We start from the raw sequence: 72,089 nt of genomic DNA on the forward strand, positions 1-72,089 counted from the left end.
ACTTATACATCGCACTTATGACTAGCACTTCATAGTTTGGCTTACTTGAAGCTCTTACTTACTTCTCGCTCTTATTTGTACCCAAATGTTTAAGCCATCTCCACTGCTCTCCATCTGAGCCTGGAGCACCTGGAGGACAAGAACACTCACGTGCGGATGCTGTTTCTGGACTTCAGCTCAGCATTCAACACGATCATCCCCCAGGACCTGGTACACAAACTGAGCCCCCTGGGCCTCAACACCCCCCTGTGCAACTGGCTACTGAACTTCCTCACTGACAGAACCCAGTCTGTCCGTGTGGGTAACAACACCTCAAGTGTCATCTCCCTGAGCACCGGTTCCCCACAGGGCTGCGTCCTGAGTCCCCTGCTGTTCACCCTGATGACCCACGACTGTCGTCCCAGGTACAACACCAACAACATCCTAAAATATGCGGATGACACAACAGTTGTGGGCCTCATTCAGGACAACAACGAACTGGCCTACAGAGAGGAAGTGCGACATCTGGTGGACTGGTGCAAGGTGAACAACCTGCTCCTGAATGTCGACAAGACAGAAGAGATCATCGTCGACTTCAGAAGATCCCGACCCAGCCATACACCACTCCTCATCAATGGCACAACGGTGGAGGTCGTCAGCAGTACCAAGTTCCTGGGGGTTCACATCACAGACAACCTCAGCTGGACACTTCACACTACCTCCCTGGTGAAGAAAGCCCAGCAGCGTCTACACTTCCTGCGACGGATGAGAAGGGTGTCTCTCCCCCTCCCATCCTCTCCACCTTCTACAGAGGGACCCTCGAGAGCCTGCTGACCAGTGGCATCTCTGTCTGGTCTGGGAGCTGCAAGGCCTCCGACTGGAAGTCTCTGCAGAGGGCGGTGAGAACAGCGGAGAAGATCATTGGGACTCCACTCCCACCCATCAAGGACATTGCACAGAGGCGCTGCCTAACCAGGGCTCACCAGATCCTCACTGACCACACCCACCCCCACCATGCACTGTTCTCCCTGCTGACGTCTAGCAGGAGGTTCCTGCAGCATCCGCTGCAGAACAAACAGACTCAAGAACAGTTACTTTCCACTGGCCATCAGACTGCTAAATTCGAAATAACAATTTAGCAGTGTCCACATGCTTAGGAATGTATAGTTGCATAAATTACACCACTCACCACAATTCAACATTAAAAGTTATAATCTGTGCTGTGTCAAACTCTGCAGACCCCTCACACCCCTGACACAAACTGTTTAAACTGCTGCCGTCTGTCTAAACACATTGTGACTGAACACTTTATTAAGTGTAAACATGTATTTACATTTATGTGATTTCAGGAAACTCAGAAGATGCACATTCTAGAGGAAGGGCCGATATTCAAAACAGTCTGAAGAAAGGGCTGCTACTTCAAGAAAGGCACTTGGGGACATAAAAAATTGTGTGTCATTCTGTTGACTCTAAAAGTACTGTATCCATGGAAAACCTTGACATTTGTTTAGAATTAATGATGGACATTAATTTTTTTTTTAATTTACTTTCTTATATATAGGGAAATTCAGAAATCCCTGATACCAACCCGAGAGACTCATCATTGAACACCATTTCAAGGACCTCCTTCAAAAAATGAATGTCCCTCGAAAATTGGAGTGTCAATGATAAGAGACAATAGCTATCAAGAGAAATTTGTGTCAAATGTATTAGCTTGCACTATATCATCAACATTTTGTGACTGAATTCTGGGAGCATTGTGGATTATCAGTATTATGTGCATAAATACTGGGAACATGCAGTACAGAGCATCAGTGTTAAGTGTCACGACACTTATAGTTCATGTGAACAGAGCATCAACGTAAGGGTCATAACATTGGTTGTTCACATAAACGGAGCATCAGTGAATGAGATTTTCCATGTGATATGTCTTTATAGTATATCATGTAGAAAGCCATTTCCGTCATTTGGAGTGCAGCAAGAGGAAGTGAGAAACTCAGGTTAGGAGTGTCTATATAGGTTTAAATGTAATTAAATAAACTGTGGCTTTGAACATTATGCATTTCTTGCTGTCTTTTCTATTTGTGGTTAAAGGAGCCTGTGGTATAAACATTTTTAGACCTTAATAATTTTTATGGTTCTTGTGAAAGTCAGATGTTACATTAAAAATTTAAATAAATCATCTTACCATTGCCCATTTTAATTTTATTGTTCATGGTTTTACTGTAACTTTTTTCTTATAAGTTTTAAAAATTCTCTGCTGCCTCATGGGTTGCCCATTTAAAACAATCTCAGACTTGAAACTGGCTAGGAAGTCTTTGTGTTTTGTTACAAAAAAACATAATAAATCATGTCTCAGGAGACTACAAAGCTGCAAAAAAACAAGAAACGAAGGGTTACTCAACGTTCTTTGATAACCGAGTGAGGTGTTTCACTATGGGATATCGCCTTGGCAACCAGGGTTACGTTGACTAACCCTTAGTTCATTTCCTAACTTCGTTCGGTGTTTCACTATGGGAGATATATGTGATTGCATATGACTCCCGAAGCCTAATTACCACAAAAGGTTGAGTGACAACGTCACTCCAACGCCGGTGATAGGAGCCTGGTGCTGCTCCACAGTATCATCTCCCGAGCCAACTTGTGTAACCGTAGTGAGCGAGTGCCTCCCTGACGGTTGATATAGGCTACCACAGTGGAGTTGTCTGTTTTCACCAGAACATGACGGCCTCTGAGAAATTGCAGGAAATGTTTCAGAGCTAGAAACACTGCCCAGGGACCACCGTGGTGAATGCCCCTTTCTCCACTGACGGAGAGACTCCACACATGTCTGAGTCACTTTCACTCTGCGGTTGAGGTGACGGCGCAGTGTCTTCTCGCTGTGGGCCTGCAAAATGGGAGACTGCACAAGGAGCCCTGGAGAACAATTAACAGCCAGGGTTCCTGAACCACACATGACAGGGGCCTGGTAATCCCCCTCCATGACTCTTAACTTGACCGGAGGGGGAGAGGGAGAAGCTGGGGCTGTTAGGACGCCCGCTTCATCTTTCCGTCAGTGGGGTGAGACGGGCGGTTCTTTGCTGCCACTGCTGCAAAGGAATGTTTGCCCCACGGTCTCTGGGCAGGCACTGCCCTGACGTCTCCTCACTGCAGCAGCCGAGGCTGCAAAGGTGGGCTTGGTGGCCTGAGGGGGGCGAGAGGCTTGTCTCCTGGGCAGACAGAGATCAAACGCTTCTCCCTCCTGCTTTCTGAGGGTGCTGGTTTCCCTCATCCTCTCCAGAGCTGGGCCAAACAGACCTTTGGTGGGGTTGTTCGCGGCATCCATCACATCCGCCTTCTGTGCATTACTTGAGTGGTTCAGCCACAGGGCACTCTCTCCTGAGACAGCGAGGCCCATAACTCGGCCACTGCCCTGCACTGCTCCCCATGAGGAGCGCAGGATGAGGTCATTCACCACACAAATCTTGTCCCAAAGAGCTGGGTTTGGTGCTCCAGAGTCCAAACGCAGACAGCAGTGTAACTGCATTCAGAGAGCAGACTGACTGAGCTGCATATTTATACATCCTCTGGAAGATGAAAGATGTGACGCGTTCCATCTTACTGGGCAGAGCGATGTTAGAGGAGGCCGGCCCTTTGGCCGGGGGTTGCGGTCGAGGACATGGCAGCGGGCGAAGAGAGAGACATTTAGTCATGCACAGAGATCGCTCACCAAGCACCGTAAAGTCAGCTCGCCGTAACGTGTTAGCTTTACTCTCAGTGACTGATGTAGCTTGTCGGCTAAGACACCGTACACCCGGCAGATTAGCTGTGACGCTAAGCTAAGTGGAGCAGCTCACCATGGCTGTGTTTGTGATTCAGAAGGACGGGGAAGGGCTGCAGGAGCCACCTGAAGACACTGGCATCGTCATTGAGGGCGTCAAAGTGTTGCATGAACTGACTTTGGTTGCCTCAGCTTGTGCCCTGCTTCTAGGTTTGATTTATGCACTCATCCTAGCTTATCCAAAACTCTTTCTTGTGGTTCCCAGGTTCAGGGAAACCTGGACCATCTCTTAGCAGAGGTGGACTGGCCATCGGGAGTACTGGGAGTTCTCCTGGTGGGCCAATCAATTTTGGGCCGGCCGAGGGGCGGGGAGATGACGTGACGATTGATTGGCCCAGTGGCCTGCCTGTCAAGAATACCTGGCTCAATGGCCCTATGAGAGGCTACAGAGACCCAGTAGTATTGACCATTTAAGCCCTGTTTTATACTTTCATCTCATACTTTCACACTAAATTGCAGATCTACATGCTTATAACTCACATGTTGCAATGTGGTGTGTTTTGAGTATGGAGATCTGCTATATTCACAGTTTTTGATCATTTCAACCTATAATTGAAATCTCCCAAATCAGGTCACAAGAGTTAAAGTGTTTAAAGTGTCAACATGCATCTTTTTTAGTGGCAACAGTCCAATTTTGTTCATAAAGGACATTGATCTAACAACTTGAATAATATATGCTATATATGTATGCTTTACATATATTTTTTCAGTCTTTATGGTTTATTGTCCTTTCAACAGTTTCACATTATATACAATAGTTAAAATGAATAAAACACTGATTAACTACTGTTACAATAAAACATCTGGACATAAGATGCAGATATATTTTAATAGGTACATTATGTTGACCTCGACTGCTCTCTCTCTCTCTCTGTATTCTCATCTTGCAGGTTGCAGGATCAAGATGCAGTTTTCGAGGCTATCCATATCATACATACAGTATCATCACCATTGTTATTGTGCTATAATTAAAATTCGATATTAGTATAATTTTTATCAACACTCTCTGTTGCTGCTTTATAAATTACATTGTATTGCTATAAACATGTCATCATTGACTGTATAAACTTGTCAGATAGGAGAAGAATATTAATAAGAATATTAAGAAGTTGAGCGACGGAACTGTCGATAAAACAAACATTTTGTGTAATATGACAACTACCTGCGTGTCATGGCACAATTGATCCTTTGCCTTGACTGTCAATAAAACATACATACAAACAAAAAAATGTAGGGGGACCCCCAGTGCAAATCCTTCTTTGTATTACTTAAAATACATTATAGTGTATTAGGACCAGAAAGGCCCACCACCGTGGGGTGACTGTTTTTTTGTGCAGGAATATAAACATGACATCAGGTGACATAATTTGTCTTTTTTATTTTGGCAGCTTTAAATTTGACACTGCACCTTTTCCAGCATAATGCCCAGAGCATGCATGCAACAATTTAAAATAATTGTGGGATAAGTAAAGTCAAAATAAATAAATGTACACTACACATGTACACATGTATATTTTTACACTTCTGCATGGTTCTTTCTTCTGTTTTGTGTTGCACTTGCTCTATACCACATTGGTTGTTCATAGTGTGTTCCTAACCAACACACTATAAACACACAAACCACAAAACAACAAGGCAATCAGAGATGGCAGACTTCACTAGATTCATGCAACAAGACTATGTCGGCCTATGTGTAACAGTCTCTGTGACACAAAGGTACAGTTTGTCCAGATCAGAAGGTTGTGTGTTCAATAATTACAATAATTGTAACAAGCCTGTTGCTCATATTGCAAGCAAGTGCAGAAGAACAGAGACACAGAGCCTCCAAAAACAATAATTCACTTCCACTCCATGGGGTGAAGTACTAAGGCAAACTTAAATGCAATGGTAAAGGAGTCAACCTCCTTTTTAGTAGGTTTTGTGATTTACTACAGAACATTTGAGGGAGTAGCCATTGCCATTTTAGAAGTTTGATTTCTATTTTTTTCCTGTGATGGTCTCCCAGTTCTTAATGTTTTCATTGCCTAAAGAAAATATCTCCAGTTAAGCCTCACTGCTAATACTAGTTTAAAATCTCAATATCTTCATATGAATTTGTCTTTTAATTTTAGGAGACGTTTCAAAAGGCATGCATTCAGAGAATGTGAAGTGGAAGAAGACCCATGCATAGGGCCAGACCGTATGACATTCATTTCCTACTCAAGAGAGTGAAATCAGTCATCACTCAGAGTAAAGGAAGGACCCGATTATGACACACAGTGTGGTGGCCTTACACACACACCACACAGGTTAGTGCCCAACTGGCATACCTGAGTATTTAACAGCAATGTGCCAAATATTTCCTGTGGATTCAGTGAAACCCATTCCAGGAAAGTGAACACTAGACCCACTGTATGTACTCCTCAGGTAACCAGAAACAAGATTCCAAAGAATAACACTGTTGTCACATGTCTGGATATCTAGATCCAGACATGTGTTAGGAACAGTGAATACACTGCTTGGACCCAAATGCATGAGACAGGAGGCAGCACGAATGATTCAAGAGTCTTTATTTTCCTCTTGACAAAACGGGCAAAAATCAAAATCATTTCTTCGTCAAAGGAAAAACTAAACTAGGCTATACTTGACAAAATCAAAATCAATTCTTCACAGAAGGAGAAATTAACCAGGTTATACTTGACAAAATCAAAATCACTTCTTCTCAGAAGGATAAACTAAACTTGTGCCAGACTCGGCACTTGAACTTACGAGCAAAAGGCAAAACAAACTGGGACTCTGACAGACTCTACGAGCATAAACGAAGCACTGGCAAATGACAAAGGAACTGTGGACAACACAAGAAACCACGTGACAGGAAGAGATGACATTTACCAAAATAAAAGGGGAAGTGAAAATCAAACCCACACCAAAAGTGACATGAACTTAACATGACTTTAAACCTAAACTAACACAATAACTAAACTAAGCAAACAGAAACACTAACAGACTTGACGCTTTGTGACAACATGTCCATGTGGATGTGTGTCATAAATAGAAAAGTAGCTGACAAACTTAAAGGAATATAATATCACTGCTGGAAAGGGATTTTTTACCTGTCCTGCCCAGTACCTACGACATGTAATATGGTTGACTGCATGCCTTGTGGTGTCGGACAGATTTGTTATGTGCAGGGCGAGTCTGTGATACTGGGAACTGCAGTATTTTTATTTATTTGTTTTATGATTATGTGGTGTAGGCAGCCGGACCGGACAGGGAGACAGGGAGTGGACAGACAAGGGGTGGGGGAGTGAGCTGGGAAATTATATAAGAGTAGACAGAACAAACTTGACAAGACAAAACATAAACAACATTAGACTGACATAACAGGTTAATAATATGAAACAGTTGAAATTATTTAGCACACACAGAACATACTCGGCAAAACAAAACATAGACAACGTTATACTGACATTCAAGTACAGTTTCTAAAGTAATTGTTAACAACCACATCAAGAGAGGGTGTCCAAGCTTACAGCAGGTATAGTTTATCTTAGTGTGTGTGTGTGTGTGTGTGTGTGTGAGAGAGAGCGTGCATATCAGTGTTTATGTGCAGGGATTGTCATTAGATGTGGTTGGAATCTGGGTGGGGGACTGAGCCAATGCCCAGCCAATCCCCAGCAGCGGGCCGATAAGAGGTGGGGGAGAGAAAGGACAAGAGGGAGATGAGGTAGAGACAAAAGAGAGAGAGAGACCAGGAGCAGATACACAACAACTGTATCATGCTACAAGTTTATACAGTTACTGATATCGACTTTTTAATTATAGCACAATAATAATGGTGATGATATGTATGATATGGGTAGCCACGAAAACTGCATCTTGATCCTGCAACCTGCAAGATGAGAATACAGAGAGAGGGAGAGGGAAGGAAGGAAAGACACAAACTAGGGAGAGAAAAAGACAAGGTTAATGACATATAAAAAGTCATAATCTTATCCTGAGTGTGAGAGAGTGAATGTGCATGCACCACAGGAAAATCCCCCAGCAGTCTAGGTCGACAGCAGCATAACTAAAAGAATGCTCTTAAATGCTCTAACTATAAGCTTTATCAAAAAGCAAAGTTTTAAGTCGAACTTTAAATACAGAGAGAGTGTCCGCCTCCCAAACTATTGTTGGAAGCTGGTTCCACAGGAGAGGAGCCTGGTAACTGAAGGCTCTGCCTCCCATTCTGCTCTTACAGACTCTGGGAACTACAAGTAAACCTGTATTTTGTGACCTAAGTGGTCTGTTAGGGTGATAAGGTCTTTCAGGTATGAAGGGGCCTGACCATTAAGTGCTTTGTACGTGAGGAGGAGGATTTTAAATTTAATTCTAAACTGTACAGGGAGCCAGTGTAGAGAAGCTAACACTGGAGTTATGTGGTCTCTCTTTCTAGTTCCTGTCAGAACTCATGCTGCAGCAATTTGAATTAACTGAAGGGTTCTAACAGACTTGTTGGAACATCCTGATAATAAGGAGTTACAGTAATCGAATCTAGATGTAACAAAAGCATGAACTAGTTTTTCAGCATCCTGTAAAGACAGAATGTTTTTAATTGTTAGAATGTTCCCCAGGTGGAAGAAGGCTGTTCTGGAAATTAGTTTTATGAGTGAATCAAATGACATTTCCTGGTCAAAAGTAACTCCAAGGTTCCTCACAGTGGAACTGGAAGCCAAGGTGATGTCATCTAAAATGACAATGTGATCAGAAAGTTTTTCTCTGAGGTGTTTAGGGCCAAGTATAATAACCTCAGTTTTTTCTGAGTTCTGAAAGTAGAAAGTTACAAGTCATCCGGGACTTAATGTCTCTGAGACATTCCTGGAGTTGAACAACCTGATTTATTTCATCCGGCCTCATTGATAAATATAGCTGTGTGTCATCAGCATAACAATTAAAGTGTATGTTGTGCTTTATAATAATGTTCCCTAGAGGAAGCATATATAAGGTAAAAAAGTATAGGCCCAAGCACTGAGCCTTGTGGAACTCCACAAATAACTTTTGTTTGTAGTGAGGCTTTATCATTAACGTGAACAAACTGGAATCTATCAGATAAGTATGATTTAAACCAGCAGAGGGCAGCACCTGTGAAACCAAGAGTCTGCTCCAATCTCTGCAGCAGAATATCATGATCAATGGTGTCAAATGCAGCACTAAGCTCTAACAGGACAAGTAAAGAAACTAGACCATTATCTGACACCAAGAGAAGATCATTACTAACTTTAACTAGTGCTGTTTCTGTGCTATGGTTTGATCTAAAACCTGACTAAGAATCTTCAAACAGGCCATTAATGCGCAGATATTCACATAATTGATTGACAACTGCCTTTTCTAAGATTTTAGAGAGAAAGGGAAGATTAGATATAGGTCGGTAATTAGCTAAAATACCTGGGTCAAGGGTCACTTTTTTGAGAAGGGGTTTAATAACTGCTATTTAAGCAATTTTTATTTTTATTTGGGGCACATATCCAGTTAATAAGGATAGATTAATTTGAGTTAATATAGAGCTGTTAATTAAAGGAAACACATCTTTAAACAGCTTGGTGGGGATAGGATCTAACTGATAGGTTGATGGCCTGGATGATGAAACTAATGATGTTAACACAGGGAGAGCTATAGGGGATCTATAACTGTGCACCTGTTGCTTCTAAAGCTCTTGTGCTAAAATATGAGTCAGTCCCAATATGAGGAAGGAGATTTTTTCTCTAATTGATGTTATTTTATTCACGAAAAAGTTCATAAAGTCATCACTGCTCAGTGTTAAAGGAATAGATGGTTCAGTGGAGCTGTGGCTCTGTGTCAGTCTGGCTACAGTGCAAAGAAACCTATGATTATTCTTATTTTCTTCAATTAAAGAAGAATAATAGGCAGCTCTAGCTTTGTGTAGGGCTTTTTTGTAAGCTACAAAACCATCGTTCCAGGCGATATAAAATTCCTCTCGGTTATTGGAACGCCATTTTTGTTCTAATCTACGTAACGCCTGTTTAAGAGCACGAATATTGGAGTTAAACCATGAGACATCTGATTCACCACTTTCTTTTTCAGAGGGGCAACGCAATCTAATGTAGTACGCAGTGAGGCTGCTGTACTATCAACAAGGTTATCTATGAGGGCGGGAGTAAAATCACAAAAGGTACCTTCAGATGTACTGACATATGGCACCAAGTTAAATAAAGGTTGCACTGTCTCTTTGAATGTATTAATATTATTATCAGACAGGCACCGGCTGTAGCTGTATTTCTTATTTATGTTATGCTAATTCATTATTGGACAATTAAATGTGAGTAAATAATGATCAGTAAGGAGAGGGTTTTGAGGAACTATGATTAAGTTATCAATATCAATACCATAAGTTAAAACAAGATCGAGAGTGTGACTAAGGCAATGAGTTGGTTTATTAACGTGTTGAATAAGACCTATTGATTCCATCAGCTAGTTAAATGCGCAGCTAAAATTATCACGGTCAACATCTACATGGATGTTGAAATCCCCTACAACTATGATTTTATCTGCACTGAGTCAGATTAGAACTCAGAGAACTCTGATAGGAACTCTGAATAAGGTGCAGGTGGACGATAAACTGTGACTATCATAATTGGTTTCTGTGATTTCCAACTAGGATGAGATAGGTTAAGAATAAGGCTTTCAAACGATGAATATCCTGGTTTGGGCTTAGGATTGATTAATAATCTAGTATTAAAAATGGCTGCTACACCTCCTCCTCGGCCTGAGCTTCTAGGAATATTCAATTCAATTCAATTCAATTCAATTCAATTTTATTTGTATAGCGCCAAATCATAACATACATTATCTCAAGGCACTGTACATAGACAACATCAAAGAGAGCAGAGACCCCCAACAGTTCACACAATGAGCAAGCACTAGGCATCAGTGGAGAGAAAAAACTCCCTCTTAACAGGAAGAAATCTCTGACAGAACCAGGCTCAGAGATGTGCGGTCATCTGCCTCGACCGGTTGGGGTGAAAGGAAAAATGGGGGATAATGGAGAGGTGGGGGACAGAAAATGGGGGGAGAGAAAGGACAAGAGGGAGATGAGGGAGAGACAGAAGAGAGAGAGGGAGACCAGCAGCAGATACACAACAACTGTATCAGGTTACAAGTTTATACAGTTACTGATATCGACTTTTTAATTTACAAAATAATAATAATGGTGACGATGAGCGTAGCCTCGGAATATGGGTATTAGCATGTGGTGGAGTGGGTGGAGTTGACTCATTTAGACTAACGTAATCTTCCTCATGTAACCAAGTTTCAGTTACACAAAATAAATCAATACAATTGTCAGAAATTAGATCATTTATTGAAACAGATTTTGAGGAGAGAGACCTTATATTTAATGGTCCACATTTAGTGGTATTTTTTGACTCTATATTATTGTTGGTCATCATACGATGATACGCCTTCTCCAGGTCCACAAAACACATGTAGGGTTAGTACTCCCAGGCCCCTTCCACGATCCCTGCAAGAGTAAAGAGCTGGTCTGTTGTTCCACGACCACGACGGAATCCGCATTGTTCCTCTTGAATCCGAGGTTCGAGTACCGGTTGAACCCTCCTTTCCAGTACCTTGGAGTAAACCTTACCAGGGAGGCTGAGAAGTGTGATACCCCGGTAATTGGCACACACTCTCACACTCACCACCCCAGTTTGCCACTCCTTCGGCACTGACCCCGACCTCCATGCAATGTTAAAGAGACATGTCATCCAAGACAGCCCCTCCACACCCAGAGCCTTCAGCATTTCTGGGTGGATCTCATCAACCCCTGGGGCCTTGCCACTGCGGAGTTGTTTAACCACCTCAGTGACCTCCCTCAGGGTGATTGACGATGATCCCCCATCAGGTTCCCTCTCTGCCTCCACCACAGAGGGTGCAGATGTCGGATTCAGGAGTTCCTCAAAGTGTTCCTTCCATCGTCTGGTTATGTCCTCAGTCAAGGTCAACAGTGTCCCGTCCTTACTGTACACAGCTTGGATGGTCCCCCGCTTTCCCCTCCTGAGGCCCCGAATGGTTTTCCAGAAACACCTTGGTGCCGACCGATGGTCCTTCTGCATGTCCTCTCCGAACTTCTCCCATACCCGCTGCTTTGCATCTGCCACAGCAGAGGCTGCCACCCTTTGGGCCCGTCGATACCTTGCAGCTGCCACAGGAGTCCTCCGGGATAACATATATAACATAACTGACCACCGGTGTCCACCACGATGTTCGAGGGTTACCGCCCCTTGAGGCACCTAAAGCCCTAGAGCCACAGCTCTCCACTACAGCTTTCACAATAGAGTCTTTGACCACTGCCCATTCAGGTTCAATGTCCCCAGCCTCCACAGGGATACAGGAAAAGCTCCGCCGGAGGTGAGAGTTGAAGGCCTCTCGGACAGGGGCATCCTCCAGACATTCCCAGTTCATCCGCACTACACGTTTGGGTTTACCAGGTCTATCCAGAGTCCTCCCCCGTCCTCTGACCCAACTCACCACCAGATGGTGATCAGTTGACAGCTCTGCCCCTCTCTTCACTCGAGTGTCCAGAACATGCGGCCTCAGATCCGATGAAACGATCACAAATTCGATCATCGACCTTCGGCCAAGGACACTCTGGTACCAAGTACACTTATGAGCATCCCCGACGGAGCCCCTTGCAGTCCCTCCATCTAGGAGTCCTGCAAGGACTCCTAGATGGAGGGACAGAAGAAAAGGCAAGGTGGAGCAGAGAGAGAGAGGGACAGAAAATGGAAAGCCCTTGCCACGGACGCAGCAAAATGTTGCAAAATAAGTGACATGTTCACCAGGAGGGATGGTCACTCAAAAACGCTATAGCTTTCATTGAGTTTATCGTTCAATCACCGTCACCACCGCAGACTGTGTGTCTCACGGAGGGTTAATTCCATCACCTCTTAAGCAACAATAGTGGAAGTCAAATGTGCCGCCCCAGCCCCCCCCCCACACACACACACAGGTACACGACTCGACAATCAATCCAGAACACCTAGAGATGAATAACTTATTGGTCACTCCTAAATTTCTTTTAACTATCAAATAGGGTTAGAATACACAACTAGAGGTATGGTGTTCTGCATGAGAAGGGTGGCCTGGAATGGCATCAAATTCCCAGCCTGAATTATTGTCCCAGTCTGCTACTGACCTCGGCTGTTCAGTTTGTTGCTTGCTGTTGCTTTGTTTCTGTGTGTATGTTGCCGGGATGTCTCTACTCTACTTGTCTACGACTGCCAAGCTCTACTGAACATCAGAGCTACTTGTAAGACTTTATCTTTTTTAAAGAGCAGTACAAGTCCCCCTCCTGTGCTTTTTAAAAGCCCTGCACCTCCTTGGCTCTGGAATGCCCTGCCCTGGCACATCAGAGGCGTCTCGACTGTTTAAAATGTTAAATCATCTTTAAAAATCTACTTTTCCATCCATCTCAGGCTGAGTTGGTTCTAACCACTGTTTTTTGCTTGTTTTGTTTTTGCTTCTTATGTGTTTTTACTATACTCTATATCTTTTAATATTTTTTTTTTACTGTTTTTATTTCATTTTGTACAGCACTTCCTTCCAACCTCGTTTGTTTTAAATTTGCTCTATAAATACGTTTTGTGTTGAGTTGAGTTGCAAGTGAACAAGAAATAATAAATGTACAAACAAGTGTTTGTTCAGTGAATCATAACATCAGATACATAATTGCAGAGATATCCCGACAGTAGAGAGCAGGAGAAAAACACAGCGTAACACCAGTGCAAACAGGAAGTGACACAATACGTTACTGCCCAGGTAGACTGTCAATCCATATTAATATATTAAAAGTTAGTAAAATAAGCATAAAAGAAAAGCTTTAGATGAAAAAAATATAATATTTAGTTTAGCAGTTCAGGTTAAGTTAAGAAATATTTTCAAACCTTCAAATGAAAAATGTATTTTCTTTCATTATGATCTCGCCTTTAAATATTTTTTAATATCTTTTCTAATTGTGAATTTCTTATTTGCTGTGATTCTACAGCCAATAGCAAAGTCTCACGTGTTACATGGTAATGTGTTACCTGGCGTTTCAACCTGTCTTTATTTTCTCCACCCACTATTTACAAGTGTTGTCAACACAACAGTCATTGTGTTGTTTACAGCTTATTTCATCAGTGGAACACTACCAACATGTCAGGACAACACATTCCTCTTTACTAAGTCTATTCACTGGAACATCCCTCAGCACAAACCTGGTGGGCTGGTTTTTTGTGATGCAGGTGGATGGGTGTGGTGAGGCGCCAGGGATCACTGGAGCATTACAATGCTCCACTAGTTACTCAACAACGCACTGTTTAGTCTGTCAAAACAAAGGTCCTGTTCACACTTGCCATTGTCTGTGCCTTGGGTGATCCAGTCTCACATATGGAGATCTAAATCTGTTTACGCCAACATACTCACTCTTTACTTTGTTTATTGTTTATGTAACCAGACAGGTGAATTACTATTTTTGTTATTTGCATGGCTGACAATGGCAATAAAAACATTCAGTTCAATTTAAATCTGAGCATGGTCACTGTTTACAGTAATGTGTAGTTCATTGTTGCCACCATGTGGTGGTTTGTCAGACATACTGTATTGCAACGGGTTTTGTTGCTTTATGTGATTAGGGTTCAAGCACAAGGTACATAAAACCCTATTGAACCGACCTCATCAAACTGAAAGTTGAAAGTTGTTCAGTGAAAAAGTGTTGCAAATTGGAAATGTTAGGGGCAAAAAACTGCTCCGCCCCCAAAAACTGGTCGACCTGAGCAGCAGTCTTAACGTACATGAACAAAAATTGGTACATGTGTCCATTAGGTCTGGACGGTCAAAAAATCTGGTGAGATGTATGCTCTAAAACCAACAGGAAAGCCGCCATCTTGGATTGAAGGTTCACTAATTGGCGATTTTGGCAATTTTGCACTAATGGTAGTTGAACAAACTTGTCCTGGAATAAAAATATTCACATTTAAGAGGATGAAAAGTTAAGAAAAGTAGAAAATATTCACATTAAGAAGCTGAAAAATGTGAGAAAGTAGAAAATATTCACATTTAAAAACCTGAAAATTGAAAGAAAGCTGAAAATATTCACATTTAAGAAGCTGAAAAATCAAAGAAAGTTGAAAATGTTCACATTTAAGAAGCTGAAAAATCAAAGAAAGTTCAAAATATTCACATTTAAGAAGATGAAAAATGACAGAAAGTTCAAAATATTCACATTTAAGAAGCTGGAAAATGTCACAGTAGAAAAAAGTCACATTTCAGAAGCTGAAAATGACACATAGAAAATGTTCACATTTAAGAAGCTGCAAAATCAAAGAAAGTTGAACATTTTCACATTTAAGAAGATGAAAAATGACACAAAGTAGAAAATATTAACCTTTAAGAAGCTGAAAAATGTCACAAAGTAGAAAAATTCACATTTAAGGAATTAAAAAATGTCAAAGTAGAAAATATTCACATTTAAGAAGCTGAAAAAGGGCACGAAGTAGAAAATATCCACATTTAAGAAGATGAAAGATGTCACAAAGTAGACAATATTCACATTTAAGAAGACAACAAGTGAATAAAAGTAGAAACTAGAATCTGAACGAACCAGTTTGGTTCAGATCGGACGAGGATTAGTAAAGTTGTAACTGTTTGTTTTTTTAGTATTTTCTACCACCACCAGGAGTCGCTGTTTTCAAAATGTACTGTTTTCAGCAACATAGTTGTCTTCAGCAACTACCCATCATCAATCATAGCAAATTTGGTTGGGACTAGACCTTCCATTACAAAGTTATAAGAGTTTCACTGTCTGTTGTGAAAAATCTGAATTATCACCAACTTTGGTGCCCCCTGTCTCGTATGCCATGCGACATTTTAAAAAAAACATTTGATGACTTAAGCTCCTCAACTTCTTCACAGTGACCTCACCAAGTTTGAAGGTGATCGCACAAAAGCTCTAGGACAAGTTCATTCAAATACCAGACGTCATATTGTGTGCCGTCACCAGGGGGCGCTGTTTTTTAAAGTTAATATTTTATATAGACGTCTTCAGGGCCGGACTATCATCAATCCTAGCAAGTTTGTTTCAGATTGAACCAGGATTAGCAAATTTGTAGCAGTTTGTTTTATTGTTGCAAAAATCTGACTTTGCATCATTACCATGGCAACATCATATAACGATACGCCATCATGTTAAGCACGCATCATCTACCTTGTGTTTAGAGTGTTTTCACCAATTTTGAGTTGGATATGATAATCTCTGTAAAAAGTTATTCCCGAAAGCGTAAAGTAACTTTTTTTTTATTATTATTTTTTTCCACCACCAGGAGGCGATGTTTTTGCATAGGCATCTTCAGCAAGGGACAATCATCGATCGCCACAATTTTGGTGAAGATTGGACCTTCCATCACAAAGTTATGAAAGTTTTGTTGTGTGTTGTGAGAAATTCGGAATTTTCACCAACTTTGCCGCCCCCTCTCTTGTACGCCATGATACTTATTGAAAAGTTTTTAGCAACATTAAATCCTCAACTGGTTCACAGTGACCTCACCTAGATTGAAGGTGATCCCATCAAAGCTCTAGGACAAGTTTGTTCAAATACCATTGGTGCAAAATGGCCAAAATTGCCTCCGATTTGGCGTGCAATCCAAGATGGAGACTCACACAGGAGTGTGTGCTGGAACCAAGCCAGGATCCCTACTCTCCCCCTCCCTGAACCAAAAAACATCCTGGACCTGGACGGCAAACCCCTGGCCAAAGTCACCCATCGAACTCAGCCCATCACTCTTATTCTTTCTGGCAACCACCAGGAACAGATCCAATTATTTTTGATTCCGTCCTCTTCCACCCCTGCCGTGCTGGGTTTACCATGGTTGCCTCATCACAGTCCCCAATTTATCTGGTCTACAGGCCAGCTCACCAACTGGAGCATCTCCTGTTACTCCCAGTGCCTCCACTCCGCTCTCCCTGTCTCTCCCTTGGGTCCAGAGTCACTCCCTGCACCACCAGATCTCATCTCTGTTCCTCGTGAGTATCATGACTTGGGCAAAGTCTTTTCTAAACAGCACGCACTCTCCCTGCCTCCCCACCGTCCCTACGACTGCGGCATCAACCTGCTCCCCGGGGCTACTCTCTCCTCCAGCCATCTTTATAACATCTCGTGCCCTGAGCGCGAAAGCATGGAGAAATACATCCGCAAGTCCTTAGCTGCTGGCCTCATCCATCCATCATCCCGGTTGGAGCAGGATTTTTCTTTGTCCAAAAGAAGGATGGTTCCCTAAGGCCCTGCATCGACTACCAGGGACTGAATGAAATAATTCGGGGACGAATTGAAGACTGTATTCAACACCCCCATCGGCCACATCGAATACCTGATAATGCCCTTCGGCCTGACCAACGCCCCCGCCATTTTCCAGAGCCTGGTCAACGACGTTCTGCGTGACATTCCACACTCCACCCCTGTGCTTTCTTCAGCCGCCGCCTATCACCTGCAGAGGCCAATTATGACTTAGGGAACTGTGAGCTGTTGGCCATTGTCATGGCTCTGCAGGAGTGGAGGCACTGGTTGGAGGGGTCCTCTCAACCCTTAATCATCTGGACTGACCACAAGAACCTCGCCCACCTCCAGAACGCCAAGCGCCTCAATTCTCGGCAGGCATGGTGGGCACTGTTTTTGGGCAGGTTTAACTTTTCCCTCACCTTCCCTCACCAATGTTAAGCCTGACGCTCTGTCCCGTCAATTTTCCCTTGAATCACCCAGTTCTGAGCCCGACCCCATTGTCTCCCCCACCTGTATAGTTGGTACAGTCTCCTGGCCGGTGGAGGAGAGCGTCCGGAGCAGAGCCTGACCCCAGAGGCAGTCCCCCAATCGACTTTTTGTGCCCAGCCCCGTCCGCTCTGAGGGTTCTACAGTGGGGACACTCCTCCAAGCTCGCCTGCTATCCCAGAACCACACGCACCCTCCAATTCCTCAGACAGTGCTTCTGGTGGCCCACCATGTCTTAGGACGTCAGATCATTTGTGTCCGCCTGCCCCATATGTGCCCGGGCTTGTGGAACCCCCTGTCCATTCCACGACATCCCTGGTCCCAAATTGCTGTGGATTTCATCACTGGTCTTCCCCCCTCCCAGAACAACACCACAGTCCTGACAGTTATAGACCGGTTCTGCAAAGCGGTTCACTTCATACCAAACTTCCTTCTGCCACCGAGACGGGGGAGCTCCTTGTGACCCATGTTTTTCGCCTTCACGGCTTCCCCCTGGACATTGTCTATGACGGCGGCCCCCAATTCACATCACAAGTCTGGAAAGCCTTCTGCACCACCCTCATGCACCACCATCCGTAAGCTTGTCCTCCGACTACCACCCTCAGTCAAATGGCCAAACAGAAAGGGCGAACCAGAGTCTGGAGAGCGCACTGCGCTGTGTAACGGCACGACACCCTGCTGCGTGGAGCACGTTTTTGCCCTGGGTCGAATATGCACACAACCCCCTCACATCCGCATCAACCGGCATGTCACCATTCATGGCCTCCCTGGGATACAACCCCCCCGTTTAACTTCCAAGAAGAGGAATTTGCTGTCCCCTCTGTTCAGGTAAATCTCCGCCACTCAGTGTGGAGACAAGTTCGGGCCGCCCTTCAGCGCTCCTCCCAACAGTCCCAGAGACAGGCCAACCGGCACCGGACCCCCGCTCCCCCCCATCAGCCAGGCCAAAAAGTGTGGCTCTCCTCCAAGAATCTTCCTCTTCAGGTCGAATATCAGAAACTGGCTCCCCACTTCATTGGTCCATTCCCCATCGAACGAATCATAAACCCCACTGCCGTCCGTCTCAAGCTCCCCTGGGCTCTCAACATTCACCCCACTGTTCACTGAACCGGTTTATCCTGGGTTCTGTGTCTGGTCTGGTTCCTGGTGTTCTCTGTGTTCTCTGTAGGACATGAAGAGACAGTAGCTTCAGTGGTGGACGAGGTCTCATGGTTTAGAATCTGATGTTGGGCTGTATCTATATATTGTTGTGTGTTCCTGGATGTTTGCTTGGTTGTTTTTAGTGATTTAATCTTTTATGCACTGCAAAAACTCCCAATCTAACCAAGATTTTCAATCTTATATCGAGCTATACAATCTTAATGTCCTTGTTTTGAGAGTAATATACTATGTAAGGTCAAATTGTGTAAGATTATTAAGATTGTTTTAAGAATATTCATCTTTTTATAATTATTAAGTTAGAAAATCTTAAATTTTGTTTTTTTATCAGCACATCAAGATAAATAATCCGTTCAAGCCAGAATGTGTCCTTTAAGACTATTTCTATCTATAAAAACTTGTTTCAAGACTACCCAGCATCAAAGTCATATGTTAAATCACACAATTCTACCATTGTTGTGTCAACATCAAAACATTTATTTGCAGCTAAACAAGACACATCACCAGATTAAATTTAACACAGTCCTTCCACACCTCATGCATTGAGATTATTCATTTACATTTTTAAGTGTAATGACATCTTCAAGGTTATACTTTATCAAAACATACACACTGTTATTGTAACTAACTTGGTAATACGATGTATGATCAATAAGCTTTTCAGCATCTATTATCTCTGTTGCTTGGGCAAGATTGGGTACAGCAATTTCATATGCCAAAAAAGTTCTATTCAAACCCAGAGTCTGAAAAATGTGATATTCAAAACAATACAATGAACTGTCTACCACATAAATTTTCTTTACAAGTCCAAAGACAGGTTCCGTCTCATTCGTATTGGTGATTATTAGAGACCTTTGACTGATGTACTTGTTACCATTTAGAATAAGCCACTTTACTGAGACTACATGTTGTATGCATCAATCCTCAAAAAATCTCTAATCTTTTTTTGAATGTACTCCATATTTGATACTTCAAAAACAGGACCCAATTCCTTTTCATGTTCAAAAATAGGATGGTCAGTGCCTGTTTCATTTTGACAACATTCATAAAGCTGATTATGATTTACTAGTGACTTACAGACATTTTTGAAGTTCAATTTAGAGGCCCACTGTTTGAAAAAACACTCAAATCTCATGCACATGTGTCTTACTAAAGGTCCCAGAGAAAGAATTTGACCAGGGAGATGTACCATGTAATGTTGCTTAGGAATTATATTATTCTCAGGAAGAAGTTGCTTGAATTTTTTCAGATGCTGTTCAATCATTTTTTTCAGTCTTAATACTGTATGGACAGATAAAACAGGGGCAAATAGTAACTGAACTATCTCAACCAAGTCCAAAACAAACTGAACATAAACATTGTTCTCTATTGCTCAGCAGAAATGGTATGATCTTCAACAATATGAGCCCAGCGGACTGTTTAAGTCTGTTATCATTAGAGGCCAAAGTACTGACACTGATAGGACAGGGCTTGTCACGAATGTCCAGTGGTGAAAAAGGAAAACTCTGCATGGCTGAATTAAACATGTCCAGTTCCATCTGTCCAGAGAGAACAAGATATTTTAAAACACACTTAATTTCCATGGGTGCAACACCCTCAAGAATGATGTGCATTATATCCTGTGGCATTTGCTGAATGAGGTCAAAGGCTGGAAAATCAACCAACCTGCTTCTCCTGTTTATACCATAGGTGGTTTTAAGGGCTGATTTCAAAAAGTCTGTGCTGGCTCTCTCGATTTCAAGGCATTGTTGCATGTGTTTTTCCAATGTCCTTTTAGTAAAACTTAGTTCATCAAAATTCCTTTGCATTTCTTCAAAAGTACATTCACAATGCCTACACTTGCTGTAGGCAAAACCAACTCCTTCCTTGAAACCAGCAAGCTCATGCTGTGCTAATGTGTCACCACATATTGAAACCATAGCACCAAATAAAACTACCTCACCTCTCTGTGTTTGGATCTTTACACCGTTATACAGCAACTGTAAGTCTTCATTAATTCTTTTTAATATAACCTCCACACCACACTCATCTATATCATTAGCTTTTGCTATGGCAAGTAGCCTAATTGCAGCAAGCTTTGACCTAAACTTGGGATCTATATTTCCTAAGGTATAATAAACCATAAGTAATTTGTTTACTGAAGCATGTGACCCTAGGGGATTGCATATTTCTATTTCATCAGTGTACAAAATGATCTGCAAAGCAGTGTGTTTCTCTGAAAACAGAGAGTGGAGTTTGAAAAGGCTGCCATCAATAATGTCATATGAAAACCCATCTTTGCAGTTTTGTGGAGTGGTGTTGATCATATCAAAGATTCTGGAATTAGATTGTTCAAGACTTTTAATTAGGGGTATATAGTAGAAACATTTGTTTCTGATTGCCATAACCCTAGACTGTCCTTTCTTAACTCCTTAAATCCTTTGGGAAATCACAATCTCCTGTGGTTTAACTGGTTTAAAGAGCTTCTCAATGGTGCTGGCCATGATGGCGAAAGGATCCTGAAAATTATTCAATGCAGCCAGTGTCTCCTGTTGGACCTGTTCCACATTTTCTGACTGTCTTTCGATGATCTTCTTCATAGTGTCCTTCAAGGTATTCAGAAGAGAGGTTTGATACTGCTGGACTCCCGAGACGATACTGTTGACACTCCTCTGAAACACAATAGTAAAAATAACTAGTACTGAAAATAACTAGTACTGAAAATAACTAGTACTGAAAATAACTAGTACCGCGTGCGGTTCTGAACGGGTTCGAGCCGACCCGCGCGAGTTATAGGAACATCAGAATCATCACGAACTTTGCCGCCCCCTATCTCGTGCGCCATGCGTCATTTGAAAAAACTTTTGATACTGTAAGCTCCTCAACTGGTCCACAGGGACCTCACCAAGTTTGAAGGTGATCGCACGAAAACTCTAGGAGGAGTTAGTTCAAATACCATTGCTGCGAATTCGCCAAAATCGCCAAAAAATGGGCAGTCAACCCAAGATGGCGGATTTCCTGTTGGGTTTGGATCATGGTCATAATGTAATTTTTTCTTCATCCTGACCCACTACACATGTGTACCGAATTTCGTGCATGTGCAATATTTGTGTTGGTCATGGTGAATTTGGACAGGTGGCGCCGCACTTATTGGCCCCTCCCACATTCAATTTTCGACGCACATTCCCCAAACCTTTTTCAGACGTAAATTTTCATTTGGGGGAATAATAAGAATAATAATAATAATAACAATAATAATAATAATAATAATAATAATCCTTCCAGTTTCAATAGGGTTCTTGCAACCTTGTTGCTCGAACCCTAATAATAATAATAATAATCCTTCCAGTTTCAATAGGGTTCTTGCAACCTTGTTGCTCGAACCCTAATAATAATCCTTCCAGTTTCAAGAGGGTTCTTGCAACCTTGTTGCTCGAACCCTAATAATAATAATAATTCCTAGAATAACAATAACACTACTGTGTTTGTGCAAGGTCCTTGCACACTACTGTGTTTGTGCACAGTTCTAGGTCCCTGCACACTGCTGTGGGTTCTTGCAGTTGCTCGAACCCTAATAATCCTTCCAGTTTCAAGTTCTTGCAACCTTGTTGCTCGAACCCTAATAATAATAATCCTTCCAGTTTCAATAGGGTTCTTGCAACCTTGTTGCTCGAACCCTAATAATAATAATCCTTCCAGTTTCAATAGGGTTCTTGCAACCTTGTTGCTCGAACCCTAATAATAATCCTAGTTTCAATATGTCTCGCACCTGTGTTGCTCGGTCCCTAATAATAATAATAACTAGTACCGCAAGCGGTAATTAACGGGTTCGAGCTTGACGGCTCGCGAGTCCCCGTGCGTCCACGTCGCAGCGCGAGTCCTCTTCCTCATCTTCCGTTCATTCACCGCTTGCGGTACTGGTTATTTTCAGCTGCATCCCTGCGCAATGTCAGGCATGTCCTTTTAAAATGGCTGTCTTCCTGTTGGGTGAAAGGCGTGTCCGTAAAAGTGTTTAGGGAAGGTACCTTGACTTACATAACAAGTTTCGTGTGGATCGGAGAATGTCAGACTTTACTTCCTGTTTCGGGAGTTGTACTTCCTGTAAGGAGGTCATCCTTTACAGACATGTTCAGGGCGGGTCTGAGGTCTAACAGTGTGATTTCGTCTATAAGTTGTTATTTTTGTGAAAAACAACTGATGGTATCAGAATTGAAGCTGAATTTTAGAAATAACTAGTTATTTTTGTGATAGAACATCTGATGGTATAAGAATTTAGGGTGCATTTTCTCTTTTTTCCCTCTGTTACTTTTTCGCTCTTCCCATTTTCCCTGTTTTTTTTTCCTTGGCCCCTCTTGCAGTACCTTTTGCCCCATCTTTCCCTTTCAGAGCAGCATGAGAAACTGTAAATGTTAGATTTGATAGATTTGTAGGCAAATGCCTCCATCATGTGGCGAACAAAGGTTACTGCACTGACGAACCACTCAGTAGAGTGCATCCTGTGCAGTGTTCTTATGTCAACACCATTGAACGATTTGTTATCATATTCAGCAAGCATCATCTACCATGTGTTTTACATGTTTTCATTCATTTTGAGTATGATACAATGAAATTTGTTAAAGTTATAAGGGAAATTGTGAACTTGTATTTTATGTTACCACCAGAAGGCGCTGTTTTCAAAATGTACAGTTTTTGCATAAGCATCTTCAGCAAGATCCCATCATCGATCGTCACGAGTTTGGTTAAGATCTGACCTTCCATCGCAAAGTTATAAGAGTTTGTTTTGTGTAGTGAAATACCAGACGTCATATTGTCTGCCGTCAACAGGGGGCACTGTTTTTGAAAGTGAATATTTTCACATAGGCATCTTCAGGGATTGACTATCATCAATCCTAGCAAGGTTGGTTCAGATTGGAATAGCATTCGCAAAGTGGTAGCAGTTTGTTTTTTGTCGCAAATATCTGACTTTGCAGTTTTGTCATTGCAACACTGTTGAACAATTTGTTATCATATTAGGCACGCATCATCTACCATGTGTTTTGAATGTTTTCCCAAATTTTGAGTTTGATACAAGGAAATTTGTTAAAGTTATAAGGGAAATTGTGAACTTGTACTTTCTGTTACCACCAGGTGGCGCTGTTTCCAAAATGTACAGTTTTTGCATAGGCATCTTTAGCAAAAGCCCATCATCGATCATCACAAGTTTGGTTAAGATCTGACCTTCAATCGCAAAGTTATAAGAGTTTGTTGTGTGTTGCGAAATACCAGACTTCCTAGTGTTTGCCACCACCAGGAGGCGATGTTTTCAAAATTTACAGTTTTTGCATAGACATCTTTAGCAAGGGCCCATCATCGATTGTCACTTGTTTGGTTAATATCTGACCTTCCATGGCAAAGTTATGAGAGATTGTTGTGTGTTGCGAGGAATCGTGATTTTCGCGAACTTTGCTGCCCTTCTTCTTGTTCGCCGTGATACTTAATGAAAAGATTTTGATACCTTTGGATCCTCAACTTGTCCACAGTGACCTCAGCAAGTTTGAAGGTGATCCCATGAAAGCTCTATGACAAGTGCGTTCACATACCATTGGTGCGAAATGGCCAAAATCTGCAAAAAATGTAGTTTCAATTTAAGATGGCGGCTTTCCCGTTCGTTTTAGAGCATAAGCTGCTTGAATTTTTTGACCGTCCTGACCCAAGGAACGCGTGAGTACCAAGTTTAGTGCATGTACATTAAACGTGCTCCTCAGGAGGACAAGTTTTACGGGTTGTAAGAGTTTCGCCTTTTGTTGTGAAAAATATGAATGAACGCCATCTTTGGTGCCCCCTATCTCAAAAACCATGTGACATTTTAAAAAACTTTTAATAACTTTAGATCCTCAACTTGTCCACAGTGACCTCACCTAGTTTGAAGGTGATCCCATTAAAGCTCTATGACAAATGCGTTCACATACCATTGGTGCGAAATGGCCAAAATCTGCAAAAAAATTACTTTCAATCCAAGATGGCGGCTTTCCTGTTCGTTTTAGAGCTTCGGCTACGCTGACTTTTTTGACCGTCTGGACCTAAGGAACGCGTGAGTACCAAGTTTCGTGCATGTACATTCAACGTGCTCCTCAGGAGGACAAGTTTTACGGGTTGTAAGAGTTTCACCTTTTGTTGTGAAAAATATGAATGAACACCAACTTTGGCGCTCCCTATCTCGTACACCCAGCGACATTTTAAAAAGCCTTCAGGAACTTATGCACGGCAACTTGTTCACAGTGACCTCACCAATTTTCAAGGTGATTGCATAAAAACTCTAGGATTAGTTCATTCAAATATCAGGTGTCATAGTGTCTGCTGTCACCAGGGGGCGCTGTTTTTGAAAGTGAATATTTTCATATAGGCGTCTTCAGGGCCAGACTTTCATCAATCCGAGCAAGTTTGGTTCAGATCGGACTCAGATTCGTAAAGTTGTAGTAGTTTGTTTTTTGTCACAAATATCTGACTTTGCAGTGTTGTTGTGGCAACACCGTTGAACGATTTGTTATCATATAAAGCATGCATCATAGACAATGTGTTTTGAATGTTTACCCAATTTTTGAGTTTGATACGATTAACTCTGTAAAAGTTATTACCGAAATGCTTATTTTTTGGATTTTCTGTAACCACAAGGAGGCACTGTGCTCAAAATTTACGTTTTTTTCACAGACCTCTTCAGCAATGGTCCATCATCAACCCTAGGTAATCTGGTTCGGATGTGACCTTCTATTGCAAAGTTATAAGAGTTTTGTTGCCTGTGGCGAAACAGTAAAATTTTCACCAACTTTGCCGGCCCCTTACTCTTACGCCATAATACCTATTGAAAAGATTTTGATACCTTTGGATCCTCAACTTGTCCAAAGTGACCTCACCAAGTTTGAAGGTGATCCCATGAAAGTTCTAGGACAAATCTGTTCAAATATCATTGGTGCGAAATGGCCAAAATCAGCAAAGCATTTACTTTCAATCCAAGATGGCGGCTTTCCTGTTCGTTTAAGAGCATAGGCTACGCTGACTTTTTTGACCGGCCTGACCTAAGGAACGCGTGTACCAAGTTTTGTGCATGTACATTAAACGTGCTCCTCAGGGCCACAAGTTTTAGGGGGTGGAGCAGTTTTTTGGCCCGTCCACTTTCACCAGGGGGCGCTGATTTTGACATGAAATATTTTCACATAGGTTTGTTCAGGGCCAGACTATCAACAATCCTAGCAAGTTTGGTTCAGATTGGACCAGGATTGGCAAAGTTGTAACAGTTTTGTTTTTTTAGTATTTTCTACCACCACCAGGACGCACTGTTTTCAAACTGTATTGTTTTCGGCAATATAGTCGCCTTTAGCAACTACCCATTATCAATCATAGGAAGTTTGGTTGGGATTGGATCTTTGTCACGGCCCTTGGCTGTGACGCCCTGCCACCAGTGTCTGTCATGTGTTAGTATGCAGAAGACATGTGCCAGCCCTTGCTCCTGATTGGTGGCTCTGGTTCCTGCCTGGTCTTCCTCCACCAAGTCACCTGCCTGCCTCGGCCTGCCTGTCCCCTGCACTGTGATTGGGTCACCCGGCTCCAGCTTCACCTAACCAATCCTGCCTCAGCTCGTTCACCATCACACCTGTTAAGAACCAGCAGCAGAGATTCACTCGGGGGCACTGTGCTTCCAAGTGAACAGTTGACCCCTTAGTTGCTCTGATTTTGTATCTGCTCTTGAGTATTCACTTTGATATTTGTGAGTTTTGACTACTGTGAATACTAGTTTGTTTGTTAGCCACTTTGGCTCGGCCTGCGCGCCAGATTTTGATTTGAGATATTCCTTTTGGTTTTAAGTGTGTGTATTCTAAGTTGACGGCCCTGAGCCGGTGTTTTGTTTGGTACTAAACCCTGTCCCTGGTAAATCGGACTTAGGGGTGCTATTCCCAGTTTGGTGTTTTGATTTTGATGTGTTTTTGGTATTTTGATTTTGGGAATAGCCACCTCCTCCCTTGGTTTATTGTAATTGATTTATTCTAAGTTTACCCTCCGTGTTAATAAAACCACCTAATTTTTGCTAAACCAATTCCATCTGGTAATTTATGTTATTTCCCCTTCCCAACGAGTTAGGGTTGTAACATAAGTGGGGGCTTGTCCGGGATTTGAAAAAAAAAAAAAAGGAAGCAAAAATTGTATTAATTAATTGGTGGGTAAATTTATAGATAATTAAATAGTGTGTGTGGGTAAAAATGGCAGCTGAGTCCAGATACAGTTTTAGTTTAGAAAGTTTTTTGGTTGATCCTTCTTTGGATCAAATTGATACATGTCGAAAGTGTGATTTAGTGCAAATTGTGAGTCATTATAACCTCGACCTCCCGAAGCAAATTGCTAAAAAGGAGCTTAAAGCTCAAGTAGTGGATCACTTGGTGAAGCTGGGCGTGATCCGCTTATCCTACAGCCCTGGTGCGTTGCCGGTGTCAGCTGAGCTTCGTGATGGCGCCCAAGCAGGCAATGTGGGTAGCCTTAAGGTGGGAAAAGTACCGCCTACTCCTGAGGTCGGAGGAGGTGATGACGAAGGTGCACGGGGGGACACTCCGTTCACGCTTCCTCGCTTCGATGCTCTTACCCTCAGTGGTAGTTCTAGCTCTCGTGATGTGGCGCGGCTAAAGGTACGCCTTGCCCGCCTACATTTACTTCGTTACGGGAGCTCCTTCTGTTGGAAGAGTTTAAAACCTGTCTACCTGAACGCATTGTGGTGTACCTAAATGAACAAAAAGTAACATCACTCACCTCAGCAGCGGTTCTAGCTGATGAGTATGTGTTAATCCACAAAACATCTTCCACTGCAGCCGGTGAGAGACCCAAAGCTGTATCAGCTGAGCCTCGGTTTACTGTTAAAAACTCCGGTCTCCAGAAGGAAAGTAGAGAGTGTTTTTATTGTCACTGCACTGGACATGTCATTGCAGACTGTTTGACCCTGAAGCGTAAAAACCAGGAAAGTTCTGCTCCACCAAAAGGGAGTGGTTTAATCCAGTCAGAGACCCGTCGCCATGTCTTCACTCCCTGCGCCATTGAAAAACCTGATCTGTGCTTCAACCCTTTTATTTTTAAAGGGAATGTTTCCTTGACAGGAGAGTCCACGGACAAGAGCCAAATATCCATCTTGCGCGACACCGGTGCTTCACAGTCGGTGATTTTGGCCAGTGCGTTGCCGTTCTCAGAGCAATCCTCGTGTGGATACAGTATTGCATTGCGTGGCATAGAAATGGGTTATATCCCTAGGCCGATGCATCGTGTATATATATCGAGTCACCTTTAATAACAGGTACCTTTCCTGTTGCTGTTTGTCCTGCTTTGCCCATAAAAGGCATTATCATGTTAATGGGAAATGATATGGCTCGTGGTAAAGTGACCCCTGCCTTGGAGGTGCTAGATATCCCTGACCTAGTCGAGCAGCCAACGTCATCCTCTGGTCTGTATCCCGCTTGTGTAATCACTCGGGCACAATTGCAAAAATGTCCTGAAATTTCTCTGAATGACACTGTGATGATGTCCGCTTTTTCAGATGACACCCAGAGGACTCAACAGGTGGATGTTGACACACCTCACGCTCTGCAGGCGGAAGCGTTAAAGCCCCCTGCTCCACAACCTCCACCTGCTGATGGTACTGCTTTCCCTGTCACCCGTGATCGGTTGGGTGCTGCGCAAAGGACTGACCCAACATTGCAGAAGTGTTTTGCTAGTGTGGTAAGTACGGAGCAGGTTAACCGGGATAAAGTAGCTTATTTTATGGATCAAGGCATACTAATGCGTAGGTGGTCACCTTCCAGTGATGATACTTCAGACTGGAACTCCGTAAACCAAATCGTAATTCCAGTTTGTTACCGACAGCAAGTCTTGTCATTAGCACACGAGAGCCAGTGGTCCGGACACCTTGGCGTTACAAAAACCTATCGGCTCCTGTTACAACATTTTTTCTGGCCAGGATTAAAACAGGATGTCTCTCGCTTCTGTCGTAGTTGTCACATCTGTCAAGTCACCGGGAAACCTAATCAGACTATACCACCTGCCCCACTGCATCCTATTCCCATAACCGAACCCTTTGACCGCGTCATCGTTGACTGTGTTGGCCCTCTCCCTAAGTCAAAATCTGGTAATCAATATTTGTTAACCATCATGTGTGCTGCAACCAGATTTCCCGAAGCTGTTCCATTGCGCCAAATAACCACTAACCATGTTATCAAGGCGCTAACTAAGTTTTTTTCTACTTTCGGACTCCCAAAAGTCATTCAAACTGATCAGGGCACAAATTTTCAATCGCGGCTTTTTAAAGAGGTGGTTAAAACATTAAATGTCCAACACGTTGTGTCAAGCGCTTATCATCCAGAGTCTCAGGGCGCACTGGAGCGGTGGCATCAGACACTAAAGTCCATGCTGCGTAAGTATTGTTTAGAGACAGGGAAGAGCTGGGATGAGGGTGTCCCATTTATGCTATTCGCTGCCAGAGAGGCTGTGCAGGAATCGCTCGGTTTTAGTCCGGCTGAGCTCGTTTTCGGTCACACTCCGCGTGGACCGCTCAGAGCACTAAAGGAGCGATTCCTGTTGCTGTCTGCAGCGTCGGCGGATAAAACGGTGGCGCAGTATGTCAGTCATTTCCGTGAACGTTTGCTTCGAGCTAATGCTGTTGCCAAACAATGTCTGACTCGTTCTCAAGTGGGCATGAAAAAACGCTATGATCAGACCGCCACGAAGCGTGAGTTTCGAATCGGGGATAAGGTCCTCGTTTTACTCCCGGTATTAGGTTCAGCTCTCTCTGCAAAGTTTTCAGGCCCCTATGATGTCCTCAAGCGTCTTAACGAATATGACTATGTCATCGGCACATCTGACAGACGGCGTAAATCCCGAGTCTGTCACATTAATATGCTAAAACTGTACCATTCTCGAGAGACTGCACCGTTTGAGTCCGTTAAACTGCCACCTCCACTTGTTTTCTGTGCACCAGCGGTAGTGAGAAGCCCAACAGAGTCTGTTGACGCTCCCGTTAATGAGGATGGGTTGCGTCCACCTCACCCCGCTGCGCAAAGTGCGCGACTGCCCAACACCGAAATGTTAGAAGTCTTGCCAACAAAACTCTCCCACCTGTCTCTCGACCAGCAGAATGATGTGGTTAACTTAGTGACAGAGTTCAGATGTCTGCTTAGTAATGTTCCCACGCAGACCACTCTCATACAGCATGACATAGATGTGAAGGATGCAAAACCCATAAAGCAGCACTCATACCGCATCAACCCCGTATAACGTGCTCTAATGAAAAAAGAAACTGATTATCTTTTACAGCACGGTTTGGCGAAACCCAGTTCAAGCGTGTGGAGCTCACCCTGCCTGTTAGAAGCTAAATCTGATGGTTCATCTCGCTTTGTAACGGATTTTCGCAAAGTAAATTCTGTGACAGTCCCCGACTCATATCCTTTACCTAGGATGGAGGACTGTGTGGATAATGTGGGGAATGCGAATTATGTTAGTAAGTTGGATTTATTGAAAGGGTATTGGCAAGTCCCTCTCACCAAACGCGCTTCGGAAATATCTGCTTTTGTGACACCTGATCAGTTCTTACAATACAATGTCATGGCATTTGGCCTATGTAATGCTCCAGCCACCTTCCAGCGCCTAGTAAACCAGGTCCTGGGTGACATCCCTAACTGCAGTGCATATTTAGATGATCTCGTTGTGTACACTTCCACTTGGGATGAACACATGAAAATATTAAGACAAGTATTTACACGTCTGGCACAAGCTTCTCTCACCCTCAATCTGGCAAAGTGCGAGTTTGGGAAAGCTACAGTGATTTATTTGGGACATCAAGTGGGTCAGGGCCAGGTACGACCTGTGGATGCCAAAGTAGAAGCCATCACTCGTTACCCCGTTCCCACCACCAGGCGTGAGCTGCGCAGATTTTTAGGAATGGTGGGTTATTACCGAAATTTCTGCCGCAATTTCTCCACAGTCGTTTACCCTCTTACCTCTCTGCTCAGCCCGAAGGTCGATTTTGAATGGACTCAGGAGTGTCAAAATGCTTTTGACAGTGTTATGTCACTCCTCTGCCATGCTCCTGTTCTCGCTGCTCCTGATCTCTCTCGACCTTTTAAACTAGAAGTTGACGCCAGCGCTGTCGGGCCGGTGCTGTGCTGTTCCAGGAAGATGCGCAAGGAATAGATCACCCTGTCAGCTATTATTCACGTAAGTTCAATAAATACCAAGCTAACTATTCCACCATCGAAAAAGAAACCCTCGCTTTGCTACTCGCACTACAACACTTCGAGGTATATGTTGGGTCCAGTCCTTCGCCAGTTCTCGTCTACACCGATCATAACCCGCTTGTGTTTTTGTCGTGCATGTATAATCATAATCAGCGTCTAATGCGGTGGGCCCTCCTCGTACAAGATTTCCCCTTAAATATACAGCATAAGAAAGGGTCTGAAAACATGTTTGCCGATGCCCTGTCCAGAGCGTAAGTATCTTGTGTGTATGTCATATTTTGGTTAGTCTTGACAAACTTGCTAGTTTGAGTTTAAGGGGGGGGTGTCACGGCCCTTGGCTGTGATGCCCTGCCACCAGTGTCTGTCATGTGTTAGTATGCAGAAGACATGTGCCAGCCCTTGCTCCTGATTGGTGGCTCTGGTTCCTGCCTGGTCTTCCTCCACCAAGTCACCTGCCTGCCTCGGCCTGCCTGTCCCCTGCACTGTGATTGGGTCACCTGGCTCCAGCTTCACCTAACCAATCCTGCCTCAGCTCGTTCACCATCACACCTGTTAAGAACCAGCAGCAGAGATTCACTCGGGGGCACTGTGCTTCCAAGTGAACAGTTGACCCCTTAGTTGCTCTGATTTTGTATCTGCTCTTGAGTATTCATTTTGATATTTGTGAGTTTTGACTACTGTGAATACTAGTTTGTTTGTTAGCCACTTTGGCTCGGCCTGCGCGCCAGATTTTGATTTGAGATATTCCTTTTGGTTTTAAGTGTGTGTATTCTAAGTTGACGGCCCTGAGCCGGTGTTTTGTTTGGTACTAAACCCTGTCCCTGGTAAATCGGACTTAGGGGTGCTATTCCCAGTTTGGTGTTTTGATTTTGATGTGTTTTTGGTATTTTGATTTTGGGAATAGCCACCTCCTCCCTTGGTTTATTGTAATTGATTTATTCTAAGTTTACCCTCCGTGTTAATAAAACCACCTAATTTTTGCTAAACCAATTCCATCTGGTAATTTATGTTATTTCCCCTTCCCAACGAGTTAGGGTTGTAACAATCTTCCATCGCAAAGTTATAAGAGTTTCGCTTTTTGTTGTGAAAAATAGGAATTTACACCCACTTTGGCGCCCCCTATCTCATACACCATGAGACATTTTAAAAAAACTTTTGATAACTTAAGTTCCTCAACTGGTTCACAGTGACCTGACCAAGTTTAAAGGTGATCGCACAAGAACTCTAGGATTTATTCATTCAAATACCAGAGGTCATATTGTCTCCGTCACCAGGGGGTGCTGTTTTTGAAAGTGAATATTTTCATATAGATGTCTCCAGGGCTGGACTATCATCAATCCTAGCAGGTTTGGTTCAGATTGGACTAGGATTCGCAAAGTTGTAGCAGTTTGTTTTTTTGTCGCAAAAATCCGACTTCGCATCATTACCATGGCAACATCATGTAACTCTACGCCATCATATTGAGCACACGTCATCTACCTTGTGTTTAGAGTCTTTTAACCAATTTTTAGTTTGATACAATAATCTCTGTAAAAGTTATTCCCGAAACGGTAAAAGTAACTTTTTTTTTTAAATTTTCTGCCACCACAAGGAGGCGAAGTTTACAAACTTGACAGTTTTTGCATAGGCATCTTCAGCAAGGGCTCATCATCGATCGCCACAAGTTTGGTTATGATCAGACCTTCCATCGCAAAGTTATAAGAGTTTTGTTGTACGTTGCGAGAAATTCGTAATTTTCACCAAATTTGGCGCCCCCTATCTTGAAAACCATGATACTTATTAGAAACCTTTCAATGACTTAAGCTCCTCAACTTGTCCACAGTGACCTCACCAAGTTTAGAGGTGATTCCATGAAAGCTCTAGTTGTAGTACGTTCACATACCATTGCTGCGAAATGGCCAAAATCGCCTCTGTTTTGGCGTGCAATCCAAGATGGCGGCCTTCCTGTAGGATTCACAGGGAAGTTGTCATCGACTTTTTTGACCGCCCCACCTTGAGGTCATCCTTTACAGACATGTTCAGGGCGGGTCTGAGGTCTGAGGTCTAACAGTGTGATTTTGTCTATAAGTTGTTATTTTTGTGAAAAACAACTGATGGTATCAGAATTGAAGCTGAATTTTAGAAATAACTAGTTATTTTTGTGATAGAACATCTGATGGTATAAGAATTTAGGGTGCATTTTCTCTTTTTTCCCTCTGTTACTTTTTCGCTCTTCCCATTTTTTTCCTTGGCCCCTCTTGCAGTACCTTTTGCCCCATCTTTCCCTTTCAGAGCAGCATGAGAAACTGTAAATGTTAGATTTGATAGATTTGTAGGCAAATGCCTCCATCATGTGGCGAACAAAGGTTACTGCACTGACGAACCACTCAGTAGAGTGCATCCTGTGCAGTGTTCTTATGTCAACACCGTTGAACGATTTGTTATCATATTCAGCAAGCATCATCTACCATGTGTTTTACATGTTTTCATTCATTTTGAGTATGATACAATGAAATTTGTTAAAGTTATAAGGGAAATTGTAAACTTGTATTTTATGTTACCACCAGAAGGCGCTGTTTTCAAAATGTACAGTTTTTGCATAAGCATCTTCAGCAAGATCCCATCATCGATCGTCACGAGTTTGGTTAAGATCTGACCTTCCATCGCAAAGTTATAAGAGTTTGTTGTGTGTAGTGAAATACCAGACGTCATATTGTCTGCCGTCAACAGGGGGCACTGTTTTTGAAAGTGAATATTTTCATATAGGCATCTTCAGGGATTGACTATCATCAATCCTAGCAAGGTTGGTTCAGATTGGAATAGCATTCGCAAAGTGGTAGCAGTTTGTTTTTTGTCGCAAATATCAGACTTTGCAGTGTTGTCATTGCAACACTGTTGAACAATTTGTTATCATATTAGGCACGCATCATCTACCATGTGTTTTGAATGTTTTCCCAAATTTTGAGTTTGATACAAGGAAATTTGTTAAAGTTATAAGGGAAATTGTGAACTTGTACTTTCTGTTACCACCAGGTGGCGCTGTTTCCAAAATGTACAGTTTTTGCATAGGCATCTTTAGCAAAAGCCCATCATCGATCATCACAAGTTTGGTTAAGATCTGACCTTCAATCGCAAAGTTATAAGAGTTTGTTGTGTGTTGCGAAATACCAGACTTCCTAGTGTTTGCCACCACCAGGAGGCACTTTTTTCGAAATTTACAGTTTTTGCATAGACATCTTTAGCAAGGGCCCATCATCGATTGTCACTAGTTTGGTTAATATCTGACCTTCTATGGCAAAGTTATAAGAGATTGTTGTGTGTTGCGAGGAATCGTGATTTGCGCCAACTTTGCCGCCCTTCTTTTTGTTCACCGCGATACTTAATGAAAAGATTTTGATACCTTTGGATCCTCAACTTGTCCACAGTGACCTCAGCAAGTTTGAAGGTGATCCCTTGAAAGCTCTATGACAAGTGCGTTCACATACCATTGGTGCGAAATGGCCAAAATCTGCAAAAAATGTACTTTCAATCCAAGATGGCGGCTTTCCCGTTCGTTTTAGTGCATAGGCTGCTTTGAATTTTTTGACCGTCCTGACCTAAGGAACGTGTGAGTACCAAGTTTAGTGCATGTACATTAAACATGCTCCTCAGGACGACAAGTTTTACAGGTTGTAAGAGTTTCGCCTTTTGTTGTGATAAATATGAATGAACGCCAACTTTGGCGCCCCCTATCTCAAAAACCATGCGACATTTTGAAAAACTTTTAATAACTTTAAATCTTCAACTTGTCCACAGTGACCTCACCGAGTTTTAAGGTGATCCCATTAAAGCTCTATGACAAGTGCGTTCACATACCATTGGTGCGAAATGGCCTAAATCTGCAAAAAATGTACTTTCAATCCAAGATGGCGGCTTTCCTGTTCGTTTTAGAGCTTCGGCTACGCTGACTTTTTTGACCGTCTGGACCTAAGGAACGCGTGAGTACTAAGTTTCGTGCATCTACATTCAACGTGCTCCTCAGGAGGACAAGTTTTACGGGTTGTAAGAGTTTCGCCTTTTGTTGTGAAAAATATGAATGAACACCAACTTTGGCGCCACCTATCTCGTACACCGAACGACATTTTAAAAAGCTTTCAGTAACTTATGCTCGGCAACTTGTTCACAGTGACCTCACAAACTTTCAAGGTGATCGCACAAAAACTCTAGGACAAGTTCATTCAAATATAAGCTGTCATAGTGCCTGCTGTCACCAGGAGGCGCTGTTTTTGAAAGTAAATATTTTCATATAGGTGTCTTCAGGGCCGGACTATCATCAATCCCAGCAAGTTTGGTTCAGATTGGACTCAGATTCGCAAAGTTGTAGCAGTTTGTTTTTTTTGTCACAAATATCTGACTTTGCAGTGTTGCTATGGCAACACCGTTGAACCATTTGTTATCATAATAAGCACGCATCATCTATCATGTGTTTTGAATGTTGTCACAAATTTTGAGTTTGATATGATTAACTATGTAAAAGTTATTACCGAAATTGTTTTTTTTTGTATTATTTGTTACCACAAGGAGGCGCTGTGCTAAAAATTTACGTTTTCTTCACAGACTTCTTCAGCAATGGTCCATCATCAACCCTAGGTAATTTGGTTGGGATGTGACCTTCTATCGCAACGTTATAAGAGTTTTTTTGCCTGTGGCGAAAAATTACAATTTTCACCAACTTTGCCGGCCCCTTTCTCGTACGCCATGATACTTATTAAAAAGTTTTTAGCAACTTTAGATCCTCAACTTGTCCAAAGTGACCTCAGCAAGTTTGAAGGTGATCCCACGTAAGCTCTAGGACAAGTTTGTTGAAATACCGATGGTGCGAAATGGCCAAAATCGGCAAAAAATGAACTTTCAATTGAAGATGGTGGCTTTCCTGTTCGTTTTAGAGCTTAGGCTTGCCTAGGTTTTTTGACCGTCCTGACTCAAGGAACGCGTGTACCAAGTTTCGTGCATGTACATTAAACGTGCTCCTCAGGCCAACAAGTTTTAGGGGCTGGAACAGTTTTTTGGCCCGTCCACTTTCACCAGGGGGGCGCTGATTTCAAAATGTATTGTTTTTGGCAGTATAGTCGCCTTCAGCAACTACCCATTATCAATCATAGGAAGTTTGGTTGGGATTGGATCTTCCATCGCAAAGTTATAAGAGTTTCGCTTTTTGTTGTGAAAAATAGGAATTTACACCCACTTTGGCGCCCCCTATCTCGTACACCATTAGACATTTTAAAAAACTTTAATAATTTATTGTCTCCATCACCAGGGGGTGCTGTTTTTGAAAGTGAATATTTTCATATAGACGTCTTCAGGGCTGGACTATCATCAAACCTAGCAAGTTTGGTTCAGATTGGACTAGGATTCGCAAAGTTGTAGCAGTTTGTTTTTTTGTCGCAAAAATCCGACTTCGCATCATTACCATGGCAACATCATGTAACTCTACGCCATCATATTGAGCACACATCATCTACCTTGTGCTTAGAGTCTTTTAACCAATTTTTAGTTTGATAAAATAATCTCTGTAAAAGTTATTCCCGAAACGGTAAAAGTAACTTTTTTTTTAATTTTCTGCCACCACAAGGAGGCGATGTTTACAAACTTGACAGTTTTTGCATAGACATCTTCAGCAAGGGCTCATCATCGATCGCCACAAGTTTGGTTATGATCAGACCTTCCATCGCAAAGTTATAAGAGTTTTGTTGTGCGTTGCGAGAAATTCGTAATTTTCACCAAATTTGGCGCCCCCTATCTTGAAAACCATGATACTTATTAGAAACCTTTCAATGACTTAAGCTCCTCAACTTGTCCACAGTGACCTCACCAAGTTTAGAGGTGATTCCATGAAAGCTCTAGTTGTAGTACGTTCACATACCATTGCTGCGAAATGGCCAAAATCGCCTCTGTTTTGGCGTGCAATCCAAGATGGCGGCCTTCCTGTAGGATTCACAGGGAAGTTGTCATCGACTTTTTTGACCGTCCCCACCTCATGAACATGTGTGCCAAGTTTCGTTCATGTACGTTAAACCCGAGAGCAGATGACCTAATAGAAGTTTTTTGCATCAGTTTTTAGCCCCGCCCTCTTCATTTTTTGACGCACATTCCCCGAAACACTAATATACGTAATTTTACACCAGGTCTGATGGGGTTGCAAAATTTGGTGAGTTTTGGGGCATGGGAAAGGCCTCAAAAACGCGATTCATTTGGAGGAATAATAATAACTAGTACCGCAAGCGGTAATTAACGGGTTCGAGCTTGACGGCTCGCGAGTCCCCGTGCGTCCACGTCGCAGCGCGAGTCCTCTTCCTCATCTTCCGTTCATTCACCGCTTGTGGTACTGTTTTTTTCAGCTGCATCCCTGCGCAATGTCAGGCGTGTCCTTTTAAAATGGCCGTCTTCCTGTTGGGTGAAAGGCGTGTCCTTAAACGTGTTTAGGGAAGGTACCTTGACTTACATAACAAGTTTCGTGTGGATCGGAGAATGTCTGACTTTACTTCCTGTTTCGGGAGTTGTACTTCCTGTAAGGAGGTCATCCTTTACAGACATGTTCAGGGCGGGTCTGAGGTCTGAGGTCTAACAGTGTGATTTTGTCTATAAGTTGTTATTTTTGTGAAAAACAACTGATGGTATCAGAATTGAAGCTGAATTTTAGAAATAACTAGTTATTTTTGTGATAGAACATCTGATGGTATAAGAATTTAGGGTGCATTTTCTCTTTTTTCCCTCTGTTACTTTTTCTCTCTTCCCATTTTCCCTGTTTTTTTTTCCTTGGCCCGCAGTACCTTTTGCCCCATCTTTCCCTTTCAGAGCAGCATGAGAAACTGTAAATGTTAGATTTGATAGATTTGTAGGCAAATGCCTCCATCATGTGGCGAACAAAGGTTACTGCACTGACGAACCACTCAGTAGAGTGGATCCTGTGCAGGAGTTATGTCAACACCATTGAACGATTTGTTATCATATTCAGCAAGCATCATCTACCATGTGTTTTACATGTTTTCATTCATTTTGAGTATGATACAATGAAATTTGTTAAAGTTATAAGGGAAATTGTGAACTTGTATTTTCTGTTACCACCAGAAGGCGCTGTTTTCAAAATGTACAGTTTTTGCATAAGCATCTTCAGCAAGATCCCATCATCGATCGTCACGAGTTTGGTTAAGATCTGACCTTCCATCGCAAAGTTATAAGAGTTTGTTGTTGTAGCGAAATACCAGACGTCATATTGTCTGCCGTCAACAGGGGGCACTGTTTTTGAAAGTGAATATTTTCATATAGGCATCTTCAGGGATTGACTATCATCAATCCAAGCAAGTTTGGTTCAGATTGGAATAGCATTCGCAAAGTGGTAGCAGTTTGTTTTTTGTCGCAAATATCTGACTTTGCAGTTTTGTCATTGCAACACTGTTGAACAATTTGTTATCATATTAGGCACGCATCATCTACCATGTGTTTTGAATGTTTTCCCAAATTTTGAGTTTGATACAAGGAAATTTGTTAAAGTTATAAGGGAAATTGTGAACTTGTACTTTCTGTTACCACCAGGTGGCACTGTTTCCAAAATTTACAGTTTTTGCAGAGGCATCTCAGCAAAAGCCCATCATCGATCATCACAAATTTGGTTAAGATCTGACCTTCAATCACAAAGTCATAAGAGTTTGTTGTGTGTTGCGAAATACCAGACTTCCTAGTGTTTGCCACCACCAGGAGGCAATGTTTTCAAAATTTACAGTTTTTGCATAGACATCTTTAGCAAGGGCCCATTATTGATTGTCACTTGTTTGGTTAATATCTGACCTTCCATGGCAAAGTTATAAGAGATTGTTGTGTGTTGCGAGGAATCGTGATTTTCGCCAACTTTGCCGCCCTTCTGCTTGTTTGCCGTGATACTTAATGAAAAGATTTTGATACCTTTGGATCCTCAACTTGTCCACAGTGACCTCACCAAGTTTGAAGGTGATCCCATTAAAGCTCTATGACAAGTGCGTTCACATACCATTGGTGCGAAATGACCAAAATCTGCAAAAAATGTACTTTCAATCCAAGATGGCGGCTTTCCCGTTCGTTTTAGAGCACAGGCTGCTTTGAATTTTTTGACCGTCCTGACCTAAGGAACGCATGAGTACCAAGGTTAGTGCATGTACATTAAACGTGCTCTTCAGGAAGACAAGTTTTAGGGGTTATAAGAGTTTTACCTTTTGTTGTGAAAAATATGAATGAACGCCAACTTTGGCGCCCCCTATCTCAAAAACCATGTAACATTTTAAAAAACTTTTAATAACTTTAGATCCTCAACTTGTCCACAGTGACCTCAACCAATTTGAAGGTGATCCCCTTAAAGCTCTATGACAAGTGCGTTCACATACCATTGGTGCGAAATGGCCAAAATCTGCAAAAAACTGTACTTTCAATCCAAGATGGCGGCTTTCCTGTTTGTTTTAGAGCTTCGGCTACGCTGACTTTTTTGACTGGACCTAAGGAACGCGTGAGTACCAAGTTTCGTGCATGTACATTCAACGTGCTCCTCAGGAGGACAAGTTTTATGGGTTGTAAGAGTTTCACCTTTTGTTGTGAAAAATATGAATGAACACCAACTTTGGCGCCCCCTATCTCGTACACCGAGCGACATTTTAAAAAGTTTTCAGTAACTTATGCTCGGCAACTTGTTCACAGTGACCTCACCAATTTTCAAGGTGATCGCATAAAAACTCTAGGATTAGTTCATTCAAATATCAGGTGTCATAGTGTCTGCTGTCACCAGGGGGCGCTGTTTTTGAAAGTGAATATTTTCATATAGGCGTCTTCAGGGCCAGACTATCATTAATCCGAGCAAGTTTGGTTCAGATCGGACTCGGATTCGTAAAGTTGTAGCAGTTTGTTTTTTGTCACAAATATCTGACTTTTCAGTGTTGCTGTGGCAACACCGTTGAACGATTTGTTATTATAATAAGCACGCATCATTGACCATGTGTTTTGAATGTTTTCCCAATTTTTGAGTTTGATACGATTAACTCTGTAGAAGTTATTACCGAAATGTTTACTTTTTGGATTTTCTGTTACCACAAGGAGGCACTGTGCTCAAAATTTACGTTTTTTTCACAGACTTCTTCAGCAATGGTCCATCATCAACCCTAGGTAATTTGGTTGGGATGTGACCTTCTATCGCAAAGTTATAAGAGTTTTGTTGCCTGTGGCGAAACATTAAATTGTTCACCAACTTTGCCCGCCCCTTTCTCGTACACCATGATACTTATTAAAAAGTTTTTAGCAACTTTAGATCCTCAACTTGTCCAAAGTGACCTCACCAAGTTTGAACGTGATCCCATGTAAGCTCTAGGACAAGTTCGTTCAAATACCGATGGTGCCATATGGCCAAAATCGGCAAAAAATGAATTTTCAATCCAAGATGGCGGCTTTCCTGTTCGTTTTAGAGCATAGGCTACGCTGACTTTTTTGACCATCCCGACCTAAAGATCGCGTGTACCAAGTTTCGTGCATGTACATTAAACGTGCTCCTCAGGCCCACAAGTTTTAGGGGGTGGAGCAGTTATTTGCCCCGCCCACTTTCATTTTTAAACGCACATTCCCCGAAACATTAATAAACGTAAATTTACACCAGGTCTGATGCACTTGCAAAGAATGGTGAGTTTTGGGGCATGTTCAGGGCCTCAAAAACGCGATTTATTTGGAAGGCGGAAGAATAAGAAGAACTAGTACCGCAAGCGGTAATCAACGGGTTCGAGCTTGACGGCTCGCGGGTCTCCCTGCGCCCACCTCGTCGTGCGAGTCGTCTAGCTCATCTTCCGTTCATTCACCGCTTGCGGCAGTAGTAATTTTCAGCTTAGACTATTTTCAGCGTCCATGTGCTAAGTTAGATGGCACTTCCTGTTTAAATGGCCGACTTCCTGTTTGGTGAAAGGTGTGTCCGTAAACGTGTTCAGGGACGTTCCTTTGACTCACATTTCAAGTTTTGTGAAGATTGGAAAATGTTAGACTTGACTTCCTGTTTCGGGAGTTCTACTTCCTGTAGGGAGGTTATCCTTTACAGCACATATGTCAGAATTAAGGCCCGTGAATGAGTTATGTCTGGCCCACGGGATGATTTTTAATTACTATTAAACCGGCTTGCACTATTATGTGCCCTCAGCACCATAATACTACACATCCCAAGATGCACTGTGAGTGCGATCCCGTGTCATCCTTCATGAACAGCATCACAGTCACAGTGGAAAACTAAACATTGCTGTCATTTTTCATCTCCCTCTCCCCCAAATAGACAAATAGAAAAGTAGACGGTGAAAACAGGGTTTTCAAGACAGGTGGGAGGCAGAATAATGTTCATCGAACCGAAGTAAAAGGAAAGCCTGTGTGTCTTGTGTGTGGAGACAGTGTGTCGTTATGAAAGAATATAACTTAAGAAGGCACTATGAAACATGCAAATGTTTTGCACTTTTCAAGTTTGCACTAACTTCTAATTTTATTATAAAAGACAGACATTGGTGAGGATCAGAGCAGCACACTGATTTGTTTTGTAACATGCTGTTTCATTTTTGCATTTATCTTGCCATTGAGCTTTGAAGGAAAATAACATTTTGCTGTTTACCTGTTAAAAGAAGACGGAAAAACGTTTTCAATTTGTTACTGAAAGAGCCTTGAGAAAATATTGCAACTGATTTTATTTATATTTGCTTAATTTAATTTAATTTAATTTAATTTAATTTAATCTCTAATTTAATTTCAATTTAATTTAATTTAATTTAATGATTGAGTAATTATAGGCTGTGGTATTATATTGGTTCATTATGTGTACTGTAAGTTTTTAATAAATATTTAATCTCCACTCTGTACTATATTTTTATTTTGGCCCTGTATTTGACTTTTGGCATTACTGTTTCTTTTTACAGACATGTTCCGACGGTCCTGAGGTCTCACGTATGAAGTTTCAAGTGGATACAACAATCCCAATTAGAGCAGCATGAGAAACTGTAAATGCTAGATTTGATAGATTCTGCAAATGCCTCCATCATGTGGAAGGCAATTTCCAATGGTTACTGCATGAACAACCACCAGTTGAGTGGAATCCTTTTGCATTTTGCTGTGGCAACACCATTTAATCCATTTGTTATCATATTCAGCAAGCATCATCCATCATGTGTTTTACATGTTTTCATTCATTTTGAGTATGATAAAATGAAATTTGTTAAAGTTATAAGGGAAATTGTGAAATTGTATTTTCTGTTACCACCAGAAGGCGCTGTTTTCAAAATGTACAGTTTTTGCATAAGCATCTTCAGCAAGATCCCATCATCGATCGTCACAAGTTTGGTTAAGATCTGACCTTCCATCGCAAAGTTATAAGAGTTTGTTGTTGTAGCGAAATACCAGACGTCATATTGTCTGCCGACAACAGGGGGCACTGTTTTTGAAAGTGAATATTTTCATATAGGCATCTTCAGGAATTAAATATCATCAATCCTAGCAAGTTTGATTCAGATTGGAATAGTATTCGCAAAGTGGTAGCTGTTTGTTTTTTGTCGCAAATATCTGACTTTGCAGTTTTGTCATGGCAACACTGTTGAACAATTTGTTATCATATTAGGCACGCTTCATCTACCATGTGTTTTGAATGTTTTCCCAAATTTTGAGTTTGATACAAGGAAATTTGTTAAAGTTATAAGGGAAATTGTGAACTTGTACTTTCTGTTACCACCAGGTGGCGCTGTTTCCAAAATTTACAGTTTTTGCATAGGCATCTTCAGAAAAAGCCCATCATTGATCATCACAAGTTTGGTTAAGATCTGACCTTCAATCGCAAAGTTATAAGAGTTTGTTGTGTGTTGCGAAATACCAGACTTCCTAGTGTTTGCTACCACCAGGAGGCGATGTTTTCAAAATTTACAGTTTTTGCATAGACATCTTTAGCAAGGGCCCATCATCGATCGTCACTAGTTTGGTTAATATCTGACCTTCCATGGCAAAGTTATAAGAGATTGTTGTGTGTTGCGAGGAATCGTGATTTTCGCCAACTTTCCTGACCTTCTTCTTGTTCGCCGTGATACTTAATGAAAAGATTTTGATACCTTTTGATCCTCAACTTGTTCACAGTGACCTCACAAAGTTTCAAGGTGATCCCATGAAAGCTCTATGACAAGTGCGTTCACATACCATTGGTGCGAAATGGCCAAAATCTGCAAAAATGTACTTTCAATCCAAGATGGCGGCTTTCCCGTTCGTTTTTGAGCATAGGCTGCTTTGAATTTTTTGACCGTCCTGACCTAAGGAACGCGTGAGTACCAAGTTTAGTGCATGTACATTAAACGTGCTCCTCAGGAGGACAAGTTTTACGGGTTGTAAGAGTTTCGCCTTTTGTTGTGAAAATTATGAATGAACGCCAACTTTGGCGCCCCCTATCTCAAAAACCATGTGACATTTTAAAAAACTTTTAATAACTTTAGATCCTCAACTTATTCACAGTGACCTCACCCAGATTGAAGGTGATCCCTTTAAAGCTCTATGACAAGTGCGTTCACATACCATTGGGGCGAAATGGCCAAAATCTGCAAAAAATTTACTTTCAATCCAAAATGGCGGCTTTCCTGTTCGTTTTAGAGGTTCGGCTACGCTGACTTTTTTGACCGTCTGGACCTAACGACCGCGTGAGTACCAAGTTTCGTGCATGTACATTCAACGTGCTCCTCAGGAGGACAAGTTTTACGGGTTGTAAGAGTTTTGCCTTTTGTTGTGAAAAATATGAATGAACACCAACTTTGGCGCCCCCTATCTCGTTCACCGAGCGACATTTTAAAAAGCTATCAGTAACTTATGCTCGGCAACTTGTTCACAGTGACCTCACTAATTTTCAAGGTGATCGCACAAAAACTCTAGGACAAGTTCATTCAAATATCAGGGGGCATAGTGGCTGCTGTCACAAGGGGGCGCTGTTTTTGTAAGTGAATATTTTCATATAGGTGTCTTCGGGGCAGGACTATCATCAATCCTAGCAAGTTTGGTTCAGATTAGACTCAGTTTCGCAAAGTTGTAGCAGTTTGTTTTTTTGTCACAAATATCTGACCTTGCAGTGTTGCTATGGCAACACCGTTGAACCATTTGTTATCATAATAAGCACGCATCATCTTTCATGTGTTTTAAATGTTGTCACAAATTTTGAGTTTGATACTATTAAATATGTAAAAGTTATTACCGAAATTGTGTATTTGTTGTATTTTCTGTTACCACAAGGAGGCGCTGTGCTAAAAATGTACAGTTTTTCCACAGACTTCTTCAGCAATGGTCCATCATCAACCCGAGGTAATTTGGTTGGGAAGTGACCTTCTATCGCAAAGTTATAAGAGTTTTGTTGCCTGTGGCGAAAAATAAAAATTTTCACCAACTTTGCCGGCCCCTTTCTCGTACGCCATGATACTTATTAAAAAGTTTTTAGCAACTTTAGATCCTCAACTTGTCCAAAGTGACCTCACCATGTTTGAACGTGATCCCATGTAAGCTCTAGGACAAGTTCGTTCAAATACCGATGGTGCGATATGGCCAAAATCGGCAAAAAATGAATTTTCAATCCAAGATGGCGGCTTTCCTGTTCGTTTTAGAGCATAGGCTACGCTGACTTTTTTGACCATCCCGACCTAAAGAACGCGTGTACCAAGTTTCGTGCATGTACATTAAACGTGCTCCTCAGGCCCACAAGTTTTAGGGGGTGGAGCAGTTATTTGCCCCGCCCACTTTCATTTTTTAACGCACATTCCCCGAAACAGTAATAAACGTAAATTTACACCAGGTCTGATGCGCTTGCAAAAATTGGTGAGTTTTGGGGCATGTTCAGGGCCTCTAAAACGCGATTTACTTTGGTGAAGAGGAAGAAGAAGAAGAAGAAGAAGAATAATCTTTACAGTTTCAATAGGGTTCTTGCAACCAAGTTGCTCGAACCCTAATAATCTTAGCGATTATAATAGGGTTCTTGCGCAACCAAGTTGCTCGAACCCTAACTAGTACCGCAAGCGGTAATTGACGGGTTCGAGCTTGACGGCTCGCGAGTCCCTGTGCGTCCACGTCGCAGCGCGAGTCCTCTTCCTCATCTTCCGTTCATTCACCGCTTGTGGTACAGGTTATTTTCAGCTGCATCCCCGCGCAATGTCAGGCGTGTCCTTTTAAAATGGCCGTCTTCCTGTTGGGTGAAAGGCGTGTCCGTAAACGTGTTTAGGGAAGGTACCTTGACTTACATAACAAGTTTCGTGTGGATCGGAGAATGTCAGACTTTACTTCCTGTTTCGGGAGTTGTACTTCCTGTAAGGAGGTCATCCTTTACAGACATGTTCAGGGTGGGTCTGAGGTCTAACAGTGTGATTTCATCTATAAGTTGTTATTTTTGTGAAAAACAACTGATGGTATCAGAATTGAAGCTGAATTTTAGAAATAACTAGTTATTTTTGTGATAGAACATCTGATGGTATAAGAATTTAGGGTGCATTTTCTCTTTTTTCCCTCTGTTACTTTTTTTCTCTTCCCATTTTCCCTGTTTTTTTTTCCTTGGCCCCTCTTGCAGTACCTTTTGCCCCATCTTTCCCTTTCAGAGCAGCATGAGAAACTGTAAATGTTAGATTTGATAGATTTGTAGGCAAATGCCTCCATCATGTGGCGAACAAAGGTTACTGCACTGACCAACCACTCAGTAGAGTGGGTCCTGTGCAGTGTTCTTATGTCAACACCGTTGAAAGATTTGTTATCATATTCAGCAAGCATCATATACCATGTGTTTTACATGTTTTCATTCATTTTGAGTATGATACAATGACATTTGTTAAAGTTATAAGGGAAATTGTGAAATTGTATTTTCTGTTACCACCAGAAGGCACTGTTTTTAAAATGTACAGTTTTTGCATAAGCATCTTCAGCAAGATCCCATCATCGATCGTCACTAGTTTGGTTAAGATCTAACCTTTCATCGCAAAGTTATAAGAGTTTGTTGTTGTAGCGAAATACCAGACGTCATATTGTCTGCCGTCAACAGGGGGCGATGTTTTCTAAATGTACAGTTTTTGCATAGACATCTTTAGCAAGGGCCCATCATCGATTGTCACTTGTTTAGTTAATATCTGACCTTCCATGGCAAAGTTATAAGAGATTGTTTTGTGTTACGAGGAATCGTGATTTTCGCCAACTTTGCTGCCCTTCTTCTTGTTCGCCGTGATACTTAATGAAAAGATTTTGATACCTTTGGATCCTCAACTTGTCCACAGTGACCTCACAAAGTTTGAAGGTGATCCCATTAAAGCTCTATGACAAGTGCGTTCACATACCATTGATGCGAAATGGCCAAAATCTGCAATACATTTACTTTCAATCCAAGATGGCGGCTTTCCTGTTAGTTTTAGAGCATAGGCTGCTTTGAATTTTTTGACCGTCCCGACCTAAGGAACGTGTGAGTACCAGGTTTAGTGCATGTACATTCAACGTGCTCCTCAGGAGGACAAGGTTTTGGGGTTATAAGAGTTTAGCCTTTTGTTGAGAAAAATATGAATGAACACCAACTTTGGCGCCCCCTATCTCGAAAACCATGCGACATTTTGAAAAACTTTTAATAACTTTAGATCCTCAACTTGTCCACAGTGACCTCACCTAGTTTGAAGGTGATCCCATAAAAGCGCTATGACAAGTGCGTTCACATACCATTGGTGCGAAATGGCCAAAATCTGCCAAAAATGTACTTTCAATCCAAGATTGCGGCTTTCCTGTTCGTTTTAGAGCTTCGGCTACACTGACTTTTTTGACCGTCTGGACCTAAGGAACGCGTGAGTACCAAGTTTCGTGCATGTACATTCAACGTGCTCCTCAGGAGGACAAGTTTTCCGGGTTGTAAGAGTTTCACCTTTTGTTGTGAAAAATATGAATGAACACCAACTTTGGCGCCCCCTATCTCGTACACCGAGCGACATTTTTAAAAGCTTTCAGGAACTTATGCTCGGCAACTTGTTCACAGTGACCTCACCAACTTTCAAGATGATCGCATAAAAACTCTAGGATTAGTTCATTCAAATATCAGGTGTCATAGTGTCTGCTGTCACCAGGGGGCGCTGTTTTTGAAAGTGAATATTTTCATATAGGCGTCTTCAGGGCCAGACTATCATCAATCCAAGCAAGTTTGGTTCAGATCGGACTCGGATTCGTAAAGTTGTAGCAGTTTGTTTTTTGTCACAAATATCTGACTTTGCAGTGTTGCTGTGGCAACACCGTTGAACGATTTGTTATCATATTAAGCACGCATCATCGAACATGTGTTTTAAATGTTTTCCCAATTTTTGAGTTTGATATGAATAACTCTGTAAAAGTTATAACCGAAATTGTTTTTTTTTGTATATTTTGTTACCACAAGGAGGCACTGTGCTCAAAATTTACGTTTTTTTCACAGACTTCTTCAGCAAAGGTCCATCATCAACCCTAGGTAATTTGGTTGGGATGTGACCTTCTATCGCAAAGTTATAAGAGTTTTGTTGCCTGTGGCGAAACATTAAAATTTTTACCAACTTTGCCGGCCCCTTACTCTTACGCCATAATACCTATTGAAAAGATTTTGATACCTTTGGATCCTCAACTTGTCCAAAGTGACCTCACCAAGTTTGAAGGTGATCCCATGAAAGATCTAGGACAACTCTGTTCAAATATCATTGGTGTGAAATGGCCAAAATCAGCAAAGCATTTACTTTCAATCCAAGATGGCGGCTTTCCTGTTAGTTTTAGAGCATAGGCTACTCTGACTTTTTTGACCGGCCCGACCTAAGGAACACGTGTACCAAGTTTTGTGCATGTACATTAAACGTGCTCCTCAGGACCACAAGTTTTAGTGGGTGGAGCAGGTTTTTGGCCCGTCCACTTTCACCAGGGGGCGCTGATTTTGACTTGAAATATTTTCACATAGGTTTGTTCAGGGCCAGACTATCAACAATCCTAGCAAGTTTGGTTCAGATTGGACCAGGATTGGCAAAGTTGTAACAGTTTTTTTTTTTTTGTATTTTCTACCACCACCAGGAGGCGCTGTTTTCAAAATGTATTGTTTTCAGCAATATAGTCGCCTTCAGCAACTACCCATTATCAATCATAGGAAGTTTGGTTGGGATTGGATCTTCCATCGCAAAGTTATAAGAGTTTTGCTTTTTGTTGTGAAAAATAGGAATTTACACCCACTTTGGCTCCCCCTATCTCGTACACCATGAGACATTTTAAAAAACTTTTGATAACTTAAGCTCCTCAATTGGTTCACAGTGACCTGACCAAGTTTAAAGGTGATCGCACTAGAACTCTAGGACTAGTTCATTCAAATACCAAGGGTCATATTGTCTTTGTCACCAGGGGGCGGTGGTCCCGAAATTGAATATTTTCATATAGACGTCTTCTGGGCCGGACTATCATCAATCCTAGCAAGTTTGGTTCAGATGGGACTAGGATTCGCAAAGTTGTAGCAGTGTGTTTTTTTGACGCAAAAATCCGACTTTTCATCATTACCATGGCAACATCATGTAACGATACGCCATCATATTGAGCACGCATAGTCTACCTTGTGTTTAGAGTCTTTTAACCAATTTTGAGTTTGATACAATAATTTCTGTAAAAGTTATTCCCGAAATTGTAAAAGTAACTTTTTTTTTTAGATTTTCAGCCACCACCAGGAGGCGATGTTTACAAACTTGACAGTTTTTGCATAGGCATCTTCAGCAAGGGCCCATCATCGATCGACACAAGTTTGGTTAAGATCGGACCTTCCATCACAAAGTTATAAGAGTTTTGTTGTGCGGTGCGAGAAATTCGTAATTTTCCCCAAATTTGGCGCCCCCTATCTTGAAAACCATGATACTTATAAGAAGCATTTTAATAACTTAAGATCCTCAACTTGTCCACAGTGACCTCACCAAGTTTAGAGGTGATTCCATGAAAGCTCGAGGACAAGTTCGTTCACATACCATTGCTGCGAAATGGCCAAAATAGGCCAAAAATGGCCGTTCAACCCAAAATGGCGGCCTTCCTGTAGGACTGGAAATTGTGAACTTGTATTTTATGTTACCACCAGAAGGCGCTGTTTTCAAAATGTACAGTTTTTTCACAAGCATCTTCAGCAAGATCCCATCATCGATCGTCACGAGTTTGGTTAAGATCTGACATTCTATCGCAAAGTTATAAGAGTTTGTTGTTGTAGCGAAATACCAGACGTCATATTGTCTGCCGTCAACAGGGGGCACTGTTTTTGAAAGTGAATATTTTCATACAGGCAGCTTCAGGGATTGACTATCATCAATCCTAGCAAGTTTGGTTCAGATTGGAATAGCATTCGCAAAGTGGTAGCAGTTTGTTTTTTGTCGCAAATATCTGACTTTGCATTGTTGTCATTGCAACACTGTTGAACAATTTGTTATCATATTAGGCACGCATCATCTACCATGTGTTTTGAATGTTTTCCCAAATTTTGAGTTTGATACAAGGAAATTTGTTAAAGTTATAAGGGAAATTGTGAACTTGTACTTTCTGTTACCACCAGGTGGCGCTGTTTCCAAAATTTACAGTTTTTGCTTAGGCATCTTTAGCAAAAGCCCATCATCTATCATCACAAGTTTGGTTAAGATCTGACCTTCAATCGCAAAGTTATAAGAGTTTGTTGTGTGTTGCGAAATACCAGACTTCATAGTGTTTGCCACCACCAGGAGGCGATGTTTTCAAAATTTACAGTTTTTGCATAGACATCTTTAGCAAGGGCCCATCATCGATTGTCACTTGTTTGGTTAATATCGGACCTTCTATCGCAAAGTTATAAGAGTTTTGTTGCATGTGGCGAAAATCTTAAATTTTCACCAACTTTGACGCCCCCTTTCTCGTACGCCATGATACTTATTAAAAAGTTTTCAGGAACTTTAGATCCTCAACTTGTCCACAGGGACCTCAGCAAGTTTGAAGGTGATCCCATGAAAGCTCTATGACAAGTGCGTTCACATACCATTGGTGCGAAATGGCCAAAATCAGCAAAAAATTTACTTTCAATCCAAGATGGCTGGCTTTCCCGTTCGTTTTAGAGCATAAGCTGCTTTGAATTTTTTGACCGTCTGGACCTAAGGAACGCGTGAGTACCAAGGTTAGTGCATGTACATTCAACATGCTCCTCAGGAGGATAAGTTTTACAGGGTTGTAGGAGTTTCGCCTTTTGTTGTGAAAAATATGAATGAACGCCAAATTTGGCGCCCCCTATCTCAAAAACCATGTAACATTTTAAAAAACTTTTAATAACTTTAGATCCTCAACTTGTCCACAGTGCCCTCAACCAGTTTGAAGGTGATCCCTTTAAAGCTCTATGACAAGTGCGTTCACATACCATTGGTGCGAAATGGCCAAAATCTGCAAAAAATTTACTTTCAATCCAAGATGGCGGCTTTCCTGTTCGTTTTAGAGCTTCGGCTACGCTGACTTTTTTGACCGTCTTGACCTAAGGAATGCGTGAGTACCAAGTTTTGTGCATGTACATTCAACGTGCTCCTCAGGAGGACAAGTTTTACGGGTTGTAAGAGTTTCACCTTTTGTTGTGAAAAATATGAATGAACACCAACTTTGGCGCCCCCTATCTCGTACACCGAGCGATATTTTAAAAAGCTTTCAGGAACTTATGCTCGGCAACTTGTTCACAGTGACCTCACCAACTTTCAAGGTGATCGCATAAAAACTCTAGGATTAGTTCATTCAAATATCAGGTGTCATAGTGTCTGCTGTCACCAGGGGGCGCTGTTTTTGAAAGAGAATATTTTCATATAGGCGTCTTCAGGTCCAGATTATCATCAATCAGAGCAAGTTTGGTTCAGATCGGACTCGGATTCGTAAAGTTGTAATAGTTTGTTTTTTGTCACAAATATCTGACTTTGCAGTGTTGCTGTGGCAACACCGTTGAACGATTTGTTATCATATAAAGCACGCATAATCGACCATGTGTTTTGAATGTTTTCCCAATTTTTGAGTTTGATACGATTAACTCTGTAAAAGTTATTACCGAAATGTTTATTTTTTGGATTTTCTGTTACCACAAGGAGGCGCTGTGCTAAAAATGTACAGTTTTTCCACAGACTTCTTCAGCAATGGTCCATCATCAACCCTAGGTAATTTGGTTGGGATGTGACCTTCTATCGCAAAGTTATAAGAGTTTTGTTGCCTGTGGCGAAACATTAAAATTTTCACCAACTTTGCCGGCCCCTTACTCTTACGCCATAATACCTATTGAAAAGATTTTGATACCTTTGGATCCTCAACTTGTCCAAAGTGACCTCACCAAGTTTGAAGGTGATCCCATGAAAGTTCTAGGACAAATCTGTTCAAATATCATTGGTGCAAAATGGCCAAAATCAGCAAAGCATTTACTTTCAATCCAAGATGGCGGCTTTCCTGTTCGTTTTAGAGCATAGGCTACGCTGACTTTTTTGACCGGCGTGACCTAAGGAACGCGTGTACCAAGTTTTGTGCATGTACATTAAACGTGCTCCTCAGGACCACAGGTTTTAGGGGGTGGAGCAGTTTTTTGGCCCGTCCACTTTCACCAGGGGGCGCTGATTTTGACTTGAAATATTTTCACATAGGTTTGTTCAGGGCCAGACTATCAACAATCCTAGCAAGTTTGGTTCAGATTGGACCAGGATTGGCAAAGTTGTAACAGTTTTTTTTTTGTAGTATTTTCTACCACCACCAGGAGGCGCTGTTTTCAAAATGTATTGTTTTCGGCAATATAGTCGCCTTCAGCAACTACCCATTATCAATCATAGGAAGTTTGGTTGGGATTGGATCTTCCATCGCAAAGTTATAAGAGTTTTGCTTTGTGTTGTGAAAAATAGGAATTTACACCCACTTTGGCGCCCCCTATCTCGTACACCATGAGACATTTTAAAAAACTTTTGATAACTTAAGCTCCTCAACTGGTTCACAGTGACCTCACCGAGTTTAAAGGTGATCGCACAAGAACTCTAGGATTAATTCCTTCAAATACCAGAGGTCATATTGTCTCCGTCACCAGGGGGTGCTGTTTTTGAAAGTGAATATTTTCATATAGACGTCTTCAGGGCTGGACTATCATCAATCCTAGCAAGTTTGGTTCAGATTGGACTAGGATTCGCAAAGTTGTAGCAGTTTGTTTTTTTGTCGCAAAAATCCGACTTTGCATCATTACCATGGCAACATCATGTAACTCTACGCCATCATATTGAGCATGCATCATCTACCTTGTGTTTTGGGTGATTTTTACCAATTTTGAGTTTGATACGATAATCTCTGTAAAAGTTATTCCCGAAATTGTAAAAGTAATTTTTTTTTTTAATTTTCTGCCACCACCAGGAGGCGATGTTTACAAACTTGACAGTTTTTGCATAGGCCTCTTCAGCAAGGGCCCATCATCAATCGCCACAAGTTTGGTTAAGATCGGACCTTCTATCGCAAAGTTATAAGAGTTTTGTTGCGTGTGGCGAAAATCTTAAATTTTCACCAACTTTGACGCCCCCTTTCTCGTACGCCATGATACTTATTAAAAAGTTTTCAGGAACTTTAGATCCTCAACTTGTCCACAGTGACCTCACCAAGTTTGAACGTGATTCCATGTAAGCTCTGGGACAAGTTCGTTCAAATACCGATGGTGCGAAATGGCCAAAATCGCCTCTGTTTTGGCGTGCAATCCAAGATGGCGTCCTTCCTGTAGGATTCACAGGGAAGTTGTCATCGACTTTTTTGACCGTCCCCACCTCATGAACATGTGTGCCAAGTTTCGTTCATGTACGTTAAACCAGAGAGCAGATGACCTAATAGAAGTTTTTTGCGTCAGTTTTTAGCCCCGCCCTCTTCCATTTTTTGACGCACATTCCTTGAAACATTGATATACGTAATTTTACACCAGGTCTGATGGGGTTGCAAAATTTGGTGAGTTTTGGGGCATGGGAAAGGCCTCAAAAACGCGATTCATTTGGAGGAATAATAATAACTAGTACCGCAAGCGGTAATTGACGGGTTCGAGCTTGACGGCTCGCGAGTCCCTGTGCGTCCACGTCGCAGCGCGAGTCCTCTTCCTCATCTTCCGTTCATTCACCGCTTGTGGTACAGGTTATTTTCAGCTGCATCCCCGCGCAATGTCAGGCGTGTCCTTTTAAAATGGCCGTCTTCCTGTTGGGTGAAAGGCGTGTCCGTAAACGTGTTTAGGGAAGGTACCTTGACTTACATAACAAGTTTCATGTGGATCGGAGAATGTCAGACTTTACTTCCTGTTTCGGGAGTTGTACTTCCTGTAAGGAGGTCATCCTTTACAGACATGTTCAGGGCGGGTCTGCGGTCTGAGGTCTAACAGTGTGATTTCATCTATAAGTTGTTATTTTTGTGAAAAACAACTGATGGTATCAGAATTGAAGCTGAATTTTAGAAATAACTAGTTATTTTTGTGATAGAACATCTGATGGTATAAGAATTTAGGGTGCATTTTCTCTTTTTTCCCTCTGTTACTTTTTCTCTCTTCCCATTTTCCCTGTTTTTTTTTTCCTTGGCCCCTCTTGCAGTACCTTTTGCCCCATCTTTCCCTTTCAGAGCAGCATGAGAAACTGTAAATGTTAGATTTGATAGATTTGTAGGCAAATGCCTCCATCATGTGGCGAACAAAGGTTACTGCACTGACAAACCACTCAGTAGAGTGGGTCCTGTGCAGTGTTCTTATGTCAACACCGTTGAACGATTTGTTATCATATTCAGCAAGCATCATCTACCATGTGTTTTACATGTTTTCATTCATTTTGAGTATGATACAATGAAATTTGTTAAAGTTATAAGGGAAATTGTGAAATTGTATTTTCTGTTACCACCAGAAGGCGCTGTTTTTAAAATGTACAGTTTTTGCATAAGCATCTTCAGCAAGATCCCATCATCGATCGTCACTAGTTTGGTTAAGATCTAACCTTTCATCGCAAAGTTATAAGAGTTTGTTGTTGTAGCGAAATACCAGACGTCATATTGTCTGACGTCAACAGGGGGCGATGTTTTCAAAATGTACAGTTTTTGCATAGACATCTTTAGCCAGGGCCCATCATCGATTGTCACTTGTTTAGTTAATATCTGACCTTCCATGGCAAAGTTATAAGAGATTGTTGTGTGTTGCGAGGAATCGTGATTTTCGCCAACTTTCCTGACCTTCTTCTTGTTCGCCGTGATACTTAATGAAAAGATTTTGATACCTTTGGATCCTCAACTTGTCCACAGTGACCTCACAAAGTTTGAAGGTGATCCCATTAAAGCTCTTTGACAAGTGCGTTCACATACCATTGGTGCGAAATGGCCAAAATCTGCTAAAAATGTACTTTCAATCCAAGATGGCGGCTTTCCTGTTCGTTTCAGAGCTTAGGCTGCTTTGAATTTTTTGACCGTCCCGACCTAAGGAACGCGTGAGTACCAAGTTTAGTGCATGTACATTAAACGTGCTCCTCAGGAGGACAAGTTTTACGGGTTGTAAGAGTTTTGCCTTTTGTTGTGAGAAATATGAATGAACGCCAACTTTGGCGCCCCCTATCTCGAAAACCATGGGACATTTTGAAAAACTTTTAATAACTTTAGATCCTCAACTTGTCCACAGTGACCTCACAAAGTTTAAAGGTGATCGCACAAAAGCTCTATGACAAGTTAGTTCACATACCATTGGTGCGAAATGGCCAAAATCTCCCAAAAATTTACTTTCAATCCAAGATGGCGGCTTTCCTGTTCGCTTTAGAGCTTCGGCTACGCTGACTTTTTTGACCGTCTGGACCTAAGGAACGCGTGAGTACCAAGTTTCATGCATGTACATTCAACGTGATCCTCAGGAGGACAAGTTTTACGGGTTGTAAGAGTTTTGCCTTTTGTTGTGAGAAATATGAATGAACGCCAACTTTGGCGCCCCCTATCTCGAAAACCATGCGACATTTTGAAAAACTTTTAATAACTTTAGATCCTCAACTTGTCCACAGTGACCTCACAAAGTTTAAAGGTGATCGCACAAAAGCTGTAGGACTAGTTCATTCAAATACCAGGCGTCATAGTGTCTGCTGTCACCAGGGGGCGCTGTTTTTGAAAGTGAATATTTTCATATAGGCGTCTTCAGGTCTGGACTATCATCAATCCAAGCAAGTTTGGTTCAGATCGGACTCGGATTCGTAAAGTTGTAGCAGTTTGTTTTTTGTCACAAATATCTGACTTTGCAGTGTTGCTGTGGCAACACCGTTGAACGATTTGTTATCATATTAAGCACGCATCATCGAACATGTGTTTTAAATGTTTTCCCAATTTTTGAGTTTGATACGATTAACTCTGTAAAAGTTATAACCGAAATTGTTTTTTTTTGTATATTTTGTTACCACAAGGAGGCACTGTGCTCAAAATTTGCGTTTTTTTCACAGACTTCTTCAGCAATGGTCCATCATCAACCCTAGGTAATTTGGTTGGGATGTGACCTTCTGTCGCAAAGTTATAAGAGTTTTGTTGCCTGTGGCGAAACATTAAAATGTTCCCCAACTTTGCCGGCCCCTTACTCTTACGCCATAATACCTATTGAAAAGATTTTGATACCTTTGGATCCTCAACTTGTCCAAAGTGACCTCACCAAGTTTGAAGGTGATCCCATGAAAGTTCTAGGACAAATCTGTTCAAATATCATTGGTGCGAAATGGCCAAAATCAGCAAAGCATTTACTTTCAATCCAAGATGGCGGCTTTCCTGTTCGTTTTAGAGCATAGGCTACGCTGACTTTTTTGACCGGCCCGACCTAAGGAAGGCGTGTACCAAGTTTCGTGCATGAACATTAAACGTGCTCCTCAGGACCACAAGTTTTAGGGGTTGGAGCAGTTTTTTGGCCCGTCCACTTTCACCAGGGGGCGCTGATTTTGACATGAAATATTTTCACATAGGTTTGTTCAGGGCCAGACTATCAACAATCCTAGCAAGTTTGGCTCAGATTGGACCAGGATTGGCAAAGTTGTGACAGTTTTTTTTTTTTGTATTTTCTACCACCACCAGGAGGCGCTGTTTTCAAAATTTATTGTTTTCGGCAATATAGTCGCCTTCAGCAACTACCCATTATCAATCATAGGAAGTTTGGTTGGGATTGGATCTTCCATCACAAAGTTATAAGAGTTTCGCTTTTTGTTGTGAAAAATAGGAATTTACACCCACTTTGGCGCCCCCTATCTCGTACACCATGAGACATTTTAAAAAACTTTTGATAACTTAAGTTCCTCAACTGGTTCACAGTGACCTGACCAAGTTTAAAGGTGATCGCACAAGAACTCTAGGATTAATTCATTCAAATACCAGAGGTCATATTGTCTCCGTCACCAGGGGGTGCTGTTTTTGAAAGTGAATATTTTCATATAGGTGTCTTCAGGGCCGGACTATCATCAATCATGGCAAGTTTGGTTCAGATTGGACAAGGATTCGCAAAGTGGTAGCAGTTTGTTTTTTTGTCGCAAAAATTCCGACTTTGCATCATTACCATGGCAACATCATGTAACGATACGCCATCATATTGAGCACGCATAGTCTACCATGTGTTTAGAATCTTTTAACCAATTTTGAGTTTGATACAATCATTTCTGTAAAAGTTATTCCCGAAATTGTAAAAGTAACTTTTTTTTTTAGATTTTCTGCCACCACCAGGAGGCGATGTTTACAAACTTAACAGTTTTTGCATAGGCATCTTCAGCAAGGGCCCATCATCGATCGCCACAAGTTTGGTTACGATCGGACCTTCCATCACAAAGTTATAAGAGTTTCGTTGCGTGTAGCGAGAAATTACAAATTTTCGCCAACTTTGCCGGCCCTTTTCTCGTACGCCATGCGACATTTCAACTAACCATAAGCATCGTTAGATCCCCAACTTGTCCACAGTGACCTCACCAAGTTTGAACGTGATCCCATGTAAGCTCTAGGACAAGTTCGTTCAAATACCGATGGTGCGAAATGGCCAAAATCGCCTCTGTTTTGGCGTGCAATCCAAGATGGCGGCCTTCCTGTAGGATTCACAGGGAAGTTGTCATCGACTTTTTTGACCGTCCCCACCTCATGAACATGTGTGCCAAGTTTCGTTCATGTACGTTAAACCCGAGAGCAGATGACCTAATAGAAGTTTTTTGCGTCAGTTTTTAGCCCCGCCCTCTTCCATTTTTTGACGCACATTCCTTGAAACACTGATATACGTAATTTTACACCAGGTCTGATGGGGTTGCAAAATTTGGTGAGTTTTGGGGCATGGGAAAGGCCTCAAAAACGCGATTCATTTGGAGGAATAATAATAATAAGAATAAGAATAAGAAGAATAATCTTAGCGATTATAATAGGGTTCTTGCGCAACCAAGTTGCTCGAACCCTAATAATAATAAGAACTAGTACCGCAAGCGGTAATCAACGGGTTCGAGCTTGACGGCTCGCGGGTCTCCCTGCGCCCACCTCGCCGTGCGAGACGTCTAGCTCATCTTCCGTTCATTCACCGCTTGCGGCAGTAGTAATTTTCAGCTTAGACTATTTTCAGCGTCCATGTGCTAAGTTAGATGGCACTTCCTGTTTAAAATGGCCGACTTCCTGTTTGGTGAAAGGTGTGTCCGTAAACGTGTTCAGGGACGTTCCTCACATATCAAGTTTTGTGAAGATTGGAAAATGTTAGACTTGACTTCCTGTTTCGGGAGTTCTACTTCCTGTAGGGAGGTTATCCTTTACAGCACATATGTCAGAATCAAGGCCCGTGAATGAGTTATGTCTGCCCGCGGGATGATTTTGAATTACTATTAAAACCGGCTTGCACTATTATGTGCCCTCAGCACCATAATACTACAAATCCCAAGATGCACTGCGAGTGCGATCCCGTGTCATCATTCATGAACAGCATCACAGTCACAGTGGAGGACTAAACATTGCTGTCATTTTTCATCTCCCTCTCCCCCAAATAGACAAATAGAAAAGTAGACGGTGAAAACAGGGTTTTCAAGACAGGTGGGAGGCAGAATAATGTTCACCGAAGTAAAAGGAAAGCCTGTGTGTCTTGTGTGTGGAGACAGTGTGTCGTTATGAAAGAATATAACTTAAGAAGGCACTATGAAACTTGCAACTGTTTTGCACTTTTCAAGTTTGCATTAACTTCTAATTTTATTATAAAAGACAAACATTGGTGAGGATCAGAGCAGCACACTGATTTGTTTTGTAACATGCTGTTTCATTTTTGCATTTATCTTGCCATTGAGCTTTGAAGGAAAATAACATTTTGCTGTTTACCTGTTAAAAAGAAGAAGGAAAAATGTTTTCAATTTGTTACTGAAAGAGCCTTAAGAAAATATTTCAACTGATTTTATTTATATTTTGCTTAATTTAATTTAATTTAATTTAATTTAAATTAATTTAATGATTGAGAGCAATATAGGCTTTTGTATTGGTATTGGTTCAATATGTGCAGTAATTGCAAGTTTTAATAAATATTTAACCCTCCACCTGTACCATTTTTTTATTTTGGCCCCCCGTGTATTTGACTTTGGCATTACTGCTTTACAGACATGTTCCGGACGGGTCTGAGGTCTCATGTATCAAGTTTCAAGTGGATACAACAATCCCAATTAGAGCAGCATGAGAAACTGTAAATGTTAGATTTGATAGATTTGTAGGCAAATGCCTCCATCATGTGGCGAACAATGGTTACTGCATGAACAAAACACTCAGTTGAGGGAATCCTTTGCATTTTTGCCAGGCAAAACCGTTGAACGATTTGTTATCATATTCAGCAAGCATCATCTACCATGTGTTTTACATGTTTTCATTCATTTGGAGTATGATACAATGACATTTGTTAAAGTTATAAGGGAAATTGTGAACTTGTATTTTCTGTTACCACCAGAAGGCGCTGTTTTCAAAATGTACAGTTTTTGCATAAGCATCTTCAGCAAGATCCCATCATCGGTCGTCACGAGTTTGGTTAAGATCTGACCTTCCATCGCAAAGTTATAAGAGTTTGTTGTTGTAGCGAAATACCAGACGTCATATTGTCTGCCGTCAACAGGGGGCACTGTTTTTGAAAATGAATATTTTCATATAGGCATCTTCAGGGATTGACTATCATCAATCCTAGCAAGTTTGGTTCAGATTGGAATAGCATTCGCAAAGTGGTAGCAGTTTGTTTTTTGTCGCAAATATCTGACTTTGTAGTGTTGTCATGGCAACACTGTTGAACAATTTGTTATCATATTAGGCACACATCATCTACCATGTGTTTGGAATGTTTTCCCAAATTTTGAGTTTGATACAAGGACATTTGTTAAAGTTATAAGGGAAATTGTGAACTTGTACTTTCTGTTACCACCAGGTGGCGCTGTTTCCAAAATTTACAATTTTTGCATAGGCATCTTCAGCAAAAGCCCATCATCGATCATCACAAGTTTGGTTAAGATCTGACCTTCAATCGCAAAGTTATAAGAGTTTGTTGTGTGTTGCGAAATACCAGACTTCCTAGTGTTTGCCACCACCAGGAGGCGATGTTTTCAAAATTTACAGTTTTTGCATAGACATCTTTAGCAAGGGCCCATCATCGATTGTCACTTGTTTGGTTACTATCTGACCTTCCATGGCAAAGTTATAAGAGATTGTTGTGTGTTGCGAGGAATCGTGATTTTCGCCAACTTTCCTGACCTTCTTCTTGTTCGCCGTGATACTTAATGAAAAGATTTTGATACCTTTGGATCCTCAACTTGTTCACAGTGACCTCACAAAGTTTCAAGGTGATCCCATGAAAGCTCTATGACAAGTGCGTTCACATACCATTGGTGCGAAATGGCCAAAATCTGCAAAAATGTACTTTCAATCCAAGATGGCGGCTTTCCCGTTCGTTTTAGAGCATAGGCTGCTTTGAATTTTTTGACCGTCCTGACCTAAGGAACGCGTGAGTACCAAGTTTAGTGCATGTACATTAAACGTGCTCCTCAGGAGGACAAGTTTTACGGGTTGTAAGAGTTTCGCCTTTTGTTGTGAAAAATATGAATGAACGCCAACTTTGGCGCCCCCTATCTCAAAAACCATGTGACATTTTAAAAAACTTTTAATAACTTTAGATCCTCAACTTATTCACAGTGACCTCAACCAGTTTGAAGGTGATCGAATTAAAGCTCTATGACAAGTGCGTTCACATACCATTGGTGCGAAATGGCCAAAATCTGCAAAAAATGTACTTTCAATCCAAAATGGCGGCTTTCCTGTTCGTTTTAGAGGTTCGGCTACGCTGACTTTTTTGACCGTCTGGACCTAACGAACGCGTGAGTACCAAGTTTCGTGCATGTACATTCAACGTGCTCCTCAGGAGGACAAGTTTTACGGTTGTAAGAGTTTTGCCTTTTGTTGTGAAAAATATGAATGAACACCAACTTTGGCGCCCCCTATCTCGTACACCGAGCGACATTTTAAAAAGCTTTCAGTAACTTATGCTCGGCAACTTGTTCACAGTGACCTCACTAATTTTCAAGGTGATCGCACAAAAACTCTAGGACAAGTTCATTCAAATATCAGGTGTCATAGTGGCTGCTGTCACAAGGGGGCGCTGTTTTTGAAAGTGAATATTTTCAAATAGGTGTCTTCAGGGCCAGACTATCATCAATCCTAGCAAGTTTGGTTCAGATTGGACTCAGTTTCGCAAAGTTGTAGCAGTTTGTTTTTTTGTCACAAATATCTGACTTTGCAGTGTTGCTATGGCAACACCGTTGCGCCATTTGTTATCATAATAAGCACGCATCATCTTTCATGTGTTTTAAATGTTGTCACAAATTTTGAGTTTGATACGATTAAATATGTAAAAGTTATTACCGAAATTGTGTATTTGTTGTATTTTCTGTTACCACAAGGAGGCGCTGTGCTAAAAATGTACAGTTTTTCCACAGACTTCTTCAGCAATGGTCCATCATCAACCCTAGGTAATTTAGTTGGGAAGTGACCTTCTATCGCAAAGTTATAAGAGTTTTGTTGCCTGTGGCGAAAAATAAAAATTTTCACCAACTTTGCCGGCCCCTTTCTCGTACACCATGATACTTATTAAAAAGTTTTTAGCAACTTTAGATCCTCAACTTGTCCAAAGTGACCTCACCAAGTTTGAACGTGATCCCATGTAAGCTCTAGGACAAGTTCGTTCAAATACCGATGGTGCGATATGGCCAAAATCGGCAAAAAATGAATTTTCAATCCAAGATGGCGGCTTTCCTGTTCGTTTTAGAGCATAGGCTACGCTGACTTTTTTGACCATCCCGACCTAAGGAACGCGTGTACCAAGTTTCGTGCATGTACATTAAACGTGCTCCTCAGGCCCACAAGTTTTAGGGGGTGGAGCAGTTATTTGCCCCGCCCACTTTCATTTTTTAACGCACATTCCCCGAAACATAATAAACGTAAATTTACACCAGGTCTGATGCGCTTGCAAAAATTGGTGAGTTTTGGGGCATGTTCAGGGCCTCAAAAACGCGATTTATTTGGAAGGGAAGAAGAAGAAGAAGAATAAGAAGAACTAGTACCGCAAGCGGTAATCAACGGGTTCGAGCTTGACGGCTCGCGGGTCTCCCTGCGCCCACCTCGCCGTGCGAGACGTCTAGCTCATCTTCCGTTCATTCACCGCTTGCGGCAGTAGTAATTTTCAGCTTAGACTATTTTCAGCGTCCATGTGCTAAGTTAGATGGCACTTCCTGTTTAAAATGGCCGACTTCCTGTTTGGTGAAAGGTGTGTCCGTAAACGTGTTCAGGGACGTTCCTTTGACTCACATATCAAGTTTTGTGAAGATTGGAAAATGTTAGACTTGACTTCCTGTTTCGGGAGTTCTACTTCCTGTAGGGAGGTTATCCTTTACAGCACATATGTCAGAATCAAGGCCCGTGAATGAGTTATGTCTGCCCGCGGGATGATTTTGAATTACTATTAAAACCGGCTTGCACTATTATGTGCCCTCAGCACCATAATACTACAAATCCCAAGATGCACTGCGAGTGCGATCCCGTGTCATCATTCATGAACAGCATCACAGTCACAGTGGAGGACTAAACATTGCTGTCATTTTTCATCTCCCTCTCCCCCAAATAGACAAATAGAAAAGTAGACGGTGAAAACAGGGTTTTCAAGACAGGTGGGAGGCAGAATAATGTTCACCGAAGTAAAAGGAAAGCCTGTGTGTCTTGTGTGTGGAGACAGTGTGTCGTTATGAAAGAATATAACTTAAGAAGGCACTATGAAACTTGCAACTGTTTTGCACTTTTCAAGTTTGCATTAACTTCTAATTTTATTATAAAAGACAAACATTGGTGAGGATCAGAGCAGCACACTGATTTGTTTTGTAACATGCTGTTTCATTTTTGCATTTATCTTGCCATTGAGCTTTGAAGGAAAATAAAATTTTGCTGTTTACCTGTTAAAAAGAAGAAGGAAAAATGTTTTCAATTTGTTACTGAAAGAGCCTTAAGAAAATATTGCAACTGATTTTATTTATATTTTGCTTAATTTAATTTAATTTAATTTAATTTAATTTAATTTAAATTAATTTAATGATTGAGAGCAATATAGGCTTTTGTATTGGTATTGGTTCAATATGTGCAGTAATTGCAAGTTTTAATAAATATTTAACCCTCCACCTGTACCATTTTTTTATTTTGGCCCCCCGTGTATTTGACTTTGGCATTACTGCTTTACAGACATGTTCCGGACGGGTCTGAGGTCTCATGTATCAAGTTTCAAGTGGATACAACAATCCCAATTAGAGCAGCATGAGAAACTGTAAATGTTAGATTTGATAGATTTGTAGGCAAATGCCTCCATCATGTGGCGAACAATGGTTACTGCATGAACAAAACACTCAGTTGAGGGAATCCTTTGCATTTTTGCCAGGCAAAACCGTTGAACGATTTGTTATCATATTCAGCAAGCATCATCTACCATGTGTTTTACATGTTTTCATTCATTTGGAGTATGATACAATGACATTTGTTAAAGTTTTAAGGGAAATTGTGAAATTGTATTTTCTGTTACCACCAGAAGGCGCTGTTTTCAAAATGTACAGTTTTTGCATAAGCATCTTCAGCAAGATCCCATCATCGATCGTCACAAGTTTGGTTAAGATCTGACCTTCCATCGCAAAGTTATAAGAGTTTGTTGTTGTAGCTAAATACCAGACGTCATATTGTCTGCCGTCAACAGGGGGCACTGTTTTTGAAAGTGAATATTTTCACATAGGCATCTTCAGGGATTGAATATCATCAATCCTAGCAAGTTTGGTTCAGATTGGAATAGTATTCGCAAAGTGGTAGCAGTTTGTTTTTTGTCGCAAATATCTGACTTTGCAGTGTTGTCATGGCAACACTGTTGATTAATTTGTTATCATATTAGTCACGCATCATCTACCATGTGTTTTGAATGTTTTCCCAAATTTTGAGTTTGATACAAGGAAATTTGTTAAAGTTATAAGGGAAATTGTGAACTTGTACTTTCTGTTACCACCAGGTGGCGCTGTTTCCAAAATTTACAGTTTTTGCATAGGCATCTTCAGCAAAAGCCCATCATCGATCATCACAAGTTTGGTTAAGATCTGACCTTCAATTGCAAAGTTATAAGAGTTTGTTGTGTGTTGCGAAATACCAGACTTCCTAGTGTTTGCCACCACCAGGAGGCGATGTTTTCAAAATTTACAGTTTTTGCATAGACATCTTTAGCAAGGGCCCATCATCGATTGTCACTTGTTTGGTTAATATCTGACCTTCCATGGCAAAGTTATAAGAGATTGTTGTGTGTTGCGAGGAATCGTGATTTTCGCCAACTTTCCTGACCTTCTTCTTGTTCGCCGTGATACTTAATGAAAAGATTTTGATACCTTTTGATCCTCAACTTGTTCACAGTGACCTCACAAAGTTTCAAGGTGATCCCATGAAAGCTCTATGACAAGTGCGTTCACATACCATTGGTGCGAAATGGCCAAAATCTGCAAAAATGTACTTTCAATCCAAGATGGCGGCTTTCCCGTTCGTTTTAGAGCATAGGCTGCTTTGAATTTTTTGACCGTCCTGACCTAAGGAACGCGTGAGTACCAAGTTTAGTGCATGTACATTCAACGTGCTCCTCAGGAGGACAAGTTTTAGGGGTTATAAGAGTTTTACCTTTTGTTGTGAAAAATATGAATGAACGCTAACTTTGGCGCCCCCTATCTCAAAAACCATGTAACATTTTAAAAAACTTTTAATAACTTTAGATCCTCAACTTATTCACAGTGACCTCACCCAGTTTGAAGGTGATCCCTTTAAAGCTCTATGACAAGTGCGTTCACATACCATTGGTGCGAAATGGCCAAAATCTGCAAAAAATGTACTTTCAATCCAAAATGGCGGCTTTCCTGTTCGTTTTAGAGGTTCGGCTACGCTGACTTTTTTGACCGTCTGGACCTAACGAACGCGTGAGTACCAAGTTTTGTGCATGTACATTCAACGTGCTCCTCAGGAGGACAAGTTTTACGGGTTGTAAGAGTTTTGCCTTTTGTTGTGAAAAATATGAATGAACACCAACTTTGGCGCCCCCTATCTCGTACACCGAGCGACATTTTAAAAAGCTTTCAGTAACTTATGCTCGGCAACTTGTTCACAGTGACCTCACCAATTTTCAAGGTGATCGCACAAAAACTCTAGGACAAGTTCATTCAAATGTCAGGTGTCATAGTGTCTGCTGTCACAAGGGGGCGCTGTTTTTGAAAGTGAATATTTTCATATAGGTGTCTTCAGGGCCGGACTATCATCAATCCTAGCAAGTTTGGTTCAGATTGGACTCAGATTCGCAAAGTTGTAGCAGTTTGTTTTTTTGTCACAAATATCTGACTTTGCAGTGTTGCTATGGCAGCACCGTTGAACCATTTGTTATCATAATAAGCACGCATCATCTTTCATGTGTTTTAAATGTTGTCACAAATTTTGAGTTTGATACAATCAACTATGTAAAAGTTATTACCGAAATTGTGTATTTGTTGTATTTTCTGTTACCACAAGGAGGCGCTGTGCTAAAAAATTACAGTTTTTCCACAGACTTCTTCAGTAATGGTCCATCATCAACCCTAGGTAATTTGGTTGGGAAGTGACCTTCTATCGCAAAGTTATAAGAGTTTTGTTGCCTGTGGCGAAAAATAAAAATTTTCACCAACTTTGCCGGCCCCTTTCTCGTACACCATGATACTTATTAAAAAGTTTTTAGCAACTTTAGATCCTCAACTTGTCCAAAGTGACCTCACCAAGTTTGAATGTGATCCCATGTAAGCTCTAGGACAAGTTCGTTCAAATACCGATGGTGCGAAATGGCCAAAATCGGCAAAAAATGAATTTTCAATCCAAGATGGCGGCTTTCCTGTTCGTTTTAGAGCATAGGCTACGCTGACTTTTTTGACCGTCCCGACCTAAGGAACGCGTGTATCAAATTTCATGCATGTACATTAAACGTGCTCCTCAGGCCCACAAGTTTTAGGGGGTGGAGCAGTTATTTGCCCCGCCCACTTTCATTTTTTAACGCACATTCCCCGAAACACTAATAAACGTAAATTTACACCAGGTCTGATGCGCTTGCAAAAATTGGTGAGTTTTGGGGCATGTTCAGGGCCTCTAAAACGCGATTTACTTTGGTGAAGAGGAAGAAGAAGAAGAAGAAGAAGAATAATCTTTACAGTTTCAATAGGGTTCTTGCAACCAAGTTGCTCGAACCCTAATAATCTTTACAGTTTCAATAGGGTTCTTGCAACCAAGTTGCTCGAACCCTAATAAGGAACGCGTGTACCAAGTTTCGTGCATGTACATTAAACATGCTCTTCAGGCCCACAATATTTAGGGGGTGGAGCAGTTATTTGTCCCGCCCACTTTCATTTTTTAACGCACATTCCCCGAAACACTAACAAACGTAAATTTACACCAGGTCTGATGCGCTTGCAAAAATTGGTGAGTTTTGGGGCATGTTCAGGGCCTCAAAAATGCGATTCATTTGGTAGGCGGAAGAAGAAGAAGAAGAATAACTCTTACGATTACAATAGGGTTCTTGCGCAACATTGTTGCTCGAACCCTAATAATAATCCTTCCAGTTTCAATAGGGTTCTTGCAACCTTGTTGCTCGAACCCTAATAATAATAATCCTTCCAGTTTCAAGAGGGTTCTTGCAACCTTGTTGCTCGAACCCTAATAATAATCCTTCCAGTTTCAAGAGGGTTCTTGCAACCTTGTTGCTCGAACCCTAATAATCCTTCCAGTTTCAATAGGGTTCTTGCAACCTTGTTGCTCGAACCCTAATAATAGATTTTATTTGAATTGCACTTTACATTTGAACAACAAATCTCAAGTGCTAAGGATCTATCCAGGCAAGACTGTTGTCATCATCTACCGGTCATATTATAGCCTTCATTGGTCAGCCCAGGTGCACCACCTTTGTCTGCCATGAGGTTAGCAAACATTGCTACCTTTGTTAAATATTCATTAGCTTTTTACAGCCAGTAACCACACCACCAAAAACCATTTCCACTAGACTATTTCATTATGCAAACTAATGTAAAAATCAATTTAACATATCAATCTCTCTGAGCAAGCCCAAGATCTAACCTAGATCTGGCTGGGGCTATTAATCCCTCAGACGCTGAGGTCATCTCTAAACCACTCATACAACGTAGCCACATGCATCGAGCTGGCTAAACAACACTATGGACATATCAACAGTTACTGTCACATTGCTATGTGCCATCTGGAGGGACGGCAGCCATTACACGAACATCGTTTCATTGCTCACAGCTCCGTCTGTTTCACTCAATCTGTATTGTTCCAGAAGCTAGCATTTAAAAACTGTCTGCAGCTCTTTATGACATTTGTGTACAAATCAATGACCATGACCAACAGAGTGTGTGTGTGCAGCAATAAAAGCCACAGGTGCTGTGACTACAGTCATCATTAACCTTTAAACACCCAAAGACCTTTTCCCATGGCAAACATGTTGACCTGCAGGAAAGGCATAGGTGTAACTAATAATATTAATGTTGGCTCCAGTACATTAGGGCTTTTAGTGAGTGAGCCATGCCACCAAGCCAGTATTTAGAATACCAGCTGCAAATGTTAGCATTTTACAAACTGTCAAAGCTGACTGCAATTGACAGCTCAGTTGACAACCCAGGTGTCACAGTAAACAAGGCTTGTTTAGTTGGATGACATGACATCGAGAGTGGCAAATCTTTGTCTTGCTACCACATTTTGTGAAACTGTCCTTTACTGTCAGGTGAAACATAAGAGCAAACACATGTGTGCCAAGATGTCGAGAATTGATTCTTTCAAATGACAGCCCACGAAGGTGTGTCAACGTGAGCTGGACCTGTACTTTCTAGCTTCAGATGGATTTAAACTAGTGATGCATTTCAGCTCAACTCAAATTAAAGGCAAACGTAACCAGTCATCTACATATGGCTGCTAAAATGGGGTGGAGTGGCTCAGTGGTTAAGACCGGTACCCTATGTGCGAGAAACATCATGGTCGCAATGGTCGCAAGTTCGATTCCACCCCTCGCTGACTATACTCAATTCCATTGTAAGTCCCTTTGGATAAAAGCGTCTGCTAAATGACATGTAATGTAATGTAATGTAATGTAAAATAAGTGTAAATATCGGAGAAACAGTATTTAAAGTTCACACAAATATGCTGCATGAGCATCCCACTGCCACATTATGGTAAAAAATATTAACAACATCCATATGGTTGGCAGAGTTCAAGCTACTACTAAGAACAAACTGTGAAAAATGTATGTGCATCTGAACTGAGACAAAGTTCGATTGGTGAAGAGAAATTGGTGGAGAGAAGGTTTACTGGTAGCGAGTACTGGTACAATTTACATTGCAGAGCTAAAAGCAGCCTTATTAATGTACTATAATTATTTTCTTGCAGTGAATTTGGTCAGAGTAATGTAGTCTCCACAGGTGGAATCAGACCCAAGTCACAGCAATGCCTCGCCGTGCGAGACGCCAGCTCGACCAACTGAACAATTTGGCGCAACAAAGTGGGGTTTTTTTCCCCTTATTCTGTATGATTTGTCGGATGATTTTAATGGTTTGGGTAAAATATAAGAACCCCTGTCTGTTTATTTTTTCATAAGGCTTAAGTGCTGTTGTTAATCCTCTTGCCTTTAATTAACATAACAAAATTATTAATGTCTCCTTTTATCTTCATTATCCTGTCTTAAATCGCTTTAGCAGCCGAGATGCATGTCTAATCGCTAGGAAATGGGCTGTGATATGTGTTATTACTGCACATTTTCTGACTTGCTGCTACAGTTGTATCAACTAAATTGGGGCCCATTTTTATCCAGTGTCTAAGTAGAAAATTAGTCCTAACCGGCCCAAAATACTCAGTGACACATTTGGTTCTCATTTTTAGATATGAATGAAATAATTCAACCAATTTTTGTGTTTCTTTTTCATCTCTCATCCAAGATTTAGGACAGCTTCATTGCTATGGTGTAACTATTATTATATTTAAAGTGAGCACAATAAAGTTGCTCTCACCAAATTGTTTTCACATATTGTTATGAGACAATGAAACACATATTATATGTAAACTTACTCTACTACATGCTAACCACTATACTGCAAATTATTATCTCAATATATGAAGTGATAATACACTAAAACTGAATGTAGTGAAAACACTTAGTGAGGTTGTGGCTTGCAAGAAAATCTGTTAACCCAAAAAGGAAATGATGCTACACAGTCTTTTAGCTTGGATGCATAATTTATTAGTGCGAAACCATCATTGTGGAACTAAATAAGTGTGTGTGGCTATGTCTCCTGTTTATTCTGTAACAGGCTTCATGCACCATTGTAATTAAATTCGGGAGCACTTATTAACTTCACAGACATGATGCACAATGCCTTTTGTGCTGCAGTATTCAAATGATGAATAGTCACATACAGAATGATTCCCTGATAATCAATGTAATCAATACCAGCTATAAGCTATGCCCTTTCAATTCACTAAATATTACAGTTTTCCCACCTTTTTCACAATCAAGGCATACAGTAGTTCTGCCTGGAAGCCTGGACTGGTGCCAGTTTCTACAAAATATACAGCTATGTGAATAACTTACAGATTTCCACCTCCTGAACTATATCCACACAAAAGTGCAGCCACCCAGATAATTGCACACCTGTACAAGAATCTGGATTTCACCGAGCAGGCTGTAGCAGACCTGCAATTAGAGATCAAATAAGGGGGACACGAAAGGGATGTTGGAAATGGAAATATGATCAGAATTAACTTGATAGCTTTAATGTGTCTTCAGTGTACAGATAAAGATTTGGTGATCAGAAACATCTGCGTGGGTACATATATACACAGAGAGAGATAGAGCGAGAGTCCTACTGTATACAGTGTATGTGTATCTGGGAGAGTGAAAAAAAATAAAGAGGATAAGGCCAATGAGCCTATTGGCGAGAGAACACTGCATACTCACTGCTGAACAGATTATCCTTATGCTGGTGTGTGCTACATTTTTCTAAACCTTGTAGTTTGAGAGTATGCATGATCCAACAATAGATATACAGTGAAAACTACAACAGAGCATGACCTTAAAAGGTGCATGTTATAGCTTGGTTGTCCAGCTGTGTTTACAGGTATACGTATGTCATTTGGTATTCAGATATAGCAAACTCACAGCTTTGGAACTTGGAACTAAACATAGCAAAAGTGATTGAAAATGTGCATTTCCCCTGGGAACTTCATTGTTGAATGTCAAAAGTTATAATCAAAATCTTTGAATAGAACAGCTGAAAGGAGGAAGTCATTTTAATCTTATTTTGAGCTATGACAGCTGTCTGTTTGTTAATACACTACAGCAAACAAGACATCCGGAGAGTTGGGTTGTATCAGTGCTGCAGAATTATTATGTGTAGGTAGGTCCTCGTATACAGCTTTGAAACCTGCATATATCACAGCCTGACTGTAACTTCACACTGGGTCTATTCATCAGGTGCTGTGATGCAAAGTGTGATTTCCAGTGTCAGCACAATGTGTACAACATTGTAAATCATATCAGCGTTGTGTGTGAGATTGTGAGAGAGAGAGTGTGTGTGTTTGTCTATTTCATAGACTACGTTTGAAAACAAATTTCATAGTTTCAGTAGGGGACAAACAATGATTTTTAGGTCAGTGGTTAAGATTAGAGTTAGTGCTCCAGACTAATGTTTACGTGCACCCAAATTCTTCAACAAGGCACCTTCACTGCCAAAATTATAAGGGTTGCATTTTCCACAACCCCATTTGTATATTACTTTACAAATGGGGCAATATCTTCAGGTAGTGCTGGGCAGTATGGGCAGTATGACCAAAAATCACTGTATTTTTCAAAATGTCAACGGTTTACAATGGTATTTTTTATGCATGAGTGAGTGCTCCAGCATACAGCATACATGCTTGGTTCTTTCAGCTAAGATGATGCAGTAAAAAGATATAATGCAATGCCACAGTTACTTCTTCAGCTAAACCTGAAGCATGCTCCATTTTTAGTATACCGCAAGATGAAGATGAAGAAAAATTCATATCATAAAAAAATAATGGTTTTCAGTATGAACCGGTATATAAAGCCCAGCACTACTTCCGGGGCAAAACCCTATGAAACATCAAAGTGAGGAAGGATATATTCTGTACTACTAGTTAGCCATTTGCTCCATGTTCTGCTGCTAATGCTCTACCCACACAACAATTCCCATGATTCCATGCTGCCTCATGATGCCATCAAACTAGGTTTGTGTTGTTTTCACTGAGAAACCCCAAGTAGCAGAAATGACATACTGTGCATTTAAATAATCAAATACCAAAAACACTCCATGCACACAGCTCACTATACAGAGTCAATGGAAATGCTTGCAAAAAGCTTTTGATTAACTTGTAGAGAGATTAGTAACCTACAGAGATTGTCCTGTGGCCACCGGCTAGTAGTGGCCAGCACTGTTGCCTCACAGCATGAAGGTCAACGGTTAATATCCCAGTTCGACCGAGGGCCTTTCTGAGTGGAGTTTGCATATTCTGGCAAAAACTCCAACAGTCCCGCAGTGGATAAGTAGAGACTGCCCTAATACAGATAATGAGCCATATTAAGAATAATAATTACAGATCTTGAAATTAAATTTTAAAATCTTATCCACACTAGATTTAAATGATATACGTCTTACCTTTTGTTTGGACCTGCAGTATATTGGCTATTTTTTTTTCCATTTAATTGCATTATTATACTGAATTCACAGGCTCTTTAATAGTAAGACCTTTTTAAGTCCCTATACAGAATAGCGACATAAAACTGAAAGATGCAGCATTGATTTTTCTAAACAAATGGTGATTAAACCATTTGTTTGTTGTTGAACTGTGCTGGGACACTCACTGCATTAGTACAGCAAATCAAAAATATACTCAGGATCCCAAAAGGTTCCCAAAAAAAGTCTGCTGTGCACACACAACACATACAATGCCAACAATAACATATGGAGACACATGGTGATGTTAACTGTAGTCTCATATTGCAGGGTTGACATTTACTCATTGAGTGAAATTGGCCGACTATAGACCATAGCAACATTGTCGATTCACTTTGAGAGCTGCTACCCAAAAAGTGAATATAATGTATTATATGCTGGTAATGATGAGGGTTGCATATAGAGAAGAAAATAACACCCTCATTCTATAGGGAGAGATCAGAGATCACACAGATGGATGCTACTTCAGTCCTGTGAATATTACACCAGATGATGGAGCTCACATCTCTAAAAAAAAACTTGGCATCCCTTTTCCTATTTGATCTCTGCTGCTGATGCTTAAGAGTAAAAATCACAACTCTGGTGGAAGACTGTAAACCAAACTGGAGCTTAATTAAATTCTTGATCATTCAATTGAACTAAGCGCACATCCTAGGAAAAATGAGTGCCAACATCTTGTGCTTCAACAGTGAGGAAACCCCAGCATTGGTCACTAAACAAATAGCTGTTCTGAAGACCGGTAATGTAATTTCAGATGGGACCATTGCTGGCCAGGATCCAGGATAAACTGCAAAAAATGAATCCAACAGCCATAGATGAAGGGTCTC

This window comes from Solea senegalensis, linkage group LG7 (assembly GCF_019176455.1).
Source record: "Solea senegalensis isolate Sse05_10M linkage group LG7, IFAPA_SoseM_1, whole genome shotgun sequence".
NCBI classification, from domain to species: Eukaryota; Metazoa; Chordata; class Actinopteri; order Pleuronectiformes; family Soleidae; genus Solea; species Solea senegalensis.